This window comes from Somniosus microcephalus, unplaced genomic scaffold, assembly GCF_052327205.1.
Source record: "Somniosus microcephalus isolate GS21.2 unplaced genomic scaffold, FLI_Smic_1.0 unresolved_chr1, whole genome shotgun sequence".
Lineage (NCBI taxonomy): Eukaryota > Metazoa > Chordata > Chondrichthyes > Squaliformes > Somniosidae > Somniosus > Somniosus microcephalus.
The window spans coordinates 15,233,189-15,305,277 of NW_028225179.1; the positions used below are offsets into that span (position 1 = coordinate 15,233,189).

The following is a 72,089-nucleotide window of genomic DNA, read 5'->3' on the forward strand; positions in this document are numbered from 1 at the left end:
GGTCACCTGTCACATTAATTCCCTGCTCCACCCCCACTCTGATCTCACTGTCCTCGGCCATCTCCATTCAATCTGTAAGGGTGACTCCGAGCTTCCGGTCACCTGTCACATTAATTCTCTGCTCCACTCCCACTCTGATCTCACTGTCCTCGGCCATCTCCATTCAGTCTGTAAGGGTGACTCTGAGCTTCCGGTCACCTGTCAAATTAATTCTCTGCTCCACTCCCACTCTGATCTCACTGTCCTCGGCCATCTCCATTCAGTCTGTAAGGGTGACTCCGAGCTTCCGGTCACCTGTCACATTAATTCTCTGCTCCACTCCCACTCTGATCTCACTGTCCTCGGCCATCTCCATTCAGTCTGTAAGGGTGACTCCGAGCTTCCGGTCGCCTGTCACATTAATTCTCTGCTCCACTCCCACTCTGATCTCACTGTCCTCGGCCATCTCCATTCAGTCTGTAAGGGTGACTCCGAGCTTCCTGTCACCTGTCACATTAATTCTCTGCTCCACCCCCACTCTGATCTCTCTGTCCTCGGGCATCTCCATTCAGTCTGTAAGGGTGACTCCGAGCTTCCGGTCACCTGTCACATTAATTCCCTGCTCCACCCCCACTCTGATCTCACTGTCCTCGGCCATCTCCATTCAGTCTGTAAGGGTGACTCCGAGCTTCCGGTCACCTGTCACATTAATTCTCTGCTCCACTCCCACTCTGATCTCACTGTCCTCGGCAATCTCCATTCAGTTTGTAAGGGTGACTCCGAGCTTCCAGTCACCTGTCACATTAATTCTGTGCTCCACTCCCACTCTGATCTCACTGTCCTCGGCCATCTCCATTCAGTCTGTAAGGGTGACTTCGAGCTTCCGGTCACCTGTCACATTAATTCTCTGCTCCACTCCCACTCTGATCTCTCTGTCCTCGGCCATCTCCATTCAGTCTGTAAGGGTGACTCCGAGCTTCCGGTCACCTGTCACATTAATTCTCTGCTCCACTCCCACTCTGATCTCACTGTCCTCGGCCATCTCCATTCAGTCTGTAAGGGTGACTCCGAGCTTCCGGTCACCTGTCACATTAATTCTCTGCTCCACTCCCACTCTGATCTCTCTGTCCTCGGCCATCTCCATTCAGTCTGTAAGGGTGACTCCGAGCTTCCGGTCGCCTGTCACATTAATTCTCTGCTCCACTCCCACTCTGATCTCACTGTCCTCGGCCATCTCCATTCAGTCTGTAAGGGTGACTCCGAGCTTCCGATCACCTGTCACATTAATTCTCTGCTCCAGTCCCACTCTGATCTCTCTGTCCTCGGCCATCTCCATTCAGTCTGTAAGGGTGACTCCGAGCTTCCGGTCACCTGTCACATTAATTCTCTGCTCCACTCCCACTCTGATCTCACTGTCCTCGGCCATCTCCATTCAGTCTGTAGGGTTGACTCCGAGCTTCCGGTCACCTGTCACATTAATTCTCTGCTCCACCCCCACTCTGATCTCACTGTCCTCGGCCAACTCCATTCAGTCTGTAAGGGTGACTCTGAGCTTCCGGTCACCTGTCACATTAATTCTCTGCTCCACTCCCACTCTGATCTCTCTGTCCTCGGCCATCTCCATTCAGTCTGTAAGGGTGACTCCGAGCTTCCGGTCACCTGTCACATTAATTCTCTGCTCCACTCCCACTCTGATCTCTCTGTCCTCGGCCATCTCCATTCAGTCTGTAAGGGTGACTCCGAGCTTCCGGTCGCCTGTCACATTAATTCTCTGCTCCACTCCCACTCTGATCTCTCTGTCCTCGGCCATCTCCATTCAGTCTGTAAGGGTGACTCCGAGCTTCCGGTCGCCTGTCACATTAATTCTCTGCTCCACTCCCACTCTGATCTCACTGTCCTCGGCCATCTCCATTCAGTCTGTAAGGGTGACTCCGAGCTTCCGGTCACCTGTCACATTAATTCTCTGCTCCACTCCCACTCTGATCTCACTGTCCTCGGCCATCTCCATTCAGTCTGTAAGGGTGACTCTGAGCTTCCGGTCGCCTGTCACATTAATTCTCTGCTCCACCCCCACTCTGATCTCACTGTCCTCGGCCATCTCCATTCAGTCTGGAAGGGTGACTCCGAGCTTCCGGTCACCTCTCACATTAATTCTCTGCTCCACTCCCACTCTGATCTCTCTGTCCTCGGCCATCTCCATTCAGTCTGTAAGGGTGACTCCGAGCTTCCGGTCGCCTGTCACATTAATTCTCTGCTCCACCCCCACTCTGATCTCACTGTCCTCGGCCATCTCCATTCAGTCTGTAAGGGTGACTCCGAGCTTCCGGTCACCTGTCACATTAATTCTCTGCTCCACCCCCACTCTGATCTCACTGTCCTCGGCCATCTCCATTCAGTCTGTCAGGGTGACTCTGAGCTTCCGGTCACCTGTCACATTAATTCTCTGCTCCATCCCCACTCTGATCTCTCTGTCCTCGGCCATCTCCATTCAGTCTGTAAGGGTGACTCTGAGCTTCCGGTCACCTGTCACATTAATTCTCTGCTCCACTCCCACTCTGATCTCACTGTCCTCGGCCATCTCCATTCAGTCTGTAAGGGTGAGTCTGAGCTTCCGGTCACCTGTCACATTAATTCTCTGCTCCACCCCCACTCTGATCTCACTGTCCTCGGCCATCTCCATTCAGTCTGTAAGGGTGACTCCGAGCTTCCGGTCAACTGTCACATTAATTCTCTGCTCCACTCCCACTCTGATCTCTCTGTCCTCGGCCATCTCCATTCAGTCTGTAAGGGTGACTGCGAGCTTCCGGTCACCTGTCACATTAATTCTCTGCTCCACTCCCACTCTGATCTCTCTGTCCTCGGCCATCTCCATTCAGTCTGTAAGGGTGACTCCGAGCTTACGGTCGTCTGTCACATTAATTCTCTGCTCCACTCCCACTCTGATCTCACTGTCCACGGGCATCTCCATTCAGTCTGTAAGGGTGACTCTGAGCTTCCGGTCGCCTGTCACATTAATTCTCTGCTCCACTCCCACTCTGATCTCTCTGTCCTCGGCCATCTCCATTCAGTCTGTAAGGGTGACTCCGAGCTTCCTGTCGCCTGTCACATTAATTCTCTGCTCCACTCCCACTCTGATCTCTCTGTCCTCGGCCATCTCCATTCAGTCTGTAAGGGTGACTCCGAGCTTCCGGTCACCTGTCACATTAATTCTCTGCTCCACTCCCACTCTGATCTCTCTGTCCTCGGCCATCTCCATTCAGTCTGTAAGGGTGACTCCGAGCTTCCGGTCACCTGTCACATTAATTCTCTGCTCCACCCCACTCTGATCTCACTGTCCTCGGCCATCTCCATTCAGTCTGTAAGGGTGACTCCGAGCTTCCGGTCACCTGTCACATTAATTCTCTGCTCCACCCCCACTCTGATGTCACTGTCCTCGGCCATCTCCATTCAGTATGTAAGGGTGACTCCGAGCTTCCGGTCGCCTGTCACATTAATTCTCTGCTTCACCCCCACTCTGATCTCACTGTCCTCGGCCATCTCCATTCAGTCTGTAAGGGTGACTCCGAGCTTCCGGTCACCTGTCACATTAATTCTCTGCTCCACTCCCACTCTGATCTCTCTGTCCTCGGCCATCTCCATTCAGTCTGTAAGGGTGACTCCGAGCTTCCGGTCACCTGTCACATTAATTCTCTGCTCCACCCCCACTCTGATCTCTCTGTCCTCGGCCATCTCCATTCAGTCTGTAAGGGTGACTCCGAGCTTACGGTCACCTGTCACATTAATTCTCTGCTCCACTCCCACTCTGATCTCACTGTCCTCGGCCATCTCCATTCAGTCTGTAAGGGTGACTCCGAGCTTCCGGTCACCTGTCACATTAATTCTCTGCTCCACCCCCACTCTGATCTCACTGTCCTCGGCCATCTCCATTCAGTCTGTAAGGGTGACTCCGAGCTTCCGGTCACCTGTCACATTAATTCTCTGCTCCACTCCCACTCTGATCTCTCTGTCCTCGGTCATCTCCATTCAGTCTGTAAGGGTGACTCTGAGCTTCCGGTCACCTGTCACATTAATTCTCTGCTCCACTCCCACTCTGATCTCTCTGTCCTCGGCCATCTCCATTCAGTCTGTAAGGGTGACTCTGAGCTTCCGGTCACCTGTCACATTAATTCTCTGCTCCACCCCCACTCTGATCTCTCTGTCCTCGGCCATCTCCATTCAGTCTGTAAGGGTGACTCCGAGCTTCCGGTCACCTGTCACATTAATTCTCTGCTCCTCCCCCACTCTGATCTCACTGTCCTCGGCCATCTCCATTCAGTCTGTAAGGGTGACTCCGAGCTTCCGGTCACCTGTTACTTTAATTCTCTGCTCCACTCCCACTCTGATCTCTCTGTCCTCGGCCATCTCCATTCAGTCTGTAAGGGTGACTCCGAGCTTCCGGTCACCTGTCACTTTAATTCTCTGCTCCACTCCCACTCTGATCTCACTGTCCTCGGCCATCTCCATTCAGTCTGTAAGGGTGACTCCGAGCTTCCGGTCACCTGTCACATTAATTCTCTGCTCCACCCCCACTCTGATCTCACTGTCCTCGGCCATCTCCATTCAGTCTGTGAGGGTGACTCCGAGCTTCCGGTCACCTGTCACATTAATTCTCTGCTCCACTCCCACTCTGATCTCTCTGTCCTCGGCCATCTCCATTCAGTCTGTAAGGGTGACTCCGAGCTTCCGGTCACCTGTCACTAATTCTCTGCTCCACTGCCACTCTGATCTCTCTGCCCTCGGCCATCTCCATTCAATCTGTAAGGGTGACTCCGAGCTTCCGGTCGCCTGTCACATTAATTCTCTGCTCCACTCCCACTCTGATCTCACTGTCCTCGGCCATCTCCATTCAGTCTGCAAGGGTGATTCCGAGCTTCCGGTCACCTGTCACATTAATTCTCTGCTCCACTCCCACTCTGATCTCACTGTCCTCGGCCATCTCCATTCAGTCTGTAAGGGTGACTCTGAGCTTCCAGTCACTTGTCACATTAATTCTCTGCTCCACTCCCACTCTGATCTCTCTGTCCTCGGCCATCTCCATTCAGTCTGTAAGGGTGACTCCGAGCTTCCGGTCACCTGTCACATTAATTCTCTGCTCCACCCCCACTCTGATCTCTCTGTCCTCGGCCATCTCCATTCAGTCTGTAAGGGTGACTCCGAGCTTCCGGTCACCTGTCACATTAATTCTCTGCTCCACTCCCACTCTGATCTCTCTGTCCTCGGCCATCTCCATTCAGTCTGTAAGGGTGACTCTGAGCTTCCGGTCACCTGTCACATTAATTCTCTGCTCCACCCCCACTCTGATCTCACTGTCCTTGGCCATCTCCATTCAGTCTGTAAGGGTGACTCTGAGCTTCCGGTCACCTGTCACATTAATTCTCTGCTCCACCCCCACTCTGATCTCTCTGTCCTCGGCCATCTCCATTCAGTCTGTAAGGGTGACTCCGAGCTTCCGGTCACCTGTCACATTAATTCTCTGCTCCACTCCCACTCTGATCTCACTGTCCTCGGCCATCTCTATTCAGTCTGTAAGGGTGACTCCGAGCTTCCGGTCACCTGTCACATTAATTCTCTGCTCCACCCCCACTCTGATCTCACTGTCCTCTGCCATCTCCATTCAGTCTGTAAGGGTGACTCCGAGCTTCCAGTCACCTGTCACATTAATTCTCTGCTCCACTCACACTCTGATCTCACTGTCCTCGGCCATCTCGATTCAGTCTGTAAGGGTGACTCCGAGCTTCCGGTCACCTGTCACATTAATTCTCTGCTCCACTCCCACTCTGATCTCACTGTCCTCGGCCATCTCCATTCAGTCTGTAAGGGTGACTCCGAGCTTCCGGTCACCTGTCACATTAATTCTCTGCTCCACTCCCACTCTGATCTCTGTCCTCGGCCATCTCCATTCAGTCTGTAAGGGTGACTCCGAGCTTCCGGTCACCTGTCACATTAATTCTCTGCTCCACCCCCACTCTGATCTCTCTGTCCTCGGCCATCTCCATTCAGTCTGTAAGGGTGACTCTGAGCTTCCGGTCACCTGTCACATTAATTCTCTGCTCCACTCCCACTCTGATCTCACTGTCCTCGGCCATCTCCATTCAGTCTGTAAGGGTGACCCCGAGCTTCCGGTCACCTGTCACATTAATTCTCTGCTCCACTCCCACACTGATCTCTCTGTCCTCGGCCATCTCCATTCAGTCTGTAAGGGTGACTCTGAGCTTCCGGTCACCTGTCACATTAATTCTCTGCTCCACCCCCACTCTGATCTCACTGTCCTCGGCCATCTCCATTCAGTCTGTAAGGGTGACTCCGAGCTTCCGGTCACCTGTCACATTAATTCTCTGCTCCACTCCCACTCTGATCTCTCTGTCCTCGGCCATCTCCATTCAGTCTGTAAGGGTGACTCCGAGCTTCCGGTCGCCTGTCACATTAATTCTCTGCTCCACTCCCACTCTGATCTCACTGTCCTCGGCCATCTCCATTCAGTCTGTAAGGGTGACTCTGAGCTTCCGGTCACCTGTCACATTAATTCTCTGCTCCACTCCCACTCTGATCTCACTGTCCTCGGCCATCTCCATTCAGTCTGTAAGGGTGACTCTGAGCTTCCGGTCACCTGTCACATTAATTCTCTGCTCCACTCCCACTCTGATCTCACTGTCCTCGGCCATCTCCATTCAGTCTGTAAGGGTGACTCTGAGGGTCCGGTCGCCTGTCACATTAATTCTCTGCTCCACTCCCACTCTGATCTCTCTGTCCTCGGCCATCTCCATTCAGTCTGTAAGGTTGACTCTGAGCTTCTGGTCACCTGTCACATTAATTCCCTGCTCCACCCCCACTCTGATCTCACTGTCCTCGGCCATCTCCATTCAATCTGTAAGGGTGACTCCGAGCTTCCGGTCACCTGTCACATTAATTCTCTGCTCCACTCCCACTCTGATCTCACTGTCCTCGGCCATCTCCATTCAGTCTGTAAGGGTGACTCTGAGCTTCCGGTCACCTGTCAAATTAATTCTCTGCTCCACTCCCACTCTGATCTCACTGTCCTCGGCCATCTCCATTCAGTCTGTAAGGGTGACTCCGAGCTTCCGGTCACCTGTCACATTAATTCTCTGCTCCACTCCCACTCTGATCTCACTGTCCTCGGCCATCTCCATTCAGTCTGTAAGGGTGACTCCGAGCTTCCGGTCGCCTGTCACATTAATTCTCTGCTCCACTCCCACTCTGATCTCACTGTCCTCGGCCATCTCCATTCAGTCTGTAAGGGTGACTCCGAGCTTCCTGTCACCTGTCACATTAATTCTCTGCTCCACCCCCACTCTGATCTCTCTGTCCTCGGGCATCTCCATTCAGTCTGTAAGGGTGACTCCGAGCTTCCGGTCACCTGTCACATTAATTCCCTGCTCCACCCCCACTCTGATCTCACTGTCCTCGGCCATCTCCATTCAGTCTGTAAGGGTGACTCCGAGCTTCCGGTCACCTGTCACATTAATTCTCTGCTCCACTCCCACTCTGATCTCACTGTCCTCGGCAATCTCCATTCAGTTTGTAAGGGTGACTCCGAGCTTCCAGTCACCTGTCACATTAATTCTGTGCTCCACTCCCACTCTGATCTCACTGTCCTCGGCCATCTCCATTCAGTCTGTAAGGGTGACTTCGAGCTTCCGGTCACCTGTCACATTAATTCTCTGCTCCACTCCCACTCTGATCTCTCTGTCCTCGGCCATCTCCATTCAGTCTGTAAGGGTGACTCCGAGCTTCCGGTCACCTGTCACATTAATTCTCTGCTCCACTCCCACTCTGATCTCACTGTCCTCGGCCATCTCCATTCAGTCTGTAAGGGTGACTCCGAGCTTCCGGTCACCTGTCACATTAATTCTCTGCTCCACTCCCACTCTGATCTCTCTGTCCTCGGCCATCTCCATTCAGTCTGTAAGGGTGACTCCGAGCTTCCGGTCGCCTGTCACATTAATTCTCTGCTCCACTCCCACTCTGATCTCACTGTCCTCGGCCATCTCCATTCAGTCTGTAAGGGTGACTCCGAGCTTCCGATCACCTGTCACATTAATTCTCTGCTCCAGTCCCACTCTGATCTCTCTGTCCTCGGCCATCTCCATTCAGTCTGTAAGGGTGACTCCGAGCTTCCGGTCACCTGTCACATTAATTCTCTGCTCCACTCCCACTCTGATCTCACTGTCCTCGGCCATCTCCATTCAGTCTGTAGGGTTGACTCCGAGCTTCCGGTCACCTGTCACATTAATTCTCTGCTCCACCCCCACTCTGATCTCACTGTCCTCGGCCAACTCCATTCAGTCTGTAAGGGTGACTCTGAGCTTCCGGTCACCTGTCACATTAATTCTCTGCTCCACTCCCACTCTGATCTCTCTGTCCTCGGCCATCTCCATTCAGTCTGTAAGGGTGACTCCGAGCTTCCGGTCACCTGTCACATTAATTCTCTGCTCCACTCCCACTCTGATCTCTCTGTCCTCGGCCATCTCCATTCAGTCTGTAAGGGTGACTCCGAGCTTCCGGTCGCCTGTCACATTAATTCTCTGCTCCACTCCCACTCTGATCTCTCTGTCCTCGGCCATCTCCATTCAGTCTGTAAGGGTGAATCCGAGCTTCCGGTCGCCTGTCACATTAATTCTCTGCTCCACTCCCACTCTGATCTCACTGTCCTCGGCCATCTCCATTCAGTCTGTAAGGGTGACTCTGAGCTTCCGGTCACCTGTCACATTAATTCTCTGCTCCACTCCCACTCTGATCTCACTGTCCTCGGCCATCTCCATTCAGTCTGTAAGGGTGACTCTGAGCTTCCGGTCACCTGTCACATTAATTCTCTGCTCCACTCCCACTCTGATCTCACTGTCCTCGGCCATCTCCATTCAGTCTGTAAGGGTGACTCTGAGGGTCCGGTCGCCTGTCACATTAATTCTCTGCTCCACTCCCACTCTGATCTCTCTGTCCTCGGCCATCTCCATTCAGTCTGTAAGGTTGACTCTGAGCTTCTGGTCACCTGTCACATTAATTCCCTGCTCCACCCCCACTCTGATCTCACTGTCCTCGGCCATCTCCATTCAATCTGTAAGGGTGACTCCGAGCTTCCGGTCACCTGTCACATTAATTCTCTGCTCCACTCCCACTCTGATCTCACTGTCCTCGGCCATCTCCATTCAGTCTGTAAGGGTGACTCTGAGCTTCCGGTCACCTGTCAAATTAATTCTCTGCTCCACTCCCACTCTGATCTCACTGTCCTCGGCCATCTCCATTCAGTCTGTAAGGGTGACTCCGAGCTTCCGGTCACCTGTCACATTAATTCTCTGCTCCACTCCCACTCTGATCTCACTGTCCTCGGCCATCTCCATTCAGTCTGTAAGGGTGACTCCGAGCTTCCGGTCGCCTGTCACATTAATTCTCTGCTCCACTCCCACTCTGATCTCACTGTCCTCGGCCATCTCCATTCAGTCTGTAAGGGTGACTCCGAGCTTCCTGTCACCTGTCACATTAATTCTCTGCTCCACCCCCACTCTGATCTCACTGTCCTCGGGCATCTCCATTCAGTCTGTAAGGGTGACTCCGAGCTTCCGGTCACCTGTCACATTAATTCCCTGCTCCACCCCCACTCTGATCTCACTGTCCTCGGCCATCTCCATTCAGTCTGTAAGGGTGACTCCGAGCTTCCGGTCACCTGTCACATTAATTCTCTGCTCCACTCCCACTCTGATCTCACTGTCCTCGGCAATCTCCATTCAGTTTGTAAGGGTGACTCCGAGCTTCCAGTCACCTGTCACATTAATTCTGTGCTCCACTCCCACTCTGATCTCACTGTCCTCGGCCATCTCCATTCAGTCTGTAAGGGTGACTTCGAGCTTCCGGTCACCTGTCACATTAATTCTCTGCTCCACTCCCACTCTGATCTCTCTGTCCTCGGCCATCTCCATTCAGTCTGTAAGGGTGACTCCGAGCTTCCGGTCACCTGTCACATTAATTCTCTGCTCCACTCCCACTCTGATCTCACTGTCCTCGGCCATCTCCATTCAGTCTGTAAGGGTGACTCCGAGCTTCCGGTCACCTGTCACATTAATTCTCTGCTCCACTCCCACTCTGATCTCTCTGTCCTCGGCCATCTCCATTCAGTCTGTAAGGGTGACTCCGAGCTTCCGGTCGCCTGTCACATTAATTCTCTGCTCCACTCCCACTCTGATCTCACTGTCCTCGGCCATCTCCATTCAGTCTGTAAGGGTGACTCCGAGCTTCCGATCACCTGTCACATTAATTCTCTGCTCCAGTCCCACTCTGATCTCTCTGTCCTCGGCCATCTCCATTTAGTCTGTAAGGGTGACTCCGAGCTTCCGGTCACCTGTCACATTAATTCTCTGCTCCACTCCCACTCTGATCTCACTGTCCTCGGCCATCTCCATTCAGTCTGTAGGGTTGACTCCGAGCTTCCGGTCACCTGTCACATTAATTCTCTGCTCCACCCCCACTCTGATCTCACTGTCCTCGGCCAACTCCATTCAGTCTGTAAGGGTGACTCTGAGCTTCCGGTCACCTGTCACATTAATTCTCTGCTCCACTCCCACTCTGATCTCTCTGTCCTCGGCCATCTCCATTCAGTCTGTAAGGGTGACTCCGTGCTTCCGGTCACCTGTCACATTAATTCTCTGCTCCACTCCCACTCTGATCTCACTGTCCTCGGCCATCTCCATTCAGTCTGTAAGGTTGACTCCGAGCTTCCGGTCACCTGTCACATTAATTCTCTGCTCCACTCCCACTCTGATCTCTCTGTCCTCGGCCATCTCCATTCAGTCTGTAAGGGTGACTCCGAGCTTCCGGTCACCTGTCACATTAATTCTCTGCTCCACTCCCACTCTGATCTCTCTGTCCAAGGCCATCTCCATTCAGTCTGTAAGGGTGACTCCGAGCTTCCGGTCACCTGTCACATTAATTCTCTGCTCCACCCCCACTCTGATCTCTCTGTCCTCGGCCTTCTCCATTCAGTCTGTAAGGGTGACTCCGAGCTTCCGGTCACCTGTCACATTAATTCTCTGCTCCACTCCCACTCTGATCTCTCTGTCCTCGGCCATCTCCATTCAGTCTGTAAGGGTGACTCCGAGCTTCCGGTCACCTGTCACATTAATTCTCTGCTCCACTCCCACTCTGATCTCACTGTCCTCGGCCATCTCCATTCAGTCTGTAAGGGTGACTCCGAGCTTCCGGTCACCTGTCACATTAATTCTCTGCTCCACCCCCACTCTGATCTCTCTGTCCTCGGCCATCTCCATTCAGTCTGTAAGGGTGACTCCGAGCTTCCGGTCACCTGTCACATTAATTCTCTGCTCCACTCCCACTCTGATCTCTCTGTCCTCGGCCATCTCCATTCAGTCTGTAAGGGTGACTCCGAGCTTCCGGTCACCTGTCACATTAATTCTCTGCTCCACTCCCACTCTGATCTCTCTGTCCTCGGCCAACTCCATTCAGTCTGTAAGGGTGACTCCGAGCTTCCGGTCACCTGTCACATTAATTCTCTGCTCCACCCCCACTCTGATCTCTCTGTCCTCGGCCATCTCCATTCAGTCGGTAAGGGTGACTCCGAGCTTCCGGTCGCCTGTCACATTAATTCTCTGCTCCACTCCCACTCTGATCTCACTGTCCTCGGCCATCTCCATTCAGTCTGTAAGGGTGACTCCGAGCTTCCGGTCACCTGTCACATTAATTCTCTGCTCCACTCCCACTCTGATCTCTCTGTCCTCGGCCATCTCCATTCAGTCTGTAAGGGTGACTCTGAGCTTCCGGTCACCTGTCACATTAATTCTCTGCTCCACTCCCACTCTGATCTCTCTGTCCTCGGCCATCTCCATTCAGTCTGTAAGGGTGACTCCGAGCTTCCGGTCACCTGTCACATTAATTCTCTGCTCCACTCCCACTCTGATCTCACTGTCCTCGGCCATCTCCATTCAGTCTGTAAGGGTGACTCCGAGGTTCCGGTCACCTGTCACATTAATTCCCTGCTCCACCCCCACTCTGATCTCTCTGTCCTCGGCCATCTCCATTCAGTCTGTAAGGGTGACTCCGAGCTTCCGGTCACCTGTCACATTAATTCTCTGCTCCACCCCCACTCTGATCTCACTGTCCTCGGCCATCTCCATTCAGTCTGTAAGGGTGACTCCGAGCTTCCGGTCACCTGTCACATTAATTCTCTGCTCCACTCCCACTCTGATCTCTCTGTCCTCGGCCATCTCCATTCAGTCTGTAAGGGTGACACCGAGCTTCCGGTCGTCTGTCACATTAATTCTCTGCTCCACTCCCACTCTGATCTCTCTTTCCTCGGCCATCTCCATTCAGTCTGTAAGGGTGACTCCGAGCTTCCGGTCACCTGTCACATTAATTCTCTGCTCCACCCCGACTCTGGTCTCACTGTCCTCGGCCATCTCCATTCAGTCTGTAAGGGTGACTCCGAGCTTCCGGTCACCTGTCACATTAATTCTCTGCTCCACCCCCACTCTGATCTCTCTGTCCTCGGCCATCTCCATTCAGTCTGTAAGGGTGACTCCGAGCTTCCGGTCACCTGTCACATTAATTCTCTGCTCCACTCCCACTCTGATCTCACTGTCCTCGGCCATCTCCATTCAGTCTGTAAGGGTGACTCCGAGCTTCCGGTCACCTGTCACATTAATTCTCTGCTCCACTCCCACTCTGATCTCACTGTCCTCGGCCATCTCCATTCAGTCTGTAAGAGTGACTCCGAGCTTCCGGTCACCTGTCACATTAATTCTCTGCTCCACTCCCACTCTGATCTCACTGTCCTCGGCCATCTCCATTCAGTCTGTAAGGGTGACTCCGAGCTTTCGGTCGCCTGTCACATTAATTCTCTGCTCCACTCCCACTCTGATCTCTCTGTCCTCGGCCATCTCCATTCAGTCTGCAAGGGTGACTCCGAGCTTCCGGTCACCTGTCACATTAATTCTCTGCTCCTCTCCCACTCTGATCTCACTGTCCTCGGCCATCTCCATTCAGTCTGTAAGGGTGACTCCGAGCTTCCGGTCACCTGTCACATTAATTCTCTGCTCCACCCCCACTCTGATCTCACTGTCCTCGGCCATCTCCATTCAGTCTGTAAGGGTGACTCTGAGCTTCCGGTCACCTGTCACATTAATTCTCTGCTCCACTCCCACTCTGATCTCTCTGTCCTCGGCCATCTCCATTCAGTCTGTAAGGGTGACTCCGAGCTTCCGGTCACCTGTCACATTAATTCTCTGCTCCACTCCCACTCTGATCTCACTGTCCTCGGCCATCTCCATTCAGTCTGTAAGGTTGACTCCGAGCTTCCGGTCACCTGTCACATTAATTCTCTGCTCCACTCCCACTCTGATCTCTCTGTCCTCGGCCATCTCCATTCAGTCTGTAAGGGTGACTCCGAGCTTCCAGTCACCTGTCACATTAATTCTCTGCTCCACTCCCACTCTGATCTCTCTGTCCTAGGCCATCTCCATTCAGTCTGTAAGGGTGACTCCGAGCTTCCGGTCACCTGTCACATTGTTTCTCTGCTCCACTCCCACTCTGATCTCTCTGTCCTCGGCCATCTCCATTCAGTCTGTAAGGGTGACTCCGAGCTTCCGGTCACCTGTCACATTAATTCTCTGCTCCACCCCCACTCTGATCTCTCTGTCCTCGGCCTTCTCCATTCAGTCTGTAAGGGTGACTCCGAGCTTCCGGTCACCTGTCACATTAATTCTCTGCTCCACTCCCACTCTGATCTCTCTGTCCTCGGCCATCTCCATTCAGTCTGTAAGGGTGACTCCGAGCTTCCGGTCACCTGTCACATTAATTCTCTGCTCCACTCCCACTCTGATCTCACTGTCCTCGGCCATCTCCATTCAGTCTGTCAGGGTGACTCCGAGCTTCCGGTCACCTGTCACATTAATCCTCTGCTCCACTCCCACTCTGATCTCTCTGTCCTCGGCCATCTCCATTCAGTCTGTAAGGGTGACTCCGAGCTTCCGGTCACCTGTCACATTAATTCTCTGCTCCACCCCCACTCTGATCTCACTGTCCTCGGCCATCTGCATTCAGTCTGTAAGGGTGACTCTGAGCTTCCGGTCACCTGTCACATTAATTCTCTGCTCCACTCCCACTCTGATCTCACTGTCCTCGGCCATCTCCATTCAGTCTGTAAGGGTGACTCTGAGCTTCCGGTCACCTGTCACATTAATTCTCTGCTCCACTCCCACTCTGATCTCTCTGTCCTCGGCCATCTCCATTCAGTCTGTAAGGGTGACTCCGAGCTTCCTGTCGCCTGTCACATTAATTCTCTGCTCCACACCCACTCTGATCTCTCTGTCCTCGGCCATCTCCATTCAGTCTGTAAGGGTGACTCCGAGCTTCCGGTCACCTGTCACATTAATTCTCTGCTCCACCCCCACTCTGATCTCACTGTCCTCGGCCATCTCCATTCAGTCTGTAAGGGTGACTCCGAGCTTCCGGTCACCTGTCACATTAATTCTCTGCTCCACCCCCACTCTGATCTCACTGTCCTCGGCCATCTCCATTCAGTCTGTAAGGGTGACTCTGAGCTTCCGGTCACCTGTCACATTAATTCTCTGCTCCACTCCCACTCTGATCTCACTGTCCTCGGCCATCTCCATTCAGTCTGTAAGGGTGACTCCGAGCTTCCGGTCACCTGTCACATTAATTCTCTGCTCCACTCCCACTCTGATCTCTCTGTCCTCGGCCATCTCCATTCAGTCTGTAAGGGTGACTCCGAGCTTCCGGTCACCTGTCACATTAATTCTCTGCTCCACTCCCACTCTGATCTCTCTGTCCTCGGCCATCTCCATTCAGTCTGTAAGGGTGACTCTGAGCTTCCGGTCACCTGTCACATTAATTCTCTGCTCCACTCCCACTCTGATCTCTCTGTCCTCGGCCATCTCCATTCAGTCTGTAAGGGTGACTCCGAGCTTCCGGTCGCCTGTCACATTAATTCTCTGCTCCACTCCCACTCAGATCTCACTGTCGTCGGCCATCTCCATTCAGTCTGTAAGGGTGACTCCGAGCTTCCGGTCACCTGTCACATTAATTCTCTGCTCCACACCCACTCTGATCTCTCTGTCCTCGGCCACCTCCATTCAGTTTGTAAGGGTGACTCCGAGCTTCCGGTCACCTGTCACATTAATTCTCTGCTCCACTCCCACTCTGATCTCTCTGTCCTCGGCCATCTCCATTCAGTCTGTAAGGGTGACTCTGAGCTTCCGGTCACCTGTCACATTAATTCTCTGCTCCACTCCCACTCTGATCTCTCTGTCCTCGGCCATCTCCATTCAGTCTGTAAGGGTGACTCCGAGCTTCCGGTCGCCTGTCACATTAATTCTCTGCTCCACCCCCACTCTGATCTCTCTGTCCTCGGCCATCTCCATTCAGTCTGTAAGGGTGACTCCGAGCTTCCGGTCACCTGTCACATTAATTCTCTGCTCCACCCCCACTCTGATCTCTCTGTCCTCGGCCATCTCCATTCAGTCTGTAAGGGTGACTCCGAGCTTCCGGTCACCTGTCACATTAATTCTCTGCTCCACTCCCACTCTGATTTCTCTGTCCTCGGCCATCTCCATTCAGTCTGTAAGGGTGACTCCGAGCTTCCGGTCACCTGTCACATTAATTCTCTGCTCCACTCCCACTCTGATCTCACTGTCCTCGGCCATCTCCATTCAGTCTGTAAGGGTGACTCCGAGCTTCCGATCACCTGTCACATTAATTCTCTGCTCCACTCCCACTCTGATCTCACTGTCCTCGGCCATCTCCATTCAGTCTGTAAGGGTGACTCCGAGCTTCCGGTCACCTGTCACATTAATTCTCTGCTCCACTCCCACTCTGATCTCACTGTCCTCGGCCATCTCCATTCAGTCTGTAAGGGTGACTCCGAGCTTCCGGTCACCTGTCACATTAAATCTCTGCTCCACTCCCACTTTGATCTCTCTGTCCTCGGCCATCTCCATTCAGTCTGTAAGGGTGACTCCGAGCTTCCGGTCACCTGTCACATTAATTCTCTGCTCCACTCCCACTCTGATCTCACTGTCCTCGGCCATCTCCATTCAGTCTGTAAGAGTGACTCCGAGCTTCCGGTCACCTGTCACATTAATTCTCTGCTCCACTCCCACTCTGATCTCACTGTCCTCGGCCATCTCCATTCAGTCTGTAAGGGTGACTCCGAGCTTCCGGTCGCCTGTCACATTAATTCTCTGCTCCACTCCCACTCTGATCTCTCTGTCCTCGGCCATCTCCATTCAGTCTGTAAGGGTGACTCCGAGCTTCCGGTCACTTGTCACATTAATTCTCTGCTCCACCCCCACTCTGATCTCACTGTCCTCGGCCATCTCCATTCAGTCTGTAAGGGTGACTCTGAGCTTCCGGTCACCTGTCACATTAATTCTCTGCTCCACTCCCACTCTGATCTCTCTGTCCTCGGCCATCTCCATTCAGTCTGTAAGGGTGACTCCGAGCTTCCGGTCACCTGTCACATTAATTCTCTGCTCCACCCCCACTCTGATCTCTCTGTCCCCGGCCATTTCCATTCAGTCTGTAAGGGTGACTCCGAGCTTCCGGTCACCTGTCTCATTAATTCTCTGCTCCACTCCCACTCTGATCTCTCTGTCCTCGGCCATCTCCATTCAGTCTGTAAGGGTGACTCTGAGCTTCCGGTCACCTGTCACATTAATTCTCTGCTCCACTCCCACTCTGATCTCTCTGTCCTCGGCCATCTCCATTCAATCTGTAAGGGTGACTCCGAGCTTCCGGTCACCTGTCACATTAATTCTCTGCTCCACTCCCACTCTGATCTCTCTGTCCTCGGCCATCTCCATTCAGTCTGTAAGGGTGACTCTGAGCTTCCGGTCACCTGTCACATTAATTCTCTGCTCCACTCCCACTGTGATCTCTCTGTCCTCGGCCATCTCCATTCAGTCTGTAAGGGTGACTCCGAGCTTCCGGTCGCCTGTCACATTAATTCTCTGCTCCACCCCCACTCTGATCTCTCTGTCCTCGGCCATCTCCATTCAGTCTGTAAGGGTGACTCCGAGCTTCCGGTCACCTGTCACATTAATTCTCTGCTCCACTCCCACTCTGATCTCACTGTCCTCGGCCATCTCCATTCAGTCTGTAAGGGTGACTCCGAGGTTCCGGTCACCTGTCACATTAATTCTCTGCTCCACCCCCACTCTGATCTCTCTGTCCTCGGCCATCTCCATTCAGTCTGTAAGGGTGACTCCGAGCTTCCGGTCACCTGTCACATTAATTCTCTGCTCCACCCCCACTCTGATCTCACTGTCCTCGGCCATCTCCATTCAGTCTGTAAGGGTGACTCCGAGCTTCCGGTCACCTGTCACATTAATTCTCTGCTCCACTCCCACTCTGATCTCACTGTCCTCGGCCATCTCCATTCAGTCTGTAAGGGTGAATCCGAGCTTCCGGTCACCTGTCACATTAATCCTCTGCTCCACTCCCACTCTGATCTCTGTCCTCGGCCATCTCCATTCAGTCTGTAAGGGTGACTCCGAGCTTCCGGTCACCTGTCACATTAATTCTCTGCTCCAGCCCCACTCTGATCTCACTGTCCTCGGCCATCTCCATTCAGTCTGTAAGGGTGACTCTGAGCTTCCGGTCACCTGTCACATTAATTCTCTGCTCCACGCCCACTCTGATCTCACAGTCCTCGGCCATCTCCATTCAGTCTGTAAGGCTGACTCTGAGCTTCCGGTCACCTGTCACATTAATTCTCTGCTCCACTCCCACTCTGATCTCTCTGTCCTCGGCCATCTCCATTCAGTCTGTAAGGGTGACTCCGAGCTTCCTGTCGCCTGTCACATTAATTCTCTGCTCCACACCCACTCTGATCTCTCTGTCCTCGGCCATCTCCATTCAGTCTGTAAGGGTGACTCCGAGCTTCCGGTCACCTGTCACATTAATTCTCTGCTCCACCCCCACTCTGATCTCACTGTCCTCGGCCATCTCCATTCAGTCTGTAAGGGTGACTCTGAGCTTCCGGTCACCTGTCACATTAATTCTCTGCTCCACTCCCACTCTGATCTCACTGTCCTCGGCCATCTCCATTCAGTCTGTAAGGGTGACTCCGAGCTTCCGGTCACCTGTCACATTAATTCTCTGCTCCACTCCCACTCTGATCTCTCTGTCCTCGGCCATCTCCATTCAGTCTGTAAGGGTGACTCCGAGCTTCCGGTCACCTGTCACGTTAATTCTCTGCTCCACTCCCACTCTGATCTCTCTGTCCTCGGCCATCTCCATTCAGTCTGTAAGGGTGACTCTGAGCTTCCGGTCACCTGTCACATTAATTCTCTGCTCCACTCCCACTCTGATCTCTCTGTCCTCGGCCATCTCCATTCAGTCTGTAAGGGTGACTCCGAGCTTCCGGTCACCTGTCACATTAATTCTCTGCTCCACTCCCACTCAGATCTCACTGTCGTCGGCCATCTCCATTCAGTCTGTAAGGGTGACTCCGAGCTTCCGGTCACCTGTCACATTAATTCTCTGCTCCACCCCCACTCTGATCTCTCTGTCCTCGGCCACCTCCATTCAGTCTGTAAGGGTGACTCCGAGCTTCCGGTCACCTGTCTCATTAATTCTCTGCTCCACTCCCACTCTGATCTCTCTGTCCTCGGCCATCTCCATTCAGTCTGTAAGGGTGACTCTGAGCTTCCGGTCACCTGTCACATTAATTCTCTGCTCCACTCCCACTCTGATCTCTCTGTCCTCGGCCATCTCCATTCAATCTGTAAGGGTGACTCCGAGCTTCCGGTCACCTGTCACATTAATTCTCTGCTCCACTCCCACTCTGATCTCTCTGTCCTCGGCCATCTCCATTCAGTCTGTAAGGGTGACTCTGAGCTTCCGGTCACCTGTCACATTAATTCTCTGCTCCACTCCCACTCTGATCTCTCTGTCCTCGGCCATCTCCATTCAGTCTGTAAGGGTGAGTCCGAGCTTCCGGTCGCCTGTCACATTAATTCTCTGCTCCACCCCCACTCTGATCTCTCTGTCCTCGGCCATCTCCATTCAGTCTGTAAGGGTGACTCCGAGCTTCCGGTCACCTGTCACATTAATTCTCTGCTCCACTCCCACTCTGATCTCACTGTCCTCGGCCATCTCCATTCAGTCTGTAAGGGTGACTCCGAGCTTCCGGTCCCCTGTCACATTAATTCTCTGCTCCACTCCCACTGTGATCTCACTGTCCTCGGCCATCTCCATTCAGTCTGTAAGGGTGACTCTGAGCGTCCGGTCGCCTGTCACATTAATTCTCTGCTCCACTCCCACTCTGATCTCTCTGTCCTCGGCCATCTCCATTCAGTCTGTAAGGGTGACTCTGAGCTTCCGGTCACCTGTCACATTAATTCCCTGCTCCACCCCCACTCTGATCTCACTGTCCTCGGCCATCTCCATTCAATCTGTAAGGGTGACTCCGAGCTTCCGGTCACCTGTCACATTAATTCTCTGCTCCACTCCCACTCTGATCTCACTGTCCTCGGCCATCTCCATTCAGTCTGTAAGGGTGACTCCGAGCTTCCGGTCACCTGTCACATTAATTCTCTGCTCCACTCCCACTCGGATCTCTCTGTCCTCGGCCATCTCCATTCAGTCTGTAAGGGTGACTCTGAGCTTCCGGTCACCTGTCACATTAATTCCCTGCTCCACTCCCACTCTGATCTCACTGTCCTCGGCCATCTCCATTCAGTCTGTAAGGGTGACTCCGAGCTTCCGGTCACCTGTCACATTAATTCTCTGCTACACCCCCACTCTAATCTCACTGTCCTCGGCCATCTCCATTCAGTCTGTAAGGGTGACCCCGAGCTTCCGGTCACCTGTCACATTAATTCCCTGCTCCACTCCCACTCTGATCTCACTGTCCTCGGCCACCTCCATTCAGTCTGTAAGGGTGACTCCGAGCTTCCGTTCGCCTGTCACATTAATTCTCTGCTCCACTCCCACTCTGATCTCTCTGTCCTCGGCCATCTCCATTCAGTCTGTAAGGGTGACTCCGAGCTTCCGGTCACCTGTCACATTAATTCTCTGCTCCACACCCACGCTGATCTCTCTGTCCTCGGCCATCTCCATTCAGTCTGTAAGGGTGACTCCGAGCTTCCGGTCACCTGTCACATTAATTCTCTGCTCCACTCCCACTCTGATCTCTCTGTCCTCGGCCATCTCCATTCAATCTGTAAGGGTGACTCTGAGCTTCCGGTCACCTGTCACATTAATTCTCTGCTCCACTCCCACTCTGATCTCTCTGTCCTCGGCCATCTCCATTCAATCTGTAAGGGTGACTCCGAGCTTCCGGTCACCTGTCACATTAATTCTCTGCTCCACCCCCACTCTGATCTCACTGTCCTCGGCCATCTCCATTCAGCCTGTAAGGGTGACTCCGAGCTTCCGGTCACCTGTCACATTAATTCTCTGCTCCACTCCCACTCTGATCTCACTGTCCTCGGCCATCTCCATTCAGTCTGTAAGGGTGACTCCGAGCTTCCGGTCACCTGTCACATTAATTCTCTGCTCCACTCCCACTCTGATCTCACTGTCCTCGGCCATCTCCATTCAGTCTGTAAGGGTGACTCTGAGCTTCCGGTCACCTGTCACATTAATTCTCTGCTCCACCCCCACTCTGATCTCACTGTCCTCGGCCATCTCCATTCAGTCTGTCAGGGTGACTCCGAGCTTCCGGTCACCTGTCACATTAATTCTCTGCTGCACTCCCACTCTGATCTCTCTGTCCTCGGCCATCTCCATTCAGTCTGTAAGGGTGACTCCGAGCTTCCGGTCACCTGTCACATTAATTCTCTGCTCCACTCCCACTCTGATCTCTCTGTCCTCGGCCATCTCCATTCAGTCTGTAACGGTGACTCTGAGCTTCCGGTCACCTGTCCCATTAATTCTCTGCTCCACCCCCACTCTGATCTCACTGTCCTCGGCCATCTCCATTCAGTCTGTAAGGGTGACTCCGAGCTTCCGGTCACCTGTCACATTAATTCTCTGCTCCACCCCCACTCTGATCTCTCTGTCCTCGGCCATCTCCATTCAATCTGTAAGGGTGACTCCGAGCTTCCGGTCGCCTGTCACATTAATTCTCTGCTCCACTCCCACTCTGATCTCTCTGTCCTCGGCCACCTCCATTCAGTCTGTAAGGGTGACTCTGAGCTTCCGGTCGCCTGTCACATTAATTCTCTGCTCCACTCCCACTCTGATCTCTCTGTCCTCGGCCATCTCCATTCAGTCTGTAAGGGTGACTCCGAGCTTCCAGTCACCTGTCACATTAATTCTCTGCTCCACTCCCACTCTGATCTCTCTGTCCTCGGCCATCTCCATTCAGTCTGTAAGGGTGACTCCGAGCTTCCGGTCACCTGTCACATTAATTCTCTGCTCCACCCCGACTCTGATCTCACTGTCCTCGGCCATCTCCATTCAGTCTGTAAGGGTGACTCCGAGCTTCCGGTCACCTGTCACATTAATTCTCTGCTCCACTCCCACTCTGATCTCACTGTCCTCGGCCATCTCCATTCAGTCTGTAAGGGTGACTCCGAGCTTCCGGTCACCTGTCACATTAATTCTCTGCTCCACACCCACTCTGATCTCTCTGTCCTCGGCCATCTCCATTCAGTCTGTAAGGGTGACTCCGAGCTTCCGGTCACCTGTCACATTAATTCTCTGCTCCACCCCCACTCTGATCTCACTGTCCTCGGCCATCTCCATTCAGTCTGTAAGGGTGACCCCGAGCTTCCGGTCACCTGTCACATTAATTCCCTGCTCCACTCCCACTCTGATCTCACTGTCCTCGGCCATCTCCATTCAGTCTGTAAGGGTGACTCCGAGCTTCCGTTCGCCTGTCACATTAATTCTCTGCTCAACTCCCACTCTGATCTCTCTGTCCTCGTCCATCTCCATTCAGTCTGTAAGGGTGACTCCGAGCTTCCGGTCACCTGTCACATTAATTCTCTGCTCCACACCCACTCTGATCTCTCTGTCCTCGGCCATCTCCATTCAGTCTGTAAGGGTGACTCCGAGCTTCCGGTCACCTGTCACATTAATTCTCTGCTCCACTCCCACTCTGATCTCTCTGTCCTCGGCCATCTCCATTCAATCTGTAAGGGTGACTCTGAGCTTCCGGTCACCTGTCACATTAATTCTCTGCTCCACTCCCACTCTGATCTCTCTGTCCTCGGCCATCTCCATTCAGTCTGTAAGGGTGACTCTGAGCTTCCGGTCACCTGTCACATTAATTCTCTGCTCCAGCCCCACTCTGATCTCACTGTCCTCGGCCATCTCCATTCAGTCTGTAAGGGTGACTCCGAGCTTCCGGTCACCTGTCACATTAATTCTCTGCTCCACCCCCACTCTGATCTCTCTGTCCTCGGCCATCTCCATTCAATCTGTCAGGGTGACTCCGAGCTTCCGGTCGCCTGTCACATTAATTCTCTGCTCCACTCCCACTCTGATCTCTCTGTCCTCGGCCACCTCCATTCAGTCTGTAAGGGTGACTCTGAGCTTCCGGTCGCCTGTCACATTAATTCTCTGCTCCACTCCCACTCTGATCTCTCTGTCCTCGGCCATCTCCATTCAGTCTGTAAGGGTGACTCCGAGCTTCCGGTCACCTGTCACATTAATTCTCTGCTCCACTCCCACTCTGATCTCTCTGTCCTCGGCCATCTCCATTCAGTCTGTAAGGGTGACTCCGAGCTTCCGCTCACCTGTCACATTAATTCTCTGCTCCACCCCCACTCTGATCTCTCTGTCCTCGGCCATCTCCATTCAGTCTGTAAGGGTGACTCCGAGCTTCCGGTCACCTGTCACATTAATTCTCTGCTCCACTCCCACTCTGATCTCACTGTCCTCGGCCATCTCCATTCAGTCTGTAAGGGTGACTCCGAGCTTCCGGTCACCTGTCACATTAATTCTCTGCTCCACACCCACTCTGATCTCTCTGTCCTCGGCCATCTCCATTCAGTCTGTAAGGGTGACTCCGAGCTTCCGGTCACCTGTCACATTAATTCTCTGCTCCACTCCCACTCTGATCTCTCTGTCCTCGGCCATCTCCAGTCAGTCTGTAAGGGTGACTCCGAGCTTCCGGTCACCTGTCACATTAATTCTCTGCTCCGCTCCCACTCTGATCTCACTGTCCTCGGCCATCTCCATTCAGTCTGTAAGGGTGACTCCGAGCTTCCGGTCACCTGTCACATTAATTCTCTGCTCCACTCCCACTCTGATCTCACTGTCCTCGGCCATCTCCATTCAGTCTGTAAGGGTGACTCCGAGCTTCCGGTCACCTGTCACATTAATTCTCTGCTCCACCCCCACTCTGATCTCACTGTGCTCAGCCATCTCCATTCAGTCTGTAAGGGTGACTGAGCTTCCGGTCACCTGTCACATTAATTCTCTGCTCCACCCCCACTCTGATCTCTCTGTCCTCGGCCATCTCCATTCAGTCTGTAAGGGTGACTCCGAGCTTCCGGTCACCTGTCACATTAATTCTCTGCTCCACTCCCACTCTGATCTCTCTGTCCTCGGCCATCTCCATTCAGTCTGTAAGGGTGACTCCGAGCTTCCGGTCACCTGTCACATTAATTCTCTGCTCCACCCCCACTCTGATCTCACTGTCCTCGGCCATCTCCATTCAGTCTGTAAGGGTGACTCCGAGCTTCCGGTCACCTGTCACATTAATTCTCTGCTCCACCCCCACTCTGATCTCACTGTCCTCGGCCATCTCCATTCAGTCTGTAAGGGTGACTCCGAGCTTCCGGTCACCTGTCACATTAATTCTCTGCTCCACTCCCACTCTGATCTCACTGTCCTCGGCCATCTCCATTCAGTCTGTAAGGGTGACTCCGAGCTTCCGGTCACCTGTCACATTAATTCTCTGCTCCACTCCCACTCTGATCTCACTGTCCTCGGCCATCTCCATTCAGTCTGTAAGGGTGACTCTGAGCTTCCGGTCACCTGTCACATTAATTCTCTGCTCCACCCCCACTCTGATCTCACTGTCCTCGGCCATCTCCATTCAGTCTGTCAGGGTGACTCCGAGCTTCCGGTCACCTGTCACATTAATTCTCTGCTCCACTCCCACTCTGATCTCACTGTCCTCGGCCATCTCCATTCAGTCTGTAAGGGTGACTCCGAGCTTCCGGTCACCTGTCACATTAATTCTCTGCTCCACCCCCACTCTGATCTCTCTGTCCTCGGCCATCTCCATTCAATCTGTAAGGGTGACTCTGAGCTTCTGGTCGCCTGTCACATTAATTCTCTGCTCCACTCCCACTCTGATCTCTCTGTCCTCGGCCACCTCCATTCAGTCTGTAAGGGTGACTCTGAGCTTCCGGTCGCCTGTCACATTAATTCTCTGCTCCACTCCCACTCTGATCTCTCTGTCCTCGGCCATCTCCATTCAGTCTGTAAGGGTGACTCCGAGCTTCCAGTCACCTGTCACATTAATTCTCTGCTCCACTCCCACTCTGATATCTCTGTCCTCGGCCATCTCCATTCAGTCTGTAAGGGTGACTCCGAGCTTCCGGTCACCTGTCACATTAATTCTCTGCTCCACCCCCACTCTGATCTCACTGTCCTCGGCCATCTCCATTCAGTCTGTAAGGGTGACTCCGAGCTTCCGGTCACCTGTCACATTAATTTTCTGCTCCACCCCCACTCTGATCTCACTGTGCTCAGCCATCTCCATTCAGTCTGTAAGGGTGACTCTGAGCTTCCGGTCACCTGTCACATTAATTCTCTGCTCCACCCCCACTCTGATCTCTCTGTCCTCGGCCATCTCCATTCAGTCTGTAAGGGTGACTCCGAGCTTCCGGTCACCTGTCACATTAATTCTCTGCTCCACTCCCACTCTGATCTCTCTGTCCTCGGCCATCTCCATTCAGTCTGTAAGGGTGACTCCGAGCTTCCGGTCACCTGTCACATTAATTCTCTGCTCCACTCCCACTCTGATCTCTCTGTCCTCGGCCATCTCCATTCAGTCTGTAAGGGTGACTCCGAGCTTCCGGTCACCTGTCACATTAATTCTCTGCTCCACCCCCACTCTGATCTCACTGTCCTCGGCCATCTCCATTCAGTCTGTAAGGGTGACTCCGAGCTTCCGGTCGCCTGTCACATTAATTCTCTGCTCCACTCCCACTCTGATCTCACTGTCCTCGGCCATCTCCATTCAGTCTGCAAGGGTGACTCCGAGCTTCCGGTCACCTGTCACATTAATTCTCTGCTCCACTCCCACTCTGATCTCACTGTCCTCGGCCATCTCCATTCAGTCTGTAAGGGTGACTCCGAGCTTCCGGTCACCTGTCACATTAATTCTGTGCTCCACCCCCACTCTGATCTCACTGTCCTCGGCCATCTCCATTCAGTCTGTAAGGGTGACTCCGAGCTTCCGCTCACCTGTCACATTAATTCTCTGCTCCACCCCCACTCTGATCTCTCTGTCCTCGGCCATCTCCATTCAGTCTGTAAGGGTGACTCCGAGCTTCCGGTCACCTGTCACATTAATTCTCTGCTCCACTCCCACTCTGATCTCACTGTCCTCGGCCATCTCCATTCAGTCTGTAAGGGTGACTCCGAGCTTCCAGTCCCCTGTCACATTAATTCTCTGCTCCACCCCCACTCTGATCTCACTGTCCTCGGCCATCTCCATTCAGTCTGTAAGGGTGACTCTGAGCTTCCGCTCACCTGTCACATTAATTCTCTGCTCCACCCCCACTCTGATCTCTCTGTCCTCGGCCATCTCCATTCAGTCTGTAAGGGTGACTCCGAGCTTCCGGTCACCTGTCACATTAATTCTCTGCTCCACCCCCACTCTGATCTCTCTGTCCTCGGCCATCTCCATTCAGTCTGTAAGGGTGACTCCGAGCTTCCGGTAACCTGTCACATTAATTCTCTGCTCCACCCCCACTCTGATCTCACTTTTCTCGGCCATCTCCATTCAATCTGTAAGGGTGACTCCGAGCTTCCGGTCACTTGTCACATTAATTCTCTGCTCCACCCCCACTCTGATCTCTCTGTCCTCGGCCATCTCCATTCAGTCTGTAAGGGTGACTCCGAGCTTCCGGTCACCTGTCACATTAATTCTCTGCTCCACTCCCACTCTGATCTCACTGTCCTCGGCCATCTCCATTCAGTCTGTAAGGGTGACTCCGAGCTTCCAGTCACCTGTCACATTAATTCTCTGCTCCACTCCCACTCTGATCTCACTGTCCTCGGCCATCTCCATTCAGTCTGTAAGGGTGACTCTGAGCTTCCGGGCACCTGTCACATTAGTTCTCTGCGCCACTCCCACTCTGATCTCTCTGTCCTCGGCCATCTCCATTCAATCTGTAAGGGTGACTCCGAGCTGCCGGTCACCTGTCACATTAATTCTCTGCTCCACTCCCACTCTGATCACTCTGTCCTCGGCCATCTCCATTCAGTCTGTCAGGGTGACTCCGAGCTTCCGGTCACCTATCACATTAATTCTCTGCTCCACCCCCACTCTGATCTCTCTGTCCTCGGCCATCTCCATTCAGTCTGTAATGGTGACTCCGAGCTTCCGGTCACCTGTCACATTAATTCTCTGCTCCACCCCCACTCTGATCTCACTGTCCTCGGCCATCTCCATTCAGTCTGTAAGGGTGACTCCGAGCTTCCGGTCACCTGTCACATTAATTCTCTGCTCCACCCCCACTCTGATCTCACTGTCCTCGGCCATCTCCATTCAGTCTGTAAGGGTGACTCTGAGCTTCCGGTCACCTGTCACATTAATTCTCTGCTCCACTCCCACTCTGATCTCACTGTCCTCGGCCATCTCCATTCAGTCTGTAAGGGTGACTCCGAGCTTCCGGTCACCTGTCACATTAATTCTCTGCTCCACCCCCACTCTGATCTCACTGTCCTCGGCCATCTCCATTCAGTCTGTAAGGGTGACTCTGAGCTTCCGGTCACCTGTCACATTAATTCTCTGCTCCACTCCCACTCTGATCTCACTGTCCTCGGCCATCTCCATTCAGTCTGTAAGGGTGACTCTGAGCTTCCGGTCACCTGTCACATTAATTCTCTGCTCCACCCCCACTCTGATCTCTCTGTCCTCGGCCATCTCCATTCAGTCTGTAAGGGTGACTCCGAGCTTCCGGTCACCTGTCACATTAATTCTCTGCTCCACTCCCACTCTGATCTCTCTGTCCTCGGCCACCTACACTGTTCCAATGAAGCTCGACATAAGCTCGAGGAACAGCACCTCATCTTTCGATTTAACACATTACAGCCCTCCAGACTCAACATCGAGATCAACAATTTCAGGACACAATCCCCTGACCCCATTTTGTTTGGCCGGCAGCCTTTGATGATTCTTTTCCCATTTACACCTTTTCTCGACCAAGCATCTGTTGCTTTACTTGTCCCAATCCCATCGCCCTTTCCGTCACACCATCATCTCTTTTGCCATTCAATCTCTCCTGCCTTCCACACTATCACAGACCTCCCGCTTTGTTCTTTCCTCCCCTACCCCTTTCCCTGCATCTTTACTTGCACACTACCTGGGACAGCTCTAAATTTTTCCAGCTCTGATGAAAGGTCATCGACCTGAAACCTTAAATTTGTTTCTCCACAGATGCTACATGACCTGCTGAGTGTGTCCACCATTTCCTGTTTATATTTCATAATTATATTGTTAAGTGTGTTTTTATTTATATAAAACATAATACACCAATAATGTCTAAGAATAGCAATACATCTATGAAGTCCGTGAACACTGGAATTAAAGTTGATTATTAATTCTAAAAGCATTAGAAAGAGGTGGAGAAGCCAAAGAGAGAAATTAAGAAAATGTGAGATAGAAGAAAGAGGGACAGTATGGGAATGAAAAACTGACAGACGTAAATAAGTGATAAAGAAATGGAGTGAGCATTAATAATACAGTGAAAGAGAAATACAAAACCAGGAATGGAATGATAGTGAAACAGTATGATAGAGAAAGACAGAGATACAAAGGTAAAAAGAAACAAACAGAAGCAGACAAAAAGAGAAACGGTTACACACAGAGAAACAGAGACTCAGAAATAAACAGAGGCAGACAGAAAGAGAAAGAGAAAAAAGTTGCAGACACCGAGTAAGAGCGACAATGTGGCTGATGGACAGAGGAGACATAGGTGTCAGAGACAACCAGAGGCAGACTGACAGTAACAGAGAGAGACAGACTCTGGCAGAAAAAAGGCAGAGTGACAGATCGAAAAGATAAAAACAGCAATAGGGAGGCAGAAACATAGAGATAGGAGCAGGAGTAGGCCATTCGGCCCCTCGAGCCTGCTCTGCCAATTAATGAGATCATGGCTGATCATCCAAATTCAGTACCCCGTCCATGCTTTCTACCCAACTCCTTCTTGAATATATTTAATGAATTGGCCTCAACTGCCTTTGATGATTATGCCATTCCCATTTAGTAAACTGAAAATAACACAGGCAGAATTAACAAGACAGAGAAACACATAGAAAAGAGACCGAGGAAGAGAAATATACACAGAGAGACAGAGACAAGAAAGGCAGACAATGATAAAAAGAGAAATAAAGTAAGGGACAGAGAATAAGTTTAACACATATGTCTATTCTGCAGTAATACACTTTTGGGTCTAATTCCAAAGGTGACGCCTGGAGGCTGCACAATACAAGCACTCAGTCTTGTGTAAGTGACCCTGCCCATCACTTAGCACAGGAGGGTTCCCAGCTGCTCATAACCCTTTGCGTGTATTACTAAGCTGCACAGGGACCCACAGCACTGTCCTGTGTTGTACATTCTCAGCTGTGGTACAGTGGGTAGCCCACTACCCTCTCAATCAGATGTTTGTGTGTTCACATCCGCTCCAGAGACCTGAGCGCAAAAATCTAGGCTGACAATCAAGCGCAGTGTTGAAGGAGTGCTGCAGTGTCGGAGGAGCCGTATTTCGAATGAGGCGTTACAACAAAACTCCGTCTGCCCTCTCAGGTGGACATAAAAGATCCCACGGCACTACTTTGAAGAAGAGCAGGGGAGTTCTCCCCAGTGTCCTGGCCAATAGTGATCCCTCAATCAACATAACAGAAACAGATTGTCTGGTCATTATCAAATTGCTGTTTGGGGGAGCTTGCTGTGCGCAAATTGGCTGCTGTGATTCGGACATTAGCACAGTGACAACACTTCAAAAGTATTTGATTGGCTGTAAAGCGCTTTGTGACATCCGGTCGTCGTGAAAGGCGTTATATAAATGCAAGTCTTTCTTTTGTTTTTCCTGCTCTGTTATGGTCCATATACTATTTCATACAGATTAAATAAAAATGATGAATAAAGTGATAACAACTAAATACTGTAACAAAAAAATCTCAGGCTCAGTCCAGTTTTATGTCTAACCTTTGAAATAAAGTCTAGAATTGCTGTACACAAAATGCCTTCTACATGCGCTTTATTTCAAAATAACAGACTTCAGTCCTGTTACCTTTTACAGAAGTTCACATTTCAGGGATTAATTCAATACATGCACTGCATTCTCTGGGTTAAAATCTGGCCTGTCCATTTTTAACACAGTTTGTAAACCCGATTATTTTAAAACGTTTTATTTAAACCCAGCAATGATTTCACTGGAACAGCAAATTAAGCCTCTCAGTGTCCCTCACCATAACAAGCTCGAACCGGTGTGACCTCTTCACCGAGACGTAACAGCCCATCCTATCTTACACATTACATCTAACTACAAGTGGGACCAACAGACCACACCACAAAGAGACACACTCACATGGGAACCGGATGGTTAAAGGTCAATGTCTGTCACCCTTGGAAGAATTCTAAGGAAATAAATTGCGATGGGGGAAATCCATTGATATTTCAGATACCTATAGGGACAGGAAAAATAAACTGTGGTTCTAGGTATCTGCTGGGATGGTAGAAATCCATTGCCATTCCAGAAATCAATTGTGGTTCCAGAAATCTATTGTGTCATGAGAAATCCATTGCCATTCCAGAAATGTATTGGTGTTGACATATGGAACTCAGTTAATTCCGCTTCGGAAAGGTTTGCATGTTTAGTTCATTCGATATAGGGAAAATTTGATGGGTATCATTGGAGAGAGAGTGGGAGAGAGATAGAGAGCGAGAGAGACAGACAGATAGATTTCACTCAGCAACAGCCAATGTTCGCAACCAACCGGCCTTGGATACTTTCATGATAGAATGTTTAGATTGGAAATGTTATGTTATGTTAAGAAAGTCTAGCAACTAGAATGGTTACGCTTACCACAGCAAGGCTACTGTGTTTTTACGTGCTTCTAAATTTGTTGATGTATATTGAAGAAAATTAATATTTGTGTCCCTGGACTATGTAATGGCCAGAGACTACTATATTAGGCAGAGTTTTTGCATTGTTCAAGCAGCACTGCTGAAGTTAAAGAATAAAATGACTATAACCAGACGAATGAACTCATTACTACTCAAGTGAACAAACAGAACACTGTTTAAGACAACATTGGTGAGCCAAGCGAAGGACATAATCTTGTTGTTGTTTGAAGACCAGGGAAGTCGAAATGGGACAGAAGTCAAACCACAACCATCAAGAGCGCAATCGTGAATGAGCTCTGTGGCAGGAGTTAGACTGCTTTCACCATCGACAATCCAAGGCAATGCAGCAGGATTCAGGAAAATGGAACACACACACGTGTGAGCTGTATTCAATTTGATAGCGGGTTTAACAGATATCCAGTTATATGGTGTCTTAACGTGACAGTCAGTGAAGGATCACTGTACTAATCATATAGTCCTCAATCTCTTACAGGTATCATAGAAAGGGGGAGTTTGTTGTGAGGGAATTGGAGACTGCTCACCACCAATAGAGGTCGAGTCCAAGAAGGAGAGGGCGAAATAAATAACAGCTGTAAACATTAACTAAAATATAGGAGTATTATCTTGGATGTTGTGGGTTGAATATTCTGTCCAAAAGCTTGTTGTGTCCGTGTGTTGATAGAGACACTGAAGACAGGAGTTGGTTTCACAGGTGTTTACTAAATTAAGTCTGGAGGGGAACTATCTGATACAACACAATATACAGGCTTATATAGCCCGAGTGGCCATTACCGGCATTACCGTACACATGGGGCTCTTAAAGGCACATACACTACAAAGCTCACTCGGGCAGGACCTTTTGAGAAGGGCAACAGTGACTCTTGCAGGGACCTTACGATGAAATGTGATAAAGGCCCAATCCAAGAATGAGCGGGCCAAGCAGACAACAAATGTACTAATAAAATGTTTAATAAGAATAACGAAGTCCCCTCATGGAGGGTGTGGGCAGAAGGTTATAAAGGCAGGCAATTGTTACACTGGGCAGCTCACGTTTACACACAATGTGGTGACATCAGAATTAACAACTATCAGGGAGGTGACAGAGAGAGGAGGAAAAACAACAGCAGCTAGAAACCAGGAATGGCAACCAAAGCAGTTCCAGAATCCGGCCTGACATTGCCTGTCAATCTCAGCTGTATGTTGACCAAAATCCAGGCCTGGCATTGCTTGTCAATCTAAGCTGTATGTTGACCAAACTCCAGGCCTGGCATTGCCTGTCAATCTAAGCTGTATATTGACCAAACTCCAGGCCTGGCATTGCTTATCAATCTAAGCAGTATGTTGACCAAACTCTAGGCCTGGCATTACCTGTCAATCTATGCTGTTTGTTGTCCAGACTCCAGGACTGGCATTGCCTGTCAATCTATGCTGTATGTTGTCCAGACTCCAGGACTGGCATTGCCTGTCAATCTAAGCTGTATATTGAACAAACTCCAGACCTGGCATTGCCTGTCAATCTAAGCTGTTTGTCGACCAGACTCTAGGCCTGGCATTGCCTGTCAATCTAAGCTGTATATTGACCAGGCTCCAGGCCTGGCATTGCCTGTCAATCTAAGCTGTATATTGACCAGTCCCCAGGCCTGCCATTACCTGTCAACCTAAGCTGTATGCGGACCAAATTCTAGGCCTGGCATTGCCTGTCAATCAAAGCTGTGCTCTGAACTACAACTTAAGTTAAAAACGCTGGTGCAGAAAGGCTGAGACAAGCCAAAACAAAACTTTCTTTAACAAAAGATCAGTTTCACTCCAAGGTCCAGCCTTGAAGTTACCGTTGCCATGGTAGGAAATAAATTTGAACTTTTCAAAACATTGGCCTAGAGTTACAAACGTGTTTAAAGACCCGGTTGTATTTTTAAATCAGTTTGAACAATGACAAAGTGCTTTAATTGCAATTGAACTGATGATTCTAGGATTGGCGGCAATCTACGCAGTGTAGATGGAAGCATCAATTACAAAGAGATATTAATAGCTTAAAGGAATGGGCAAGCCTGTGAGAAATTGATTTTAAAGTAGGCAAATGTAAGGTCAGCAACCATGCAACTAAAAAGGATAGAACAGGATAATATTTCCTAAATGGTGAAAAGCTAGAAACAGTGGAGGTCCAAAGAGACTTGGGGATCGATGCACATCGATCATTCAAATCAGAATTAGTCAAACAGTTTAAAAAAATCAAAAAGGCTGAGGAATGCTGACATTTTTATCTAGAAGACTAAAATACATGGGGGTAGAAGTTATGCTTCAGCTATACAAATCCCTGGATAGACATACCTCAGGAAGGATATGTTGGCCTTGGCGGGAGCGCAGAGATTTTCCACAATTCCAGGGTTAAACTACAAGAAGAGATTATATAAACTTTGGTTGTATTCCCTGGGATTTTTAAAAAGAGGGTGGCGAGATGTGATTTGATCGAAGTTTTCAAGATAATAAAGGGACCTGGGAGCGTAGAAAGTGAGCACTTTGCAGATTGATTACATTAACGAGTTTCAAAAGAATTAGAAAGATAATCAGTACGTTTGGCTTATAATTGACTGATTTTCCAAATGAGTTTAAATTACAAACATCAGAAATTGAAGAATCGTTTGGGGAAAATAGCCTCAGGCGGTCTATGATGGAACTAAGAAGGAGAAAGAGAAAGATTCTGTGCCTCTTCCACTGTTAAATTCTGCAAGATTTTAGTGCACAGCCTCTGTGAAAAGCTTGTGTGACGGTTTTTGGTGCCACCGTGGCTCCGCCCTCTTTTCCTTTTTGTGTAAGAGTGTTAAAAGTTTTGTTCCACTGAAAACACTAATTATTGTTCAGCGAAAGTCAATAACTGTCCAGTCATTTGGAAATACACCTGGAGAATGAAAAGGAAACATAATTATTGGCCCAGAAAATCGGGTCGGGGGCTTACCACGGGTGCAAGACCCCGACCTGCACTTAGCTAGCGCGCCGGCAGTTGAGCTCTGGGCTCCTGTGGAATTCCGTTCCGGGGCCTGCTCCAACTCCTGGCGCACTGTGCTTGCGTGTCCCAGGGGCGTAGTTAGTGTGATGCGTCCCCTGGGATCATGTGAGCCATGGGTCGCCAATCAGAGGAGGGAAAAGGCCATTCATAAGATTGACAGGAAGACCTGTCTAAACTTATGAATATACGGCCCCCAAAATAACAGTAAACCTTCAAATAATTTCTTTTTTAAATCACAATTTTTAAATAAAGTATAAATTACATTAAATAACTACTTTAAAAAATAATTTAAATTTTTGAAAAAAATAATTTTATAAAAAATGGGGCTAAAAATAAACTTACCTTGCTTTAAAGTATTTAAGAACAATAAACCTGTGGAAAAAATGTTTTAATTTTAATTAATTGACCACTTACCTTTTAAAATGCAGGCCTTATGCCTGGTTTTTACATTTCTAAAACCTAAAGACTTACCCTCACGGAAAAACCTGTAAAAAAAACGTAAGTTCAAAGCGCGTGTGCAGACTCCCGTATGCACGTGTTCAACCTCTGAACCCCTTGGTCCCGAGGATCGTACGTACCGGTTTCCCGCGCATGTGCAGTGCATGCAAGAAACCGGCACTTCCATCGTGTCCATGCGTGAGTACCCCGCACGTACTCACGCGTTGGGACCCGAATTTCTGGGCAAATGGCCCAGAAATTCGGGTCGGGAGCTTCCCGCGGGTGCAAGCCCCCGACCTGCACTTACCTAGCGTGCCGGCCATTGATCTGTGGGCCCCCATGAAATTCCGATCCGGGGCCTGGTCCAGCTGCTGGCGTGCAGTGCTTGCGTATCCCAGGGGCGCAGTTAGTTCGAAGCATCCCCTGGGATCACGTGGGCCATGGGGAGCAAATCGGAGCAGGGAATGCTCCATTCATAAGATTGATAGGATGACCTGTCAAAAGTTATAAATACTATTGCCGCAAAACAGCACTAAATCGTCAAATAAATTTGAATAAAATATCACATTTTTTAAATAAACTATAATTTACATGAAATAACTATTATATACACTAATTTAAATTTTTGAAAAAAATAATTTCTTTTTCTAACGGGGCTAAAAATAAACTTACCTTGCTTTAAAGTATTTAAAAATAATAAACCTGTGGAAAATATGTTTCAATTTTCATTAGTTCACCACTTAACTTGTAAAAAGCAGGCCTTGCGACTGCTGTTTAAATGTCTAACTTCTCCAGGCTTCCCCTTCCGGGAAAACCTGGAAAAAAAATGTAATTTCGCTGCACACGCGCAGCCCCTCCTGCGCATGCGTTCGACCACTGAACCTCTTCGTTCAGGGGAATGGAAGTGCCGGTTTCCCGGGCATGCAGGAAAGTGGCACTTCCATTGGGCTTACGGGTGAGTGCCCCGTGGATACTCACCCGTGGAGACCCGAATTTCTGGGCCACTGTTGTTGGAACCGATGAAATTGAATCTCTTTCTCCGGCAGTTGTTGCAGGTTTACGTATGAAAAGTGTCCTCGAGGTGCAATCGACAAATTTGGAGATGCCGTGTAGTGGAACAAGCTGAAGCATCAGCACAGTTAATGCCGAGAACAAATTAAACAGTAGCTCAAGCTGATGAGCCTTGCACTGGTGAGAATCCTGGACGGAGATTAGAGGAAGCGACAGTATGAAGGGCTGTACTGCGATTCTAACACTTCTCCAAGCACATTCCGGGCAAGTCATCGACAGTAAAAAGAGGGCTTGGAACGGGAATGGAACTGCGGCCGCACATGACAGATCATTGGCATTTGGAATGTAAAACTGCCATCTCCAATAGTCTGCATCCCTGAATCAGTCAAAAGGCAATGGACAATACATGACAAATCCATTTGAATTTATGTTTGATAACCAGTTGATTGGATCTGTATTCTAGACAGAATGACACTTAAGTCTACGGGTATGAATCTCGCTTTGGGGATTGTAGATTGAAATTTGCGCAAGGTCCCACGTGAGCCCCTTTTTAACGTCGCCTTCTAAAATTGGACATGTGCCCAAAACTTGTTCTAATCTGCCTAAGAAATAATCGGTCAGGACACAAATCATTCTCCAACAATCTCCAGCGTCTTTGGTGGAAGTACAATGCAAGCTGCCATGTAAATATCATGGCTTTAAAGACAATCAATTAAAGTATTTTTTAGCAAACAATTACCTGTGATGGTTGTAGGTATATTTGTGTGTGAGGATATTAGATAACAATGTATTTGTGAGCTGCTATTGGGTTCCACAGAAATCACAGAAACCCCACACTGCTGATAGAGGCCATTTCGGCCCATCGAGCCTGCACCAACACATATCCCACCCGATCCCCGTACCAACACATATCCCACCCTATCCCCGTAACCCCACATATTTAATCCCCCTAGCACTAAATGTCAATTTATCATAGCCAATCTACCTAACCCGCACATTCTTGGACTGTGGGAGGAAACCAGAGCACCCGGAGAAAACCCACACAACCACGGGGAGAATGTGGAAACTCCACACAGACAGTCGCCCGAGGTCGGATTCGAACACGGGTCCCTGGTGCTATGAGGCAACAGTGCTAACCACTATGCCACCGTGTCTGCTTTTGCATTTCTATTCGTTATAAATGTATTTAGATGTATCTGTATTATTTATTAATGTATTGGGTGGGGGAATCTGTGTCAGTTATAAATTTATTTTTGAGCGCTGCAAATGTCCCATCCAGCCCCATTCTACCTTCTCATTGCCCCACGTGGGACACGGCAGAACATCTGTTACATTCGGATTAAACTTTTCATTTTATTGATACTTAAAAAATTTGAGGTTTAGAAAGTAATAACTCTGCATCCATCAGCCTCTCTGATACCTCTGGAGCGTCCCTTACCCTGCCTGGTAGATCCGGAGCGTCCCTTAACCTATCTGATACATCCGGAACGTCCCTTAAACTCTCTGGTACTACTGGAGCGTACCTTACACTGTCTGGTACATCCGGAGCGTCGCTTAGATATCTGATACATCCGGAGCCTCCCTTACCCTGTCTGGTACAACAGGAGAGTCCCTTACCCTCTGTGGTAAACACCGAGCATCCCTTAAACTGTCTGGTACATCCGGAGCGTCGCTTAGATATCTGATACACCCGGAGCGTCCCTTAGCCTGTCTGGTACAACGGCAGCGTCCCTTACCCTGCCTGGTAATTCCGGAGCGTCCCTTAAACTGTCTGTTACATTCAGAGTGTCTCTTACCCTGTCTGTTACAACCGGAGCGTCCCTTACTCTCCTTCATACCTCCTGAGTTTCCATTATCCTTTTTAATAACTAGTTTGAAATCATTGCATATTTCACCTTCATCCGCAGCTATGTAATGCTTCCCGTCGCTCACGCTCCTCAACTGTTTAGGGAAAAGTGCCGAGTACCAGGTAAACAAACCGAGTTCTTCAGTTAGCCTCCCCAGTGCACTTCATTTCCTTAGGAATTTTCTTGTGTAATCGGGCTGCGTTGGTTCCAAAGGCAGGCCCTGCTTTCGCAGAGCTTGACTTTCGAGCGGTCCCGCGGGTCTAAATGTATTGACTGGCTTCAAGGCACCAACTCAGATTGGGGCGAATGGGACATTTGGCCCCAGGAACAGTGGTGGCAGCACAGCACATTTGGCAGTGTTAGTAGGTGAAAGTGAATGTTAGATGAAGGTAATACCGCAGGAAACTTTCAATGAAATTGAAGGAGGAAAGTAAAGGAGAGGCTATTGATTGAGGAAAGAAGAAAAATCTGTGCCGTGTCTAGCAATCGAGCCGAAGTTGCTGCAGCCACAACGCAGAGTACTAACCCACTAAACATCACATCAACTACTGCATCTCGGACCACAACAATGTAATGCACGGCACTGCTGAAAAAAGATGGATTTTTGGTGAAGGCCAAAATCAGCACCACCAGAAATTAGGATAGCGGTGAAATTCGACCCAGGCCCCGCAGCGACTGGAGCCTTCACCCAGATGGGAACTCGTGCAGCCGCAGTTACATTTAAAAGGATTTAAGCTTTTTCACACGAGAGTCTTAAGTAAAACAAAGGCCCCGTTGGGAGTCGAACCCAGGGTCGCCTGTTTAATTCGACAGATGCTTTGACCAGCTAAACCACGTGACCGAATCCCGAGACCATGTCTCGCCTCCACTCACTGATGTTAATCAGCTACCGGTCACTGTCTTCTGGAGTCTCAGGCCGTTTTTGTATTTCACCAGCTCTCTTGTCTATTTGCCATGTCTCCCGATGCTGTCTGTATCTCCCGCTTTGTTTATCTCAGTGCCAATCTGTGAATTGATTCTGAATGAATACCTGTATTTCCGTCTTACATGAAATAAATGAGGGCATCAGTCAATTCCTCCTCTTACACTGGGGAACTAATGAGCCAACATTTATAACATGATATTGTTTATTGTGATGCAGCAAATAGAATATTCCATCGTGAAAGATTCAGGTTCAATTCTGTGCAAAAAGAAACTTTGACCCAATGTGTTTCCAAAAGGCCGCCTTTTAATTTGACGTCACAAACGCCACCATTGCACCTCAAGGTGAATCATAACTAATAAACAGAGAAGTCAAGCACTGATACGGTATTTGTAAACAGGGTTGTGAGACTGTGGAAAGCACTGGCTCAGAGCAGCAGATTTAAAACAAGGTTTAAAAACCGGCAGCGTGTGGGCGGAAGGGGAGAGAGAGGTAAGAGAGCCACAAGTGTGATCACCTTGGAAACCATTGGCCCCGAATCTGCTTTAAATCCCCCCTCTGGATTTAAACACATTTAATGTCATATTCATACATTGATGCATTTGAACAATATATGAGATTTAACACTGTCTCTGATGTAAAATAACTGCTTTATGCATGTGAAATTATCATTGCCGAGATTAAACACTCAGTGCAGGGTTAGCGGCTCTTTGTTCTGGGGTGAGATTCTTGTTTTGGGAATTTACAAAAATTTTAAATGCAAAAGATCCCGGGTTCCAATCCCGGGCAGCGCCCTAACATTTTAATAGAACCAGTTCCCTCGGCCTGGAGACATTCCACAAGTCTTCAAATAATACCGGCCAGAAAATCAGCCTGTGTTCAGTACATCACAAGAAAACGGCAATATTATTCTTTAAAGCAGGAATTCAGTCCCAGAAGTGCCGAAACTGTGAGGTAAATATGTAAATCCGTTTATTTACAGAAGCCTAATCCGCATTTTCCACATTGTCAATCTGGGAGCTCGGCAGGACGTGCGGTAAAGGGGACTTTATTCAAGATTGGTCCTGCCGTTTGCAAACAGAAATACTGAAATAAAAGGGATTTTTGGATGACTCCTTTTGGATAATAATGTTAGATCGAGGTTGGTGAGTGGTTATATTCGCAGGACTGTTAATCTGTTTGGAAGATACGTGGCCTGAAAATATTACTTTCCCCAAATAAAAATCTTTTCTCTCCCTGTTTGTTAAAATTCCCCCACTTTCTCAAACTAATATATCACCCAGCTCTAATGGAACAAAGATCGAATCGAGAGCTAATTCCTCCTTCCTCCCTTCCTTCCCTCTGTCCTTCATTCCCTTCCTCCTTGTTCGCGGTTTCCTGCCTCATTGGAAAATGAGCCTGACTTTGATGTTAACTCTGTGATCTATATCTTATCATGGTGTGGAGATGCCGGAGTTGGACTGGGGTGGACAAACGTAAGAAGTCACACAACACCAGGTTATAGTCCAACAGCTTTATTTGAAGTCACAAGCTTTCAGAGCGCTGCTCCTTCGTCAGGTGAAGTGGAGAGATGCATAAAGACACAGCTTATATAGTCAGAGAATAATGTCAGATGTTTACAGGTAATCTTTCTAACTGCCATTTATCACAAGGTGATCACCAGCAGCAGCAACCAAGCCACCCCCGGTACCACGGTTGAAACCACAGGGAAGTCCATCGTCAACCTATCCGACCTCACCCTTCAACAAGACGAAATTGAAGCTCACAGCCGAGGGCTCAATTTCTGCCCCACCACCAAAATGGACTCTCACTTCCTCCTTCTGAGATTGGAACCGAATGCGGGAACAGGGGCAAATGATTAGGGAGCAGAAACATAAATTTCTCCTTTAGGAGGCAATGCAATTTCAAAAATATTTATCAACCTTAATGACGAGATTTTCTCTTTTAGTTTCTTTGGTTGAGAGGTAAATTATGGGCGAGAAATCCTCGTTCTTTTCGGCATACTCTCATGGGATCTGAGACCCGGTTTAACATCTTACTAGAAAGACGGCACTACCTCAGTACTACACTGGAGTGTCAGCCTGGATTATGTGCTCAATTCTCTGGAGAGGGGCTTGAGTTTGCTACCGCTGAGCGAGGGCTGACACCTACACTCAGTTCATTTGGCTGGAGTGAAATGTCGGAGATAAAGGGAATAATTATAATGGAGTAAACCTTCAACTTGGCGTCCAGGAAAAACCGGGCATCGTAATCGGCCGCTCGGTAAAGAAACAGCCCGACTTATGTTGCCATCGATTTCATAAGCATTGAAAATCAGGCCTGTCTATAATGGGCGGGGTCGTGGTCAGTTGCGAATCATTCTGGGTCTGTTCGAACCGGGAGTACTCACAGTCCCGGATCATTCTGTGTCTGTTAAAAACGGCAGAGCTCCCAGTCCCGGATCATTCCGGTTTTTTTTAAAGAAGAGCGATTTCAGCTTTGATGACCCAGTTGTTGAGTTTAACAAAATGTGCGAATCCAGCTCACAGAGGACCTGTTTATTCAGTTGAAATATTTTTATCTTTTACTCAACCCACTTCTTTTTTCGAGCAGTTTCCTTGAACCTGCTCACAATTCGCCCCGTAAAAAGAGTTACACCGGTATCAGCGGACGCACAGATTAATGGATAAGACGTTTGACTTCCGTACCAAATGCTTCAGCTATCAGAAGATTGAAGGTTCGAGTCCTACCACGGTCGTTTAGTTATCTGGGTGACACTTTTTATATTCTGAATCTGGCGTTAAACCGACCATTTTTGACAGTCCCTCACCTGAAGTTGAATTTCTTTCAGGGTAGCTCTACTTAGATGCAAAAAGCAAGAAATGGAATGTCTGAGAGCAGTGTATCGGTGAGAAAAGGTGGCCGAGAGGTTAAGGCAATGGACTGCTAATCCATTGTGCTTTACAAGCGTGGGTTAGAATCCAATCCTCGTCGCTGTTATATTACACGTTTGATGCTGATGCACTTTCTAAGCATTTTACTGAATCTTACTTGAAATACAATTTCCTGAAAATTGCACTGGTGTTGCTGGTCTGTGCCTCTGCATTGCTCATATCCTGTTAAAATTAAAATATTCCAAAAAATTTCTCAACCCACCTTGAATGAAAGTGGAGATGAGATCGCGAATCGGAGACTGAGAACCCTCTCTTCCTTCTTCCGTCCTCTGCGATTGGCACCGAATGAAAGACTAGCGGCAACACAGGCAAATGATTAGGGAGCAGAAACATAAATTTCTCCTTTGCGGGCAATTTAATTTCAAAAATATTTATCAAACTTAATGACGAGATTTTCTGTTTTTGGGACTTTGGTTGAGAGATAAATAATGCGCGAGAAATCCTCGTTCTTTTCAGCATTCTCTCATGGGATCTGAAGCCCCAGTTTAACATCTTACTAGAAAGACGGCACTCTCGACAGTGCAGCACTACCTCAGCACTGCCCTGGAGTGGCAGCCTGGATTATGTGCTCAAGTCTCTGGAGTGCGGCTTGAGTTTGCTACCGCTGAGCCACGGCTGACACCTAAACTCAGTTCATTTGGCTGGAGTAAAATGACGGAGCTAAAGGGAAAAATGATAATGGAGTAAACTTTCAACTTGGCGTCCAAGATTAAACCGGGCATCGTTTTAGAAACAGCCCGATTTATGTTGCCATAGATTTCATAAGCTTTGAAAATCAGGCCTGTCTATAATGGGCGGGGTCGCGGTCAGTTGCGAATCATTCTGGGTCTGTTTAAACCGGGAAAGCTTACAGTCCCGGATCATTCTGTGTCTGTTTGAAATGGCAGAGCTCACAATCTCGGATCATGCCGTTTTTTCAGAAGCAGAGCGATTTCAGCTTTGATGACCGAGTTGTTGAGTTTAAGAAAATGTGTCAGGGCTCGTCCGGGATTTGAACCCGGGACCTCTCGCATTTTAATCGTGAAATGCCCAAAGCGAGAATCATACCCCTAGACCAACGAGCCGCCGATGTCATTTCCCATTTGCATTGAGTTTCACTGCGCTGGTGCGAATCCAGCTCACAGAGGACCTGTTAATTCAGTTGAAATATTTTTATCTTTTCCTCAATCCACTTCTTTTTTCGAGCAGTTCCCTTGAACCTGCTCACAATTCGCCGCATAAAAAAGAGATTCAGCGGCATCAGCGGCCGCATAGACTAATGGATTAGGCATCTTACTTCTGTTGCAAATTCTTCAGTTATCAGAAGATTGAAGGTTCAAGTCTTACAAAGGTCCTTTAATTATCTGGGCGACACTTTTCATATTCTGAATCTGGCGTGAAACCGGCCATTTTTGACAGTCCCTCATCTGAAGTAACGGAAGGCCTGTTGCTTACATTAAGCTGATTGTACATTATCAACAATGTAGATCTTTGTGCACGGGCAGGATAAGCGGTGAACTTGAATTTCTTTCAGGGTAGTTCTAATTAGATGCAAAGAGCAAGAAATGGAATGTCTGAGAACATTGCATCGGTGAGACGAGGTGGCTGAGAGGTTAAGGCGATGGACTGCTAATCCATTGTGCTCTGCACGCGTGGGTTTGCATCCCATCCTCGTCGTTACTGTATTACACGTTTGATGCTGATGCACTTTCCAAGCATTTCACTGAACCTTACTTGAAATACATTTTCGTGGAAATTGCACTGGTGTTGCTGGTCTGTGCCCCTGCATTGCTCATATCTTGTTAAAATTAAAATATTCCAAGAAATTTCTCAACCCATCTTGAATGAAAGTGGAGATGAGATCGCGAATCGGAGACTGAGCACCTTCTCTTCCTTCTTCCTTCCTCTGAGATTGGCACCGAATGAAAGACTAGCGGCAACAGAGGCAAATGATTAGGGAGCAGGAACATATATTTCTCCTTTGGAATTTCAAAAATGTTTATCAAACTTAAAGACGAGATTTTCTGTTTTTGGGTCTTTGGTTGAGAGATAAATAATGCGCGAGAAATCCTCGTTCTTTTCAGCATTCTCTCATGGGATCTGAAGCCCCAGTTTAACATCTTACAAGAAAGACGGCACTGCCGACAGTGCAGCACTACCTCAGCACTGCCCTGGAGTGTCAGCCTGGATTATGCACTCAAGTCTCTGGAGTGAGGCTTGAGTATGCTACCGCTGAGCCACGGCTGACACATAAACTCAGTTCATTTGGCTGGAGTAAAATGACGGAGATAATGGGAAAAATGATAATGGAGTAAAATTTCAACTTGGCGTCCAAGATTAAACCGGGCATCGATTTAGAAACAGCCCGATTGATGTTGCCATGGATTTCATAAGCTTTGAAAAACAGGCCTGTCTATAATGGGCGTGGTCGTGGTCAGTTGCGAATCATTCTGGGTCTGTTTAAACCGCGAGTGCTCACAGCCCCGGATCATTCTGTGTCTGTTTGAAATGGCAGAGCTCACAATCTCGGATCATGCCGTTTTTTTCGAAGCAGAGCGATTTGAGCTTTGATGATCGAGTTGTTGAGTTTAAGAAAATGTGTCAGCGCTCGTCCGGGATTTGAACCCGGGACCTCTCGCATTTTAATCGTGAAATGCCCAAAGCGAGAATCATACCCCTAGACCAACGAGCCGCCGATGTCATTTCAATTTTCATTGAGTTTCACTGCGCTGGTGCGAATCCAGCTCACAGAGGACCTGTTAATTCAGTTGAAATATTTTTATCTTTTCCTCAATCCACTTCTTTTTTCGAGCAGTTTCCTTGAACCTGCTCACAATTCGCCCCATAAAAAAAGAGTCAGCGGCATCAGCGGCCGCATAGACTAATGGATAGGTATCTGACTTCTGTTGCAAATTCTTCAGTTATTTGAAGGTTCAAGTGCTACAAAGGTCTTTTAATTATCTGGGCGACGCTTTTTATATTCTGAATCTGGCGTGAAACCGGCCATTTTTGACAGTCCCTCATCTGAAGTAACGGAAGGCCTGTTGCTTACATTAAGCTGATTGTTCATTTTCAACATTGTAGATCTGTGTGCACGGGCAGGATAAGCGGTGAAGTTGAATTTCTTTCAGGGTAGTTCTAATTAGATGTAAAAAGCAAGAAATGGAATGTCTGAAAACAGTATATTGGTGAGACGAGGTGGCCGAGAGGTTAAGGCGATGGACTGCTAATCCATTGTGCTCTGCACGCGCAGGTTCGAATCCCATCCTCGTCGTTACTGTATTACACGTTTGATGCTGATGCACTTTCCAAGCATTTCACTGCATATTACTTGAAATACAATTTCGTGAAAATTGCACTGGTGTTGCTGGTCTGTGCCCCTGCATTGCTCATATCTTGTTAAAATTAAAATATTCCAAGAAATTTCTCAACCCACCTTGAATGAAAGTGGGGATGAGATCGTGAATACGGAGATTGAGAACCCTCTCTTCCTTCTTCCTTCCTTTGAGATTGGCACCGAATGAAAAGACTAGCGGCAACAGAGGCAAATGATTAGGGAACAGGAACATAAATTTCTCCTTTGGAATTTCAAAAATATTTATCAAACATAAAGACGAGATTTTCGGTTTTTGGGTCTTTGGTTGAGAGATAAATAATGCGCGAGAAATCCTCGTTCTTTTCAGCATTCTCTCATGGGATCTGAAGCCCCAGTTTAACATCTTACTAGAAGGACGGCACTGCCGACAGTGCAGCACTACCTCAGTACTGCCCTGGAGTGTCAGCCTGGATTATGCACTCAAGTCTCTGGAGTGAGGCTTGAGTATGCTGCCGCTGAGCCACGGCTGACACCTAAACTCAGTTCATTTGGCTGGAGTAAAATGACGGAGATAATGGGAAAAATGATAATGGAGTAAACTTTCAACTTGGCGTCCAAGATTAAACCGGGCATCGTTTTCGAAACAGCCCGATTTATGTTGCCATAGATTTCATAAGCTTTGAAAATCAGGCCTGTCTATAATGGGCGGGGTCGCGGTCAGTTGCGAATCATTCTGGGTCTGTTTAAACCGCGAGTGCTCACAGTCCCGGATCATTCTGTGTCTGTTTGAAATGGCAGAGCTCATAATCTCGGATCATGCCGTTTTTTTGGAAGCAGAGCGATTTCAGCTTTGATGACCGAGTTGTTGAGCTTAACAAAATGTGTCAATGCTCGCCCGGGATTTGAACACGGGACCTCTCGCATTTTAATGCTGAATTGCCCAAAGCGAGAATCATAACCCTAGACCAACAAGCCGCCGATGTCATCCTTCAATTTGCATTGAGTTTCACTGCGCTGGTGCGAATCCAGCTCACAGAGGACCTGTTTATTCAATGGAAATATTTTTATCTTTTCCTCAATCCACTTCTTTTTTCGAGCTGTTTCCTTGAACCTGCTCACAATTCACCCCATAAAAAGAGATTCAGCGGCATCAGCGGCCGCATAGACTAATGGATAAGGCGTCTGATTTCGGCTGCAAATTCTTCAGTTATTTGAAGGTTCAAGTCCTACAAAGGTCTTTTAAATATCTGGGCGACACTTTTTATATTCTGAATCTGGCGTGAAACCGGCCATTTTTGACAGTCCCTCATCTGAAGCAACGGAAGGCCTGTTGCTTACATTAAGCTGATTGTACATTTTCAACATTGTAGATCTGTGTGCACGGGCAGGAGAAGCGGTGAAGTTGAATTTCTTTCAGGGTAGTTCTAATTAGATGTAAAAAGCAAGAAATGGAATGTCTGAAAGCAGTATATTGGTGAGGCGAGGTAGCCGAGAGGTTAAGGCGATGGACTGCTAATCCATTGTGCTCTGCACGCGTGGGTTCGAATCCCATTCTCGTCGTTACTGTATTACACGTTTGATGCTGATGCACTTTCCAAACATTTCACTGAACTTTACTTGAAATACAATTTCGTGAAAATTGCACTGGTGTTGCTGGTCTGTGCCCCTGCATTGCTCATATCTTGTTAAAATTAAAATATTCCAAGAAATTTCTCAACCCACCTTGAATGAAAGTGGAGATGAGATCGCGAATCGGATGATTGAGAACCCTCTCTTCCTTCTTCCTTCCTTTGAGATTGGCACCGAATGAAAGACTAGCGGCAACAGAGGCAAATGATTAGGGAACAGGAACATAAATTTCTCCTTTGGAATTTCAAAAATATTTATCAAACTTAAAGATGAGATTTTCTGTTTTTTGGCTCTTTGGTTGAGAGATAAATAATGCGCGAGAAATCCTCGTTCTTTTCAGCATTCTCTCATGGGATCTGAAGCCCCAGTTTAACATCTTACTAGAAAGACGGCACTGCCGACAGTGCAGCACTACTTCAGTACTGCCCTGGAGTGTCAGCCTGGATTATGCACTCAAGTCTCTGGAGTGAGGCTTGAGTATGCTACCGCTGAGCCACGGCTGACACCTAAACTCAGTTCATTTGGCTGGAGTAAAATGACGGAGATAATGGGAAAAATGATAATGGAGTAAACTTTCAACTTGGCGTCCAAGATTAAACCGGGCATCGATTTAGAAACAGCCCGATTGATGTTGCCATGGATTTCATAAGCTTTGAAAAACAGGCCTGTCTATAATGGGCGTGGTCGTGGTCAGTTGCGAATCATTCTGTGTCTGTTTGAAATGGCAGAGCTCACAATCTCGGATCATGCCGTTTTTTTAGAAGCAGAGCGATTTCAGCTTTGATGACCGAGTTGTTGAGTTTAAGAAAATGTGTCAGGGCTCGTCCGGGATTTGAACCCGGGTTCTCTCGCATTTTAATCGTGAAATGCCCGAAGCGAGAATCATACCCCTAGGCCAACGAGCCGCCGATGTCAATTCCCATTTGCATTGAGTTTCACTGCGCTGGTGCGAATCCAGCTCACAGAGGACCTGTTCATTCAGTTGAAATATTTTTATCTTTTCCTCAATCCACTTCTTTTTTCGAGCAGTTTCCTTGAACCTGCTCACAATTCGCCCCATAAAAAGAGATTCAGCGGTATCAGCGGCCGCATAGACTAATGGATTAGGCATCTGACTTCTGTTGCACATTCTTCAGTTATCAGAAGATTGAAGGTTCTAAGTCCTACAAAGGTCTTTTAATTATCTGGGCGACGCTTTTTATATTCTGAATCTGGCGTGAAACCGGCCATTTTTGACAGTCCCTCATCTGAAGTAACGGAAGGCCTGTTGCTTACAATTAAGCTGATTGTACATTTTCAACATTGTAGATCTGTGTGCACGGGCAGGATAAGCGGTGAAGTTGAATTTCTTTCAGGGTAGTTCTAATTAGATGTAAAAAGCAAGAAATGGAATGTCTGAAAGCAGCATATTGGTGAGACGAGGTGGCCGAGAGGTTAAGGCGATGGACTACTAATCCATTGTGCTCTGCACGCGTGGGTTCGTAATCCCATCCTCGTCGTTACTGTTTTACACGTTTGATGCTGATGCACTTTCCAAGCATTTCACTGAATCTTACTTGAAATACAATTTCGTGAAAATTGCACTGGTGTTGCTGGTCTGTGCCCCTGCATTGCTCATACCATGTTCAAATTAAAATATTCCAAGAAATTTCTCAACCCACCTTGAATGAAAGTGGAGATGAGATCGTGAATCGGAGAGTGAGAACCCTCTCTTCCTTCTTCCTTCCTTTGAGATTGGCACCGAATGAAAAGACTAGCGGCAACAGAGGCAAATGATTAGGGAACAGGAACATAAATTTCTCCTTTGGAATTTCAAATATATTTATCAAACTTAAGGACGAGATTTTCTGTTTTTGGGTCTTTGGTTGAGAGATAAATAATGCGCGAGAAATCCTCGTTCTTTTCAGCATTCTCTCATGGGATCTGAAGCCCCAGTTTAACATCTTACTAGAAGGACGGCACTGCCGACAGTGCAGCACTACCTCAGTACTGCCCTGGAGTGTCAGCCTGGATTATGCACTCAAGCCTCTGGAGTGAGGTTTGAGTATGCTGCCGCTGAGCCACGGCTGACACCTAAACTCAGTTCATTTGGCTGGAGTAAAATGACGGAGATAATGGGAAAAATGATAATGGAGTAAATTTTCAACTTGGTGTCCAAGATGAAACCCGGCATCGTTTTAGAAACAGCCCGATTTATGTTGCCATAGATTTCATAAGCTTTGAAAATCAGGCCTGTCTATAATGGGCGGGGTCGCGGTCAGTTGCGAATCATTCTGGGTCTGTTTAAACCGCGAGTGCTCACAGCCCCGGATCATTCTGTGTCTGTTTGAAATGGCAGAGCTCACAATCTCGGATCATGCCTTTTTTTAGAAGCAGAGCGATTTCAGCTTTGATGACCGACTTGTTGAGTTTAACAAAATGTGTCAAGGCTCGCCCGGGATTTGAACACGGGACCTCTCGCATTTTAATGCTGAATTGCCCAAAGCGAGAATCATAACCCTAGACCAACAAGCCGCCGATGTCATTCTTTAATTTGCATTGAGTTTCACTGCGCTGGTGCGAATCCAGCTCACAGAGGACCTGTTTATTCAGTGGAAATATTTTTATCTTTTCCTCAATCCACTTCTTTTTTCGAGCTGTTTCCTTGAACCTGCTCACAATTCACCCCATAAAAAGAGATCCAGTGGCATCAGCAGCCGCATAGACTAATGGATAAGGCGTCTGACTTCGGTTGCAAATTCTTCAGTTATTTGAAGGTTCAAGTCCTACAAAGGTCTTTTAATTATCTGGGCGACACTTTTTATATTCTGAATCTGGCGTGAAACCGGCCATTTTTGACAGTCCCTCATCTGAAGTAACGGAAGGCCTGTTGCTTACATTAAGCTGATTGTACATTTTCAACATTGCAGATCTGTGTGCACGGGCAGGATAAACGGTGAAGTTGAATTTCTTTCAGTGTAGCTCTAATTAGATGTAAAAAGCAAGAAATGGAATGTCTGAAAACAGTGCATTGGTGAGACGAGGTGGCCGAGAGGTTAAGGCGATGGACTACTAATTCATTGTTCTCTGCACGCGTGGGTTCGAATCCCATCCTCGTTGTTACTGTTTTACACGTTTGATGCTGATGCACATTCCAAGCATTTCATTGAATCTTACTTGAAATACAATTTCGTGAAAATTGCACTGGTGTTGCTGGTCTGTGCCCCTGCATTGCTCATATCTTGTTAACATTAAAATATTCCAAGAAATTTCTCAACCCACCTTGAATGAAAGTGGAGATGAGATCGTGAATCGGAGATTGAGAACACTCTCTTCCTTCTTCCTTCCTTTGAGATTGGCACCGAATGAAAAGATTAGCGGCAACAGAGGCAAATGATTAGGGAACAGGAACATAAATTTCTCCTTTGGAATTTCAAAAATATTTATCAAACTTAAAGATGAGATTTTCTGTTTTTAGCTCTTTGGTTGAGAGATAAATAATGCGCGAGTCCTGCCGCGGTCGTTCAATTAACTGGGCGACACTTTTTCTGTTCTGAATCTGGCTTCAAACCGACCATTTTTGACAGTCCCTCAACTAAAGCAGCGCAAGGTCTTTTGCTTACATTAAGCTGATTGTACATTTTCAACATTGTAGATCTGTGTGCATGGGCAGGATAAGCGGTGAAGTGGACTTTCTTTCAGGGTATTTCCGCTTAGATGCAAAAACCAGGAAATGGAATGGCTGAGAGCAGTGCATGGTTGAGACGAGGTGGCCGAGAGGTTAAAGCGATGGACTGTTAATCGAGAATGCGGATCCCATCCTCGTCGTTATTACGTTTGATACTGGTCCCCTTTCCGAGCTTTTAACTGAAACTTGCCTAAAATAAACTTTCAAATGCAATTTCGTCAGAATCGCCCTGGTGCTCCTGGTCTGTGCCCCATGCATTACTCATATCTTGTTAAAATTAAAAGAGACCACTGCAATTCTTCAACTTCTTGAATGAATGTGGAACAGTGAACGTGATTCGGAGATTGTCGAACTGCTCCTTTCTTCTGCTGAGATTGTCACCGAATGAAAGAGTAGCGGGACCAGAGGCAAATGTTTAGGGAGCAGAAACATAAATTTCTCCTTTAGGAGGCAATGTAATTTCAAAAATATTTATCAACCTTAATGAAGAGATTTTCTGTTTTAGTGTCTTTGGTTGAGAGCTAAATAATGGGCGAGAAATCCTCGTTCTTTTCGGCATACTCGCATGGGATCGGAGGGCCCGGTTTAACGTCTTAACTAGCAAGACGGGGGCACCAACAGTGCAGCAGTACCTCAGTACTGCACTGGAGTGTCAGCCTGGATTATGTGCTCAAGTCTCTGGAGTGCTGCTTGACTTGGCTGCAGCTGAGCCACGGCTGACACCTGCACTCAGTTCATTTGGCTGGAGAGAAATGACGGAGATAAATGGATAAATTCTAATGGAGTAAAACTTCAATTTGTCGCACAACAGAAGAGCGGGCATTGTAATCGGCCGCCTATTATAGAAACAGTCCGATTTATGTTGCCATCGATTTCATAAGCATTGAAAATCAGGCCTGTCTTTAATGGAATGGGTCGTGGTCAGTTGTTAATCACTCTGGGTCTGTTTAAACCGGGAGTGCTCACAGTCCCGGATCATTCTGTGTCTGTTTAAAATGGCAGAGCTCACAGTCCCGGATCATTCCGTTTTTTTTAAAGTAGAGCGATTTCAGCTTTCATGACTGAGGTGTTGAGTTTAATTAAATGTGACTGGGCTTCGTCCGGGATTTGAACACGGGATCTCTCACATTTTAAGCCACAGAAATTCCCTAAGCGAGAATCATAACTCTAGACCAACGAGCCGCCGATGTTATGTTTTAAAGTTGCATTGCGATTCCCTGCGCTGGTGCAAACCCAGCTCGCAGAAGTCCTGTTCATTCAGTTAAAATATGTTTATCTTTTCCTCAATCCGCTTCTTTTTGGCCAGCATTTTAATTGAATCTGCTCACAATTCTCCCCATAAAAAGAGGTCCAGCCGCATCAGTGGCCGCGGGGCCTAATGGATAAGGCGTCTGACTTCGGTTGTCGAGGTTTTTCAGTTATCAGATGATTGAAGGTTCGAATCCTGCCGCGGTCGTTCAATTAACCCGGCCTCACTTCTTCTGTTCTGAATCTGGCTTCAAACCGACCATTTTTGACAGTCCCTCAACTGAAGCAGCGGAAGGCCTTTTGCTTACATTAAGCTGATTGTACATTTTCAACATTGTCGATCTGTGTGCATGGGAAGGATAAGAGGTGAAGTGGACTTTCTTTCAGGGTTTTTCTGCTTAGATGCAAAAACCAGGAAATGGAATGGCTGAGAGCAGTGCATGGTTGAGACGAGGTGGCCGAGAGGTTAATGCGATGGACTGTTAATCGAAAATGCGGTTCCCATCCTCGTCGTTATTACGTTTGATACTGGTCCCCTTTCCGAGCTTTTAACTGAAACTTGCCGAAAATAAACTTTCAAATGCAATTTCGTCAGAATAGCCCTGGTGCTCCTGGTCTGTGCCCCATGCATTACTCATATCTTGTTAAAATTAAAAGAGGCCACTGCAATTCTTCAACATCTTGAATGAATGTGGAGCAGTGATCGTGATTCGGAGATTGTCGAACTCCTCCTTTCTTCTGCTGAGATTGTCGCCGAATGAAAGAGTAGCGGGACCAGAGGCAAATGTTTAGGGAGCAGAAACATCAATTTCTCCTTTAGGAGGCAATGGAATTTCAAAACTATTTATGAACCTTAATGAAGAGATTTTCTGTTTTAGTGTCTTTGGTTGAGAGCTAAATAATGGGCGAGAAATCCTCGTTCTTTTCGGCATACTCTCATGGGATCGGAGGGCCCGGTTTAACGTCTTACCAGCAAGACGGGGGCACCAACAGTGCAGCACGACCTCAGTACCGCACTGGAGTGTCAGCCTGGATTATGTGCTCAAGTCTCTGGAGTGCTGCTTGACTTTGCTGCCGCTGAGCCACGGCTGACGCCTACACTCAGTTCATTTGGCTGGAGAGAAATGACGGAGATAAATGGAAAAATTATATTGGAGTAAACCTTCAATTTGTCGTCCAACAGAAAAGCGGGCATTGTAATCGGCCGCCTATGATAGAAACAGTCCGATTTATGTTGCCATCGATTTCATAAGTATTGAAAATCAGGCCTGTCTTTAATGGAATGGGTCGTGGTCAGTTGTTAATCACTCTGGGTCTGTTTAATTCGGGAGTGCTCACAGTCCCGGATCATTCTGTGTCTGTTTAAAATGGCAGAGCTGACAGTCCCGGATCATTCCGTTTTTTTTAAAGTAGAGCGATTTCAGCTTTCATGACTGAGGTGTTGAGTTTAACTAAATGTGACTGGGCTCGTCCGAGATTTGAAACCAGAATCTCTCGCATTTTAAGCCACAGAAATTCCCTAAGCGAGAATCATACCCCTAGACCAACGAGCCGCCGATGTTATGTTTCAAGTTCCATTGTGATTCCCTGCGCTGGTGCAAACCCAGCTCGCAGAAGTCCTGTTCATTCAGTTAAAATATGTTTATCTTTTCCTCAATCCGCTTCTTTTTGCTAGCATTTTACTTGAATCTGCTCACAATTCTCCCCATAAAAAGAGGCTGAGCAGCATCAGTGGCCACGTGGCCTAATGGATAACGCGTCTGACTTCGGTTTGTGAGGTTTTTCAGTTATCAGATGATTGCAGGTTCAAGTCCTGCCGCGGTCGTTCAATAAACTGTGCGGCAATTTTTCTGTTCTGAATCTGGCTTCAAACCGACCATTTTTGACAGTCCCTCAACTGAAGCAGCGGAAGGCCTTTTGCTTACATTAAGCTGATTGCACATTTTCAACATTGTAGATCTGTGTGCATGGGCAGGATAAGCGGTGAAGTGGACTTTATTTCAGGGTATTTCTGCTTAGAAGCAAAAACCAGGAAATGGAATGGCTGAGAGCAGTGCATGGTTGAGACGAGGTGGCCGAGAGGTTAAGGCGATGGACTGTTAATCGAAAAAGCGGATCGCATCCTCGTCGTTATTACGTTTGATACTGGTACACTTTCCGATCTTTTAACTGAAACTTGCCTAATATAAACTTTCAAATGCAATTTCATCAGAATCGCCCTCGTGCCCCTGGTCTGTGCCCCATGCATAACTCATATCTTGTTAAAATTAAAAGAGACCACTGCAATTCTTCAACTTCTTGAATGAATGTGGAGCAGTGATCGTGATTCGGAGATTGTCGAACTCCTCCTTTCTTCTGCTGAGATTGTCACTGAATGAAAGTGTAGCGGGTCCAGAGGCAAATGTTTAGGGAGCAGAAACATAAATGACTCCTTTAGGAGGCAATGTAATTTCAAAAACATTTATCAACCTTAATGAAGAGATTTTCTGTTTTAGTGTCTTTGGTTGAGAGCTAAATAATGGGCGAGAAATCCTCGTTCTTTTCGGCATACTCTCATGGGATCGGAGGGCCCGGTTTAACGTCTTACCAGCAAGACGGGGGCACCAACAGTGCAGCACTACCTCAGTACTGCACTGGAGTGTCAGCCTGGATTATGTGCTCAAGTCTCTGGAGTGGTGCTTGACTTTCCTGCCGCTGAGTCACGGCTGACACCTACACTCAGTTCATTTGGCTGGAGAGAAATGACGGAGATAAATGGAAAAATTATAATGGAGTAAACCTTCAATTTGTCGTCCAACAGAAGAGCGGGCATTGTAATCGGCCGCCTATTATGGAAACAGTCCGATTTATGTTGCCATCGATTTCATAAGAATTGAAAATCAGGCCTGTCTTTAATGGAATGGGTCGTGGTCAGTTGTTAATCACTCTGGGTCTGTTCAAACCGGGAGTGCTCACAGTCCCGGATCATTCAGTGTCTCTTTAAAATGGCAGAGCTCACAGTCCCGGATTATTCCGTTCTTTTAAAAGTAGAGCGATTTCCGCTTTCATGACCGAGGTGTTGAGTTTAACTAAATGCGGCAGGGCTCGTCCGGGATTTGAACGCGGGATCTTTCGCATTTATTAATCCAAAGAAACACCCACAGCGAGAATCATACCCCTAGACCAACGAGCCGCCAATGCTTTGCTTCAAGTTGCATTGCGATTCCCTGCGCTGGTGCAAACCCAGCTCGCAGAAGTCCTGTTCATTCAGTTAAAATTATTATCTTTGCCTCAATCCGCTTCATTTTGCGAGCAGTTTCCTTGAATCTGCTCACAATTCTCCCCACAAAAAGAGGCTCAGCAGCTTCAGCGGCCGCGTGGCCTAATGGATAATGCGTCTGAATTCGGTTGCGAGTTTTTCAGTTATCGAAAGATTGCAGGTTGGAGTCCTGCTGCGGTCGTTTAATTAACTGGGAGACGCTTTTTCTGTTCTGAATCTGGCTGCAAACCGACCATTTTTGACAGTCCCTCAACTGAAGCAGCGGAAGGCCTTTTGCTTCCATTAAGCTGATTGTACATTTTCAACATTGTAGATCTGTCTGCACGGGCAGAATAAGCGGTGAAGTGAACTTTCTTTCAGGGTATTTCTGCTTAAATGCAAAAAGCAGGAAATGGAATGGCTGCGAGCATTGTATGGTGGGGACAAGGTGGCCGAGAGATTAAGGCGATGGACTGTTAATCTGTTGGGCTCATTACGCGAGGGTTCGGATCCCATCCTCGTCGTTATTACGTTTGATATTGGTACACCTTCCGAGCATTTAACTGAATCTTGCCTAAAATAAGCTTTCAACTTCAATTTCGTCAGAACCGCCCTGGTCTGTGCACCATGCATTACTCATATCCTGTTAAAATTAAAAGAGACCACTGCATTTCTTCAACTGCTTGAATGAATGTGGAGCAGTGATCGCGATTCGGAGATTGTCGAACTCCTCCTTTCTTCTGCTGAGGTTGTCAACGAATGAAAGAGTAGCGGGAACAGAGGCAAATGATTAGGGAGCAGAAACATAAATTTCTCCTTTAGGATGCAATGTAACTTCAAAAATATTTATCAACCTTAATGACGAGATTTCCTGTTTTGGTGTCTTTGGTTGAGAGCTAAATAATGGGCGAGAAATCCTCGTTCTTTTCGGCATACTCTCATGGGATCGGAGTGCCCGGTTTAACGTCTTACTAGCAAGACGGGGGCACCAACAGTGCAGCACTACCTCAGTACTGCACTGGAGTGTCTGCCTGGATTATGTGCTCAAGTCTTTGTCTGTTCTAAATCTGGCTTCAAACCGACCGTTTTTGACAGTCCCTCAACTGAAGCAGCGGAAGGCCTTTTGCTTACATTAAGCTGATTGCACATTTTCAACATTGTAGATCTGTGTGCATGGGCAGGATAAGCGGTGAAGTGGACTTTCTTTCAGGGTATTTCTGCTTAGATGCAAAAACCAGGAAATGGAATGGCTGAGAGCAGTGCATGGTTGAGAAGAGGTGGCCGAGAGGTTAAGGCGATGGACTGTTAATCGAGAATGCGGATCCCATCCTCGTCGTTATTACGTTTGATACTGGTACACTTTCCGAGCTTTTAACTGAAACTTGCCTAAAATAAACTTTCAAATGCAATTTCGTCAGAATCGCCCTGGTGCTCCTGGTCTGTGCCCCATGCATTATTCATATCTTGTTAAAATTAAAAGAGACCACTGCAATTCTTCAACATCTTGAATGAATGTGGAGCAGTGATCGTGATTCGGAGATTGTCGAACTCCTCCTTTCTTCTGCTGAGATTGTCACCGAATGAAAGAGTAGCGGGACCAGAGGCAAATGTTTAGGGAGCAGAAACATAAATGACTCCTTTAGTAGGCAATGTAACTTCAAAAATATTTATAAACCTTAATGACGAGATTTTCGGTTTTGGTGTCTTTGGTTGAGAGCTAAATAATGGGCGAGAAATCCTCCTTCTTTTCGGCATACTCTCATGGGATCGGAGGGCGCGGTTTAACGTCTTACTAGCAAGACGGGGGCATCAACAGTGCAGTACTACCTCAGTACTGCACTGGAGTGTCAGCCTGGATTATGTGCTCAAGTCTCTGGAGTGCTGCTTGACTTTGCTGCCGCTGAGCCACGGCTGGCACCGACAATCAGTTCATTTGGCTGGAGAGAAATGAGGGAGATAAATGGAAAAATTATAATGGAGTAAACCTTCAATTTGTCGTCCAACAGAAGAGCGGGCATTGTAATCGGCCGCCTTTTATAGAAACAGTCCGATTTATGTTGCCATCGATTTCATAAACATTGAAAATCAGGCCTGTCTTTAATGGAATGGGTCGTGGTCAGTTGTTAATCACTCTGTGTCTGTTTACACCGGGAGTGCTCACAGTCCCGGATCATTCTGTGTCTGTTTAAAATGGCAGAGCTCACAGTCGCGGATCATTCAGTTTTTTTTAAAGTAGAGCGATTTCAGCTTTCATGACTGAGGTGTTGAGTTTAAATAAATGTGACTGGGCGCGTCCGGGATTTGAACCCGAGACCTCTCGCATTTTAAGCCAGAGAAATTCCCTAAGCGAGAATCATCCTCTAGACCAACGAACCGCCGATGTTATGTTTCAAGTTGCATTGCGATTCCCTGCGCTGGTGCAAACCAAGCTCGCAGAATCCTGTTCATTCAGTTAAAATATGTTTATCTTTTCCTCAATCCGCTTCTTTTTGCGAGCATTTTACTTGAATCTGCTCACAATTCTCCCCATAAAAAGAGGCCCATCCGCATCAGTGGCCGCGTGGCCTAATCGATAAGGTGTCTGACTTCGGTTGCGCGGTTTTTCAGTTATCAGACGATTGCAGGTTCGAGTCCTGCCGCGGTCGTTCAATTAACTGGGCGACGCTTTTTCTGTTCTGAATCTGGCTTCAAACCGACCATTTTTGAGAGTCCCTCAACTGAAGCAGCGGAAGGCCTTTTGCTTACATTAAGCTGATTGTACATTTTCAACATTGTAGATCTGTGTGCATGGGCAGGATAAGCGGTGAAGTGGACTTTCTTTCAGTGTATTTCTGCTTAGATGCAAAAACCAGGAAATGGAATGGCTGAGAGCAGTGCATGGTTGAGACGAGGTGGCCGAGAGGTTAAGGCGATGGACTGTTAATCGAAAATGCGGATCCCATCCTCGTCGTTATTACGTTTGATACTGGTACACTTTCCGATCTTTTAACTGAAACTTGCCTAATATAAACTTTCAAATGCAATTTCGTCAGAATCGCCCTGGTGCTCCTGGTCTGTGCCCCATGCATTACTCATATCTTGTTAAAATTAAAAGAGACCACTGCAATTCTTCAACATCTTGAATGAATGTGGAGCAGTGATCGTGATTCGGAGATTGTCGAACTCCTCCTTTCTTCTGCTGAGATTGTCACTGAATGAAAGAGTAGCGGGTCCAGAGGCAAATGTTTAGGGAGCAGAAACATAAATTTCTCCTTTCGGAGGCAATGTAATTTCAAAAAAATTTATCAACCTTAATGAAGAGATTTTCTGTTTTAGTGTCTTTGGTTGAGAGCTAAATAATGGGGGAGAAATCCTCGTTTTTTTCGGCATACTCTCATGGGATCGGAGGGCCCGGTTTAACGTCTTACTAGCAAGACGGGGGCACCAACAGTGCAGCACTACCTCATTACTGCACTGGAGTGTCAGCCTGGATTATGTGCTCAAGTCTCTGGAGTGGTGCTTGACTTTGCTGCCGCTGAGTCACGGCTGACACCTACACTCAGTTCATTTGACTGGAGAGAAATGACGGAGATAAATGGAAAAATTACAATGGAGTAAACCTTCAATTTGAAGTCCAACAGAAGAGCGGGCATTGTAATCGGCCGCCGATTATAGAAACAGTCCGATTTATGTTGCCATCGATTTCATAAGAATTGAAAATCAGGCCTGTTTTCAATGGAATGGGTCGTGGTCAGTTGTTAATCACTCTGGGTCTGTTTGAACCGGAATGCTCACAGTCCCGGATCATTCAGTGTCTCTTTAAAATGGCAGAGCTCAGAGTCCCGGATCATTCCGTTTTTTTTAAAGTGGAGCGATTTCCGCTTTCATGACCGATGTGTTGAGCTTAACTAAATGCGGCAGAGCTGGTCCGGGATTTGAACGCGGGATCTTTCGCATTTATTATTCCACAAAAACCTCCCACAGCGAGAATCATACCCCTAGACCAACGAGCCGCCAATGTTTTGCTTCAAGTTGCATTGTGAATCCCTGCGCTGGTGCAAACCCAACTCGCAGAAGTACTGTTCATTCAGTTAAAATGATTGTCTTTTCCTCAATCCGCTTCTTTTTGCGAGCAGTTTCCTTGAATCTGCTCACAATTCTCCCCATAAAAAGAGGCTCAGCAGCTTCAGCGGCCGCGTGGCCTAATGGATAAGGCGTCTGAATTCGGTTGCGAGTTTTTCAGTTATCGAAAGATTGTAGGTTGGAGTGCTGCCGCGGTCGTTTAATTAACTGGAAGACGCTTTTTCTGTTCTGAATCTGGCTGCAAACCGACCATTTTTGACAGTCCCTCAACTGAAGCAGTGGAAGGATTTTGCTTACATTAAGCTGATTGTACATTTTCAACATTGTAGATCTGTGTGCACGGGCAGAATAAGCGGTGAAGTGAACTTTCTTTCAGGGTATTTCTGCTTAAATGCAAAAAGCAGGAAATGGAATGGCCGCGAGCAATGTATGGTGGGGACAAGGTGGCCGAGAGATTATAGGCGATGGACTGTTAATCTCTTGGGCTCCGTACGCGAGGGTTCGGATCCCATCCTCGTCGTTATTGCGTTTGATATTGGTGCACTTTCCGAGCATTTAACTGAATCTTGCCTAAAATAAGCTTTCAACTTCAATTTCGTCAGAACCGCCCTGGTCTTCCTGGTCTGTGCCCCATGCATTACTCATATCCTGTTAAAATTAAAAGAGACCACTGCAATTCTTCAACATCTTGAATGAATGTGGAGCAGTGATCGTGATTCGGAGATTGTCGAACTCCTCCTTTCTTCTGCTGAGATTGTCACCGAATGAAAGAGTAGCGGGACCAGAGGCAAATGTTTAGGGAGCAGAAACATAAATGACTCCTTTAGTAGGCAATGTAACTTCAAAAATATTTATCAACCTTAATGACGAGTTTTCGGTTTTGGTGTCTTTGGTTGAGAGCTAAATAATGGGCGAGAAATCCTCGTTCTTTTCGGCATACTCTCATGGGATCGGAGGGCCCGGTTTAACGTCTTACTAGCAAGACGGGGGCATCAACAGTGCAGCACTACCTCAGTACTGCACTGGAGTGTCAGCCTGGATTATGTGCTCAAGTCTCTGGAGTGCTGCTTGACTTTGCTGCCGCTGAGCCACGGCTGGCACCTACAATCAGTTCATTTGGCTGGAGAGAAATGAGGGAGATAAATGGAAAAATTATAATGGAGTAAACCTTCAATTTGTCGTCCAACAGAAGAGCGGGCATTGTAATCGGCCGCCTTTTATAGAAACAGTCCGATTTATGTTGCCATCGATTTCATAAACATTGAAAATCAGGCCTGTCTTTAATGGAATGGGTCGTGGTCAGTTGTTAATCATTCTGGGTCTGTTTAAACCGGGAGTGCTCACAGTCCCGGATCATTCTGTGTCTGTTTAAAATGGCAGAGCTCACAGTCGCGGATCATTCAGTTTTTTTTAAAGTAGAGCGATTTCAGCTTTCATGACTGAGGTGTTGAGTTTAAATAAATGTGACTGGGCGCGTCCGGGATTTGAACCCGAGACCTCTCGCATTTTAAGCCAGAGAAATTCCCTAAGCGAGAATCATCCTCTAGACCAACGAACCGCCGATGTTATGTTTCAAGTTGCATTGCGATTCCCTGCGCTGCTGCAAACCAAGCTCGCAGAATCCTGTTCATTCAGTTAAAATATGTTTATCTTTTCCTCAATCCGCTTCTTTTTGCGAGCATTTTACTTGAATCTGCTCACAATTCTCCCCATAAAAAGAGGCCCAGCCGCATCAGTGGCCGCGTGGCCTAATGGATAAGGTGTCTGACTTCGGTTGCGAGGTTTTTCAGTTATCAGACGATTGCAGGTTCGAGTCCTGCCGCGGTCGTTCAATTAACTGGGCGACGCTTTTTCTGTTCTGAATCTGGCTTCAAACCGACCATTTTTGAGAGTCCCTCAACTGAAGCAGCGGAAGGCCTTTTGCTTACATTAAGCTGATTGTACATTTTCAACATTGTAGATCTGTGTGCATGGGCAGGATAAGCGGTGAAGTGAACTTTCTTTCAGGGTATTTCTGCTTAGATGCAAAAACCAGGAAATGGAATGGCTGAGAGCAGTGCATGGTTGAGACGAGGTGGCCGAGAGGTTAAGGCGATGGACTGTTAATCGAAAATGCGGATCCCATCCTCGTCGTTATTACGTTTGATACTGGTACACTTTCCGATCTTTTAACTGAAACTTGCCTAAAATAAACTTTCAAATGCAATTTCGTCAGAATCGCCCTGGTGCTCCTGGTCTGTGCCCCATGCATTACTCATATCTTGTTAAAATTAAAAGAGACCACTGCAATTCTTCAACATCTTGAATGAATGTGGAGCAGTGATCGTGATTCGGAGATTGTCGAACTCTTCCTTTCTTCTGCTGAGATTGTCACTGAATGAAAGTGTAGCGGGTCCAGAGGCAAATGTTTAGGGAGCAGAAACATAAATTTCTCCTTTCGGAGGCAATGTAATTTCAAAAATATTGATCAACCTTAATGAAGAGATTTTCTGTTTTAGTGTCTTTGGTTGAGAGCTAAATAATGGGGGAGAAATCCTCGTTCTTTTCGGCATACTCTCATGGGATCGGAGGGCCCGGTTTAACGTCTTACTAGCAAGACGGGGGCACCAACAGTGCAGCACTACCTCAGTACTGCACTGGAGTGTCAGCCTGGATTATGTGCTCAAGTCTCTGGAGTGGTGCTTGACTTTGCTGCCGCTGAGTCACGGCTGACACCTACACTCAGTTCATTTGACTGGAGAGAAATGACGGAGATAAATGGAAAAATTATAATGGAGTAAACCTTCAATTTGAAGTCCAACAGAAGAGCGGGCATTGTAATCGGCCGCCGATTATAGAAACAGTCCGATTTATGTTGCCATCGATTTCATAAGAATTGAAAATCAGGCCTGTTTTCAATGGAATGGGTCGTGGTCAGTTGTTAATCACTCTGGGTCTGTTTGAACCGGAATGCTCACAGTCCCGGATCATTCAGTGTCTCTTTAAAATGGCAGAGCTCAGAGTCCCGGATCATTCCGTTTTTTTTAAAGTGGAGCGATTTCCGCTTTCATGACCGATGTGTTGAGCTTAACTAAATGCGGCAGAGCTGGTCCGGGATTTGAACGCGGGATCTTTCGCATTTATTAATCCACAAAAACCTCCCACAGCGAGAATCATACCCCTAGACCAACGAGCCGCCAATGTTTTGCTTCAAGTTGCATTGTGAATCCCTGCGCTGGTGCAAACCCAACTCGCAGAAGTGCTGTTCATTCAGTTAAAATGATTGTCTTTTCCTCAATCCGCTTCTTTTTGCGAGCAGTTTCCTTGAATCTGCTCATAATTCTCCCCATAAAAAGAGGCTCAGCAGCTTCAGCGGCCGCGTGGCCTAATGGATAAGGCGTCTGAATTCGGTTGCGAGTTTTTCAGTTATCGAAAGATTGTAGGTTGGAGTGCTGCCGCGGTCGTTTAATTAACTGGAAGACGCTTTTTCTGTTCTGAATCTGGCTGCAAACCGACCATTTTTGACAGTCCCTCAACTGAAGCAGTGGAAGGCCTTTTGCTTACATTAAGCTGATTGTACATTTTCAACATTGTAGATCTGTGTGCACGGGCAGAATAAGCGGTGAAGTGAACTTTCTTTCAGGGTATTTCTGCTTAAATGCAAAAAGCAGGAAATGGAATGGCTGAGAGCAATGTATGGTGGAGACGAGGTGACCGAGAGATTAAGGCGATGGACTGTTAATCTATTGGGCTCTGTACGCGTGGGTTCTGGATCCCATCCTCGTCGTTATTACGTTTGATAGGGATTGCCAGCGAGGCCCACGTTCCAGGAAGGAATAAAATGAACAGTTTTTTCGCGCATGATGTTGCTTAATAAAGGGATTGTTGATGAAGTGCCTGTCTCACTAGATGCTACTTGACCTGATCAACGTTCGCTCCATCATATATTTTTTATTTTGAACTTTGCAGCGAGCATTTCTTCGGGCAACAACAAAATCAATACAATTTTATGACAGGAGTGGGTTTCGAATCCACGCCCCCGAAAAGAATGGAGTTTTAATTCAGTGCCTTAGACTGCTCGGCCACGCTCCCACACCCGTGTGATTTTATTTCTGATACTGGTGACTGATAATTGAAAGCCGGCATTGAGTGAAGGGCTTTGCATTGAGAAAGAAGGAAACAAAGAGCTTTCTGAGCTCTGTTTATGGAGCGAGGTGGTTGAGGGGTTAAGGCGGTGGGTCGCTAATCATCTGTGCTCTACACGCATTGTTTTGAATTCTACCGTTATTGTATTTAAGACGAGATCTTTTTCAACGCATCCAAGACTCCTGAGTCCTTTCCTTGCCCAATCCTCAGTGGGAAGTTTTGTTTTGCTGCCTCACTCTATTTGCACAAATCAGCAAAGTCCTCATTTCAGCCCAAACTGTTTCTTGCACGGAGGTGTTGAAATTGTAAGCTATAAGTTACGTGAAGTGTAATTGAAAGTGGACAGTGACGTCTGGTAAAAGGAAAATTTCTCTTCAGAAGCTGCCTGATCTATTGAATATTTCCAATATGTTCTGTTTTAATTTTGTGCTTTCACTGTAGCAGTTTACCCGACAACACAAAACTTGCCTCAAGGGCGCAGTTTCAGGCAAAACGTTTCTGCGCTCTTCTCACATACAAGATCTACTTACCTTTCCCCACACACGATGTAAAGGCAGCTGTTTCTGCCCACTTTCTCCTGCACCGCAACATTCCAAACACACGTTGCTCCTGGCATCAGGGAGTCTCAGAGTTTCTCAGAGGGGATTGCCAGAGCAATGGGGAGCTCAGAAGCTGTGAGGGAATTGAAGGGTTTCTGAGATAGTATCACGTGGGTATGAGGGCTCTAAATGGATACCAGAGAGAGTAACGGACACTCAGAAGGTATTATAGAGGGAAAGGGAACTCAGGAGTTATCAGAGAGGTTTAATGAGCGCTCGGGAGGTATGAGAGTGTGTAAGGGGCGCTCAGAATGTATCGAAGAGGGTACGGGACGCTGAGGAGCTATCAGTGAGAGTAAGCAATAGTCTGGAGATATCAGAGTGAGAAATGAACACTCAGGTTTTATCAGAAAGATTGAGGAACGCTTAGGTGGTAGCAGTGAGTCTGGTGGAACATGAGTTTTTATCGTGTAAACTTCACATTGTCTAAATATCAACATGGTTAATGAAAGCAAAGTTGAATCCGAATGTAACAGCTGGTCTGCCGTGTCCGAAGTGGGGACTGTAACGATCAATAACATGTCATTCTATAGTGGACACTAGGTGGAGCCATAGAGCTGTGTAGAGCTGTATATAAGACTGCACTACCCAGCTGTATATATATTAAGACTACATTACCCATGAGGCACTAGGCTACCAACAAGGAAGCAGTCAAGATGGAAGCCTCTACAGATACTGTACCAGTCCACATGTGCTCAACAAAGTAACTAACAAAAGCTAGCTGTGTTCATAATAAGAATGTCTATTTATTAATGAACATAACATGGTACCAGGATGGTGAAGATCTGCTGAAAATTGTTAAAAGCGACATGGAGAATTTGAAGCCACCAGAGCGTTTGAATCTCACAGAAAAAATCGACTACAATTGGCAGACTTTTAAACAGTAATTCGAACTCTACATTGCAGCCATCGGATTCGGTACGAAGCCAGACGCAAGGAAGATAGAATTGCTGCTTACGGATGCAGGCCCACAGGTGATAGAGGTATTTAATACATTTGTATTTAATCCAGTGGAGAACAGAGAAAAATTAGGAGATGTGCTAAAAAAATTTGATGCACTTTGCGCTCCCAAAAAGAATGAGACGTATGAAAGATACATCTTCCGTTCTCGGACACAGCAACAAAATGAGACTTTTGCTAGCTTTATAACTGACCTGAAACTGAAAGCACAGACATGTAATTTCTCTGAGCTCAAAGCATCCATGATTCGTGACCAGATTGTGTTTGGTATTCATGATAAAAAAGTCAGGGAACGTCTGTTGAGAGAAACCAAACTAAATTTGGAAAATGCGGTGAAAATATGCCAAGCCAGCGAGCTAGCTCGAAAGCACACGAAGACTTTCAGTGAAATCAATAATGATGCGATTGCAATGAGTGATAATGCTGCTGTCGGTGCTGTGTACTACAAGGGGAAGAAACGTGGGCAGAACAGAAATGAAAAGCAATCGGAGGATGAAATTTTTAATTGTAAACGCTGTGGTTACAAACACCAGTTAAGACAATGCCCAGCGTTTGGAAAAATGTGCACAAAGTGTAATGGAAAGAATCACTTTACCAAGCAATGCTTTTCAAAAGTAAAAACAACGAAAGGGCAACAAGTGAATGTGATTGAGGACATTGATGCTCAAAGTGATCACATTTGCAGTAAGTTTTGGCTGCCCGAGGAACTCCGGCTCCGTGTTGAAGAGCTGGAGTCCTTGCTTCAAACACTGAGACACATCAGGGAGGGGGAGAGTTACCTGGACTCTGTGTATCACGAGGTAGTCACACCAATTAGATTAATTAATTCAGATGTAGTCCGTGGCCAGGGTCAGGATGGTGTGACTAGAAGTGAGGCAGGTGCGGGGACCAAGGAGGTAGTGTTGGAGGAGCCGCAGCCCTTGCACTTGTCCAACAGGTTCGAGGCTCTTACTCCCTGTGGGAACAGGAGCAGGAACTGCAGGGAGGATGAGCAACCTGGCCACAGCACCGTGGACAGGGGGCCATTCAATTGGGGGGAGTTAAAATAAATGTTGTAGTGGTAGGGGATGGTATCGTTAGGGAGATAGATAGAGTTCTTTGCAGCCGAGAGCGAGAGTCCCGAAGGCTGTGTTGCCTGCCCGGTGCCAGGGTTAAGGACATCGCCTCTGGACTGGAGAGAAACTTGGAGTGGGAGGGGGAGGATCCAGTTGTCATGGTCCATGTTGGTACCAACGACATAGATAGGACAAGGAAGGAGGTACTGCTGAGGGAGTTTGAGCAGCTAGGGGTCAAATTAAAAAGCAGAAACACAAGGGTAATAATCTCTGGATTATTACCTGAGCCACGAGCGAATTTGGCTAGGACAAATAATATTAGAGAGTTAAATGCGTGGCTCAAAGACTGGTGTGGGAGAAATGGGTTTTGCTTCCTGGGGCACTGGCACCAGTACTGGGGCAGGAGGGAGCTGTTCCATTGGGATGGGCTTCACTTGGCCAGTGCTGGGACTAGAGTCCTGGCGGATCATATAACTAGGGTTGTAGAGAGGGCTTTAAACTGACTAGTGGGGGGGAGATTCCTAGAGAGCAAATAATAAAAATGACAACAGAGAAGGTCATAGACTTAGGTTGCAATGGGGAAATTAAAAATCAGTGCGTGTCAGGAAGGGGCAGAAGGTATGCAGTAAAAGGTAAAGTACTAAAAAGGGGAAAAGCAGGAACTAAGTGTCACAAAACATCTTTGAAAGTTCTCTATCTGAATGCACGTACCATTTGTAACAAAATAGACGAGTTAATGGCACAAATAACTGCATATGGGTATGATCTTGTGGCCATTACAGAAACATGGCTGCAGGATGACAATGCCTGGGGATTAAACATACCAGGTTATTTAACGATCAGGAAGGACAGGCAGGAAGGAAGGGGAGGTGGGGTGGCTATGATATTAAAGGAAGGAATCACTGTAATAGAGAGAAATGATATTGGGTCAAAAGATCAGGAAAATGAAACAGTTTGGGTGGAGGTGAGGAATAATAAGGGGAAAAAACACTAGTGGGCGTAGTCTATAGGCCTCCGAACAGTGGCAACTCTGTTGGACGGAGTATCAATCAGGAAATAGTTGAGGCTTGTAATAAGGGAACATCTATAATTATGGGGGATTTTAACTATCATATTAATTGGAAAAATCAGATTGGGCAGGGCTGCCTTGAGGATGAGTTCATTGAGTGTATTAGGGATGGGTTTCTTGAGCAGTATGTTACTGAACCGACCAGGGGGCAAGTAACCTTAGATCTGGTCCTGTGTAACGAGATGGGATTAATTAAAAATGTCCTAGTAAAGGATCCCCTTGGAATGAGTGACCATAACATGGTTGAATTCCATATTCAATTAGAGGGTGAGAAGGTTGGATCTCAAACAAGCGTGCTAAGCTTGAATAAAGGAGACTATGAAGGTATGAGAGCGGATTGAGTAGAGTGGATTGGGACAATAGATTAAAGGGTAAGACGATACATGATCAGTGGTGTACATTTAAGGAGTTATTTTACAACTTCCAAAAAAATATATTCCACTGAGAAGAAAAGAGTGTAAAAGAAAAGACAGCCATCCGTGGCTAAGTAAAGAAATTAAGGATAGTATTCGACTAAAAACAAGGGCATATAAGGTAGCCAAATCTATTGGGAGGATAGAGGATTGGGAAAACTTTAAAAGACAGCAAAAAATAACAAAAAGATTGATTAAGAAAGGGAAGATAGATTATGAAAGTAAATTAGCATAAAATATAAAAACAGATAGTAAGAGTTTTTATAGTTATATAAAAAGAAAAAGGGTGGCTAAAGTAAATGTTGGTCCCTTAGAGGATGAGACCGGGAAATTAATGGTGGGAAATATGGAGATGGCAAAAACACTGAATGAATATTTTACATCAGTCTTTACAGTAGAAGACACTAAGAATATCCCAACACTGGATAAACAGGGGGCTAAAGGGGGGGATGAGCTAAACACGATCAAAATCACTAAGGAAGTGGTACTCGGTAAAATAATGGAACTCAAGGCGGATAAATCATCTGGACCTGATGGCTTACATCCTAGGGTCTTGAAGGAAGTGGCGGTTGGGATTGTGGATGCATTGATAATAATTTTCCAAAACTCCCTGGACTCGGCAAAGGTCCCGGCAGACTGGAAAACTGCTAATGTAACACCCTTATTTAAAAAGGGCTGCAGACAGAAGGCTGGAAACTATAGGCTGGTTAGCCTAACATCTGTGGTAGGTAAAATTTTGGAGTCCATTATTAAGGAGACAGTAACAGGACATTTAGAATATCATAATTTAATAGGACAAAGTTAGCATGGTTATATGAAGGGGAAGTCATGTTTGACAAATTTGCTGGAGTTCTTTGAGGAAGTAACATATTGGGTGGATAAAGGGGAACAAGTGGACGTAGTGTATTTAGAATTCCAAAAGGCATTTGACAAGGTGCCACACAAAAGATTATTGCTTAAGATAAAAAACCACGGGATTGAGGGTAATATTCTGGCATGGATAGAGGATTGGCTATCTAACAGAATGCAGAGAGTTGGGTTAAATGGTTCATTCTCAGACTGGCAATCAGTAACTAGTGGTGTTCCGCAGGGGTCAGTGCTGGGGCCCCAGCTCTTTACAATCTATATTAACGATTTGGAGGAGGGGACCGAGTGTAACATATCAAAGTTTGCAGATGATACTAAGATGGGAGGGAAAGTAGTGAGTGAGGAGGACATAAACAACCTGCAAGGGGACATCGACAGGCTAAGTAAGTGGGCAGAGATTTGGCAGATGGAATACAATACTGGAAAGTGTGAGGTTATGCACTTTGGCAGGAAAAATCGTAGAGCAAGTTATTATCTTAATGGCAAGAAACTGGAAAGTGCTGAAGTACAAAGGGATCTGGGGGTCCTGATGCACGAAACTCAAAAGGTTAGTATGCAGGTGCAGCAAAGGATTAAGAAGGCCAATGGAATGTTTGCTTTCATTGCTAGGGGAATAGAATATAAAAATAGGGAGGTATTGCTTCAGTTGTACAAGGTATTGGTGAGACCGCACCTGGAATACTGCGTACAGTTTTGGTGTCCATACTTAAGAAAGGACATACTTGCTCTCGAGCCAGTACAAAGAAGGTTCACTCGGTTAATCCCGGGGATGAGAGGATGGACATATGAGGAGAGGTTGAGTAGATTGGGACTCTACTCATTGGAGTTCAGAAGAATGAGAGGCGATCTTATTGAAACATATAAGATTGTGAAGGGGGTGGATCGGGTGGATGCGGGGAAGATGTTGCCGATGATGGGTGAAACTAGAACTAGGGGGCATAGTCTTAGAATAAGGGGCTGCTCTTTCAAAACTGAGATGTGGAGGAACTACTTCACTCAGACGGTGGTAGGTCCATGGAATATGCTGCCCCAAAAAGCTGTAGAAGCTACATCATTACATAAATTTAAAACAGAAATAGACAGTTTCCTAGAAGTAAAGGGAATTAAGGGTTACGTGGAGCGGGCAGGAATTTGGACATGAGTCTAGGTTCGGATCGGTCATGGCCCTGTGGGTCGCGGAGCGGGCCCAGGGGCCGTGTAGCCTGATACTGCTCCTATTTCGTGTGTCTAATTCTGTTAGATTCAGGAGATGGTTCTGTGATAGTGGATTGGCGGTTAGGATCAGATCAGCCATTACTTATTGAATGGCGGAGCAGGCTCGAGGGGCCGATTGGCCTACTCCTGCTCCTATTTCTTATGTTCTTATGTTCTTATGATTTAAGTGAGACATTTTTTGTAGGAATGGTGTCATGTGACGATATCAAAAAAAATACAGAAAATGTGCAGCCCTCAGAAATGGACAATGCTGAACATAAAGTCAATGCAGTAAAAGTGGACAAATGGATGATCCCACTGCAGATAAATGGAGCATTAGTTACATTGATACTGGACACTGGGGCAAAAGCAAACTTAATCAGTATGAGTGACATAAAAAATAAGAAAGAAAAGCCGAAAATACAGAAAAAGTCAGTACTACTGAAGAGCTATGATGGACAGAACATAGATAGCTTAGGTGTATGCAGACTTAAAGTGACAGTCAAAGACAAAGTGCATCATCTCTTGTTTTCTGTTGTGGCTGAACGACTTGATTCGATACTAGGTGACAAAGCTTGTGAAGACTTAGAACTGGTCAAGAGAGACTACCGTATAAACTGTGCCATAAGCAGACCAGATGACTCAGGTGATGAAGCAGAGAGCCCATCAAGGATGAAAAGGCGAAAGGTATCCATGTCTTCAAAAAGCCTAGTTTCTCCAAGAAGAAGGAAAAATACTTTAAGGTCAAAGAGAAGCCAAAGGAAGAAAAGCACAAAGAGGAAAACACAAGGAGAAAAAGTCGAAAGATATAACCGCAGCAGATGTTGTTAAGCAGTGGAAAGAGAAAAAGAAAAAGAAGAAGCCTGCACCAGAGCAGGAAGCAGTTCCGGAGGATACTCATTCTTCCCTCAGGCCAATCTTTGGTGTTCCATTAGCCGAGGCTGCTGAGAGGACTATGCTGTATGATGGGATCCAGCTGCCAGCAGTTTTTCGAGAGTGCATTGACTCCATTGAGAGTTATGGCATGAAGAGTGAAGGAAACACTGAAACCCTCTCCAAGCAAAGATTGCAAGGAGACCTCGATCTATTCAAGACCAGATTGATGAGAATGCCGCAACTGCATCTTGTCATTCACCTCCAGAACAATGTCATGAAGACACATCAGACTTACCCGTGTTGAGAAGATCCACACGTGAAGTAAAAGAGCCTGATAGACTTAATCTTTGAGTACAATGTAAAGCTTTGAATAGGGCTGACTATTTTGAAAATGTTTATGTTTATAGAGCACTAACAAAAGTGTTACTGATGTTATCTTTATTGTTTTCTTGAAAGTTGATTGATATTGATTTTGTTAAACCTCAAAGAAAGGGGGATGTAACGATCAATAACATGTCATTCTATAGTGGACACTAGGTGGAGCCGTAGAGCTGTGTAGAGCTGTATATAAGACTACACTGCTCAGCTGTATATATATTAAGACTACATTACCCATGAGGCACTAGGCTACCCACAAGGCAGCAGTCAAGATCGAAGCCTCTACAGATACTGTACCAGTCCACATGAGCTCAATAAAGTAACTAGCAAAAGCTAGCTGTGTTCATAATAAGAATGTCTATTTATTAATGAACATAACAGGGACAATGGGAAGATAGAATGGTGTCGGACTGGACATTTGCAGCGCTCAGATATACATTTATTACATTTATTACTGACACAGATCCCCCACCCAATACAAAAATAATAATACAGACACATCTAACTATATTAGTAAATAACAGAGACGCAAAATCATTTACATTCAACACATTAGCAACTCGCAAATACACGTGTATCTAACATGGGCACATCTAAATATATTTAAAAGGATCACAGGTTATTGATTGCTAAAAAAAGACTTTAATTGAGTGTCTTTAAGTCCTGAAGTAAATATGCTAGTTTACATTAGCCTTCTTCCAAAGCCACTGGAGATTGCTGTGGAATGATATGGGCCCTATCTGATAATTTATGATGTGGAACTGCAAGTTTGAAGCACAATGGATTGATTCCACTGGCCCTGTTCTGCTGACTGCCAACACAATACATACTTACAACCAATGAAACAAACCTGCCTTGGATGGAAGTGGGCTTCGTTTTCTGGAAGGAATAAATCAACTGGGCCGAAAAATTACCTCCAAAAAATCTAGATAAAATCGTTCTGTATAAGTAAAGGACAAATTGTCAGAAGTGGAATTCGAACACTCGCCTCTAGAGGAAATTACAACCTAAACAGAGCGCCTTAGACCATTCGATCATTCTGACCTCCTGATTCAAAACCTAATGACCCTGCAGTTACATACTGAGGTAAACAAAACGCGAACTGTTGCTGGAAGGCCCTGGGATTTCACTGTCAATGTGTTCTGTGTATGAGGAGGCCTCGCTGGGCCATGTGGTATCTTGCTTCACTGGCAGTAATGCGCTGCTTTCGCTGCAGTGGGTCCCCCAGCGATGGGTATTAGGATTATTTCTTTTCTTGTTATATATAAATGACCTGGAGTTGGGTATAGCGAGTCAAATGTCAAAGTTTGTGGATGTGTTGGCAACGTAATAAGTAGTGAGTATGTTATTGGCAGATTTCAGGAGGACATAGACAGACCGGCGAAATGGTCATGGCAGAGGAAATTTGACAAATTAATTAAGTTTGGTAGGAAGTATCAGGAGAGTCAAAGTAAACCACGTGTTTCATTTAAAGTGGGTGCAGGAACAGAGCGACCTGGGGGTGTACGTTCACATGTATTTGCAGGTGGTGGGACAAGTTGAGAAGGCTGTAAGGAGGGCATTCACGGTCCATGACTTTATAAATCGAGGAATTGAGGAAAAAGCAAGGAATTTATGTTCAAACTTCATAAAATACTAATTAGGCACAAGCTGGAGTATTGTGGCCAATTCTGGGCTCCACAGTGAGGAATCATGTCAAGCCCTCAGAGAGTGTGCAGTGGAGATTTACTGGAATGGTACAAGTGATGAAAGACTTCAGTTAGGTGCAGAGCTGATTCAATACTAACATTTAAAAGGTAATTAGATAAACACTTGGAAATAAAAAAAATATGCTGGACTATGGGGAACCCGCAGGGGAGTGGGACTAATTGGTTCACTCTTACAAAGGCTCGATGGGCCGAATGCCCCCTACTGTGCTGTAATATTCTATGATTCTATGTTATCGATTTCCATGGTGTCACCTATAGGCGAGAGATGCAAAGCTCTGCAGAACTCTGCTTCAGTGGTATCTTGTTCCCCAGAAATGGGCTGTAATGCGCTGTCTGAGGCCACATTCGCTGCTATTTGCCAGCAGCGGGTTATTGAAGAGAGCTGCTTTCGCGGCCTCACTCATTCCAGGCTCTAGAAAACAGCAACCAAACGATAGATTTGTTGCCGTGTCTGAAATGTAGATTAAAACAGTTGTTATTAACCGAGGCAGCCCTGCAGGATCTTATAATGATCTCTCACAAATCAACTGAAGCCAGTGAGGATGTGAATATCATTTTGCTTTTCTAAAATAAACGGTGTGACATTCATTGTGGAAACATGGAGAGAGTCTGGTGTGGCTCACTGCGGAAATATCCATGTCACAGTGAACCAGCTCTCCTGCAACCAGTGCGGCCTCCCATCCGTCCTTTCGGGGCCTAGTCTGCTAAGATGAATTCTGATTTCCGTGAAGCCAGTCTCAGGCTTTTATATATTTTTGATGTGCTTGCTATCCGACCGCAGGGTAAATGTTGGGAATATCAGCCGGGCCCAGCTGGCAATGTTTGCAGCACATTTGTGTTCATTCGTTGAAACCTGAAACAGTGAGACAATAAGGTAAAGATTACTCGATCGTTAATGGAACCATCAGTTATTTGAGCTGACAGCTGACCTTGTCAACCGATTGTGCCAACGAGACCCAACCCTTTCCAAACTGAAACACCGAGCTACAACCTCAGATTACAGCGACCAGTATGGATCGATGATGTATTACAAATTACTTTCAGTCTGATGCAGATAAGTGGAGCATTGGAGACTGCATTTTATACATTCCGAATTCCAATGCCCTGTCAGCTCAGCCCGCTGATCTATTCCCATTCCCAGCCCTTTTTCAAATTTCGATGACGTCCACCCTATAACCAAGTTTGCTGATGGCATTAAGTTAGGCGGCAAAGTAAGTAGTGT

The 72,089-nt window shown here is 47.2% G+C and overlaps 4 non-coding genes across 4 annotated transcripts; 3 read left to right on the top strand and 1 right to left on the bottom strand.

Annotated features, from left to right (window-relative positions):
- Nucleotides 1-41,459: 41,459 nt before the first annotated feature.
- Nucleotides 41,460-41,547, bottom strand: trnap-ugg (transfer RNA proline (anticodon UGG)). Its single transcript is given in 2 exon segments — nt 41,460-41,495; nt 41,512-41,547. It is a non-coding gene; the product is annotated as a tRNA-Pro (tRNA).
- Nucleotides 41,548-45,256: 3,709 nt separating this feature from the next.
- trnas-gcu (transfer RNA serine (anticodon GCU)) lies at nt 45,257-45,338 on the top strand. Its single transcript has one exon. It is a non-coding gene; the product is annotated as a tRNA-Ser (tRNA).
- Nucleotides 45,339-46,823: 1,485 nt separating this feature from the next.
- On the top strand, nt 46,824-46,906 carry trnas-acu (transfer RNA serine (anticodon ACU)). Its single transcript has one exon. It is a non-coding gene; the product is annotated as a tRNA-Ser (tRNA).
- Nucleotides 46,907-48,424: 1,518 nt separating this feature from the next.
- On the top strand, nt 48,425-48,506 carry trnas-acu (transfer RNA serine (anticodon ACU)). Its single transcript has one exon. It is a non-coding gene; the product is annotated as a tRNA-Ser (tRNA).
- Nucleotides 48,507-72,089: the final 23,583 nt, after the last annotated feature.